Genomic DNA, 72,089 nt, shown 5'->3' on the forward strand with positions numbered 1-72,089 from the left:
ATAGGATCGCACATATTCAATCACACTAGTCTAAATACAGATGTATAAATAGTCCTCTTGTTCTAAACAAACTGGTAATTAGTCTCTAGATGTTTGCAACATTTAGAATTGCATGCTATTAGGTATAACAACCTGGAATTATTAACAAATCTGAATGACAGCTACATATTATTTTACGCCTAGGCAAGTCTTAGGTAATCAACTTTAAAATAAAACCAGAACCGTTTTTGTGATTAGTGTTTAACTGTCAGCATGTTAAAATCAGTAGGCAAGCCTGATTAGGACTTCCTCTATGAGTTATGTAATAAATCTGACTCTGCTATTATCACTTAGATACTATGCTTTGGATCTGAATTTAGACCTTAATTGTGTATGAGTCATACTGTTTATGTGTACTATGTGTAGAGGTATATCTAAGCCTTTTATTTGTCTTTCATGCTCCCCTTTAATTGAAGTCCTATCTGTTTAATATATGTCGCCTTAGTGTTTTATCTTTAAACTTGAGGGTCTACCTAGAACCCCCTTTTTATAGGATAGGAGTCCTAAATTCCTCTGGGACTGATAGGAAGGGACGGGTAACAACATGCAATAGGGGTCAAGACCAACCCTCGATTTAATTACCTTAATAGGGTGGGAAAGGGTAGATATGGTTATGATCACCGGTGCGTTAATACCACGTGTAGCCCCTCTTTGAGAAGTGTCATACCGGGTAATGCATTGATGTGACCCATATTATAAACAAACCTAGGATACCTCTTTATAATAACAAATATGCTTAGATTATAATTCTTTTCAAAATCTAGCTTTTCATTAACTGTTTTTCGAACATCTGTGTATTTAAACTTAAATCCCCTATTATTTGAGTCATACTTGTTTATTTGCTAAATTGTACAAATCCACAAAAGCTGTTTGGCCGGGAATCACACTGGTGGATCTTGAGGGGTGCCTAACACCTTCCCCTTAGGATAATTTTAAGCCCTTACCCTGTCTCTAGTTACCAAATGTAGTTATAAATGGACCATGTAGGTGTCCTAATGCACCTTAAATCGTTAGGTGGTGACTCTTCAAAATGCAAACCCTTTTCCCAAAAGGAACGAGTTGTCTCAACCAAAATATCATAAATCCGATTTCGCACAGCATGGCGACTCTGCTGGGGATTTTTAGGCTTTTACCATTTCAGATTGTTTTTGTGAATTTGTACCCCCACCCCCCATGTGCAATTATTTGTTTAATTCCTTTAAGCGTTTAATTTCTTCTTCAAAGGCAAACTGACGTATCTTCTTGTTTCCTTCCTTTGTAACCGTTTTAAATTATAAAACTGTTGTATTTATCGCTTTCTTAACGTGCAAATACATGACAACATGATTTTAATTATTGCATAATCATGCTCAACATCATATTCCACTCGTGCCAAACAAAATACTATAGCAACACTTTATGAGTGGTTGCGCCCTTCCTATATCATTACCTCCTAAATTCGGAAAGGCATATTTGCGGTAAAACTAGTCGATCAGCGGTGCAGTCGACGGTTCCGTGCCTTCCCCCTTGAATTGTTCGCTCAAGGGTACCAGTCTAAAACCCCATAGAAACCTACTCTGTTATTATTGTTGTATGCATCATGGTCAAACCTATCCAGGCTAAAAGTGTTGTCCGCATAATAGCTTTAAGATAGCCATGTCCAAAAGTCCACTGGGTTTCCCTAAATCCAAACGGATATCATCACGTTCTATGCATTCATTTGGAGAACTAAATGTTTCATGCTAATTGTTGATGTTAAATAGTCGAGCCTGGTGGGGGTAAAGGCCTAACCTTGTTTGCCTTGCAGAAATATGAGGCACGAAGTCCCCAAATTCGGCATGGTCACCAATATCCACTCAAGATTGCTGAGTTGGTGGGAAGATTTACATTCTAGGGACAAAACCCTCGTCAGAAAATATCTGGGTAATCTACCATCTCTCATAGAGATCCATCCTAACAACATGATAATAGAGGCTGCTACCTTATTTTGGGATTGTGAAAGGGCCGTATTCCGCTTTGGGGACATCAAAATGACACCTTTGCTAGAGGAGATAGGAGGACTGATCGGTCTAGTATGGGAAACACCGGGTTTGCTAATGCTTGAGAACCGCACAGGCAAGAGTTTCCTAAAAATGATGGGTTTGAAGAAGAATGCAGAATTGGGATACCTAAAAGAATCGTACATCCCTTTTGACTACCTGTATAAAAGGTACGGTCATAGCAAATCATACGGTACCTACCATGATGAGTTTGTCATCACATCCTTGGTACATATCCATTTTATGGTATTCGTCTTCGTGTTTTGCTTCCTGGGTCAGATCGTGTTTCTAATGAAGAAAGAGAGAATCCATACAAGGATGGCTATGGTAACCAAGACCCTAATAGAGGGGATTGGTGTGTAGACATTCAGTATTGTACCCATGATCATTGCAGACATATACTGAGCCTTAGAAAAATGTCAACGAGGAGCGAGACACTTCGAAAGCTGCAATCTACTACTTCAGCTTTGGCTCATGGAACATCTCAAAAGGGCAAATACCAACAAGAAATTCAGCGAAGGGCCTGGGATGACCACATCACTTTCCACCATCCAAAGCGAATGAATTACATCCCCGACATGCTCACTCAGCCTGAGAATGCCAAAGAATGATAATCTGACTGAAGAACAGGTTCAATGGATGTTCAAGTGGTTTCCGACAGAGGAGTTCATTGCCCGATCCAGAGATGCACCTTTCCTGATACTGATTGGTCTTAGAGGAACATACCATTACGTCCCTCTTCTAGTTATGAGGCAAGTAGGTAGGAAGCAAGTCATACCCGGGGTCGATAAAATGAGCCATCTTCGAGCTGACTTCCAAAATGATGATAGTCCCTACAAGTGCCAAGCCCAACACATGTGGCACTGCAAGATCGTAATGGAGAAAGACGCCATTAAGCCAGACAGATATCATGCTGGTTGTACCCCTTTCTATTCTGGTTGGTTGGAAGACAATTGGGATGGTCTGGGCAAGCGAGGGTTCGTTCAAGGCCACAGAATTATAGATGAAAAGGTCGAGGTGCAAGTCAAATGCAACCAGCTACGCAAAAGGATCCGTGAATGCGAGAGCAAACACAGCGAGATACACGAGTCCAACAAGAAGTTGATTGAGGATTGGAAAGACATGGCTATCAGTACCAACAAAAGGCTAGGATACTTAGAGCGAGGCATAGTAGAACTAGAGGGAAAATTTCTCAAAAGGGTTGAAGACTGTCAAAAGACTGAACGGACCGAAGGTGGACATCTAGACAGAGCATACCTGTTGCTGGGACTTCATGAATTTGGGAAGCTATTCTAAGGAGCCAAGGATGTCGAGTCTGGGGAAGGTCCTTCTGGGACCAAATAGATAGGAATTTACTTCTTTGCTTTATGAATGTAATAAGGTCAATGACCATTAGTGACCTTTATTTCTTGCTTATCTAGTGTTGTTTTGGGATTCATCTATTTTTTTTTTATAAAATGAGGCATTTATCATTCTAAGTTCTCCAAATCAATTTGTCGCTAGGCCTACATCGGGAACAAAGAGGTTCCCAAATTAGGACACGCTTTACATTCCCATACTATGTGTTTAAATATTGTAATACTTTTTATAATTCCCTCCCTCACTGGCTTGATTACCTTTTGTTTTGTTTTCTTTATTTTTATTCCCCTCCCCAAAGGTTAGTTTGTGCACTCTGGAATCATCATCTTATTTCACAAGATCCAGGGGCCCTCCACCCACTCCTCCTCCTAGTCCCTCTAAAGGCAAGAACCTCCAAGGAATCTCTAAACCCATAAAACTCAAGAAATATGGCACTACTTTCGGTTTGGGATATGAATACACCTGGGAAGAATTCAATAGCTGGTCGCCACCATGGCGCGGTCCTTACTACCCACTAGAGCAGCCAATACCATATTTGGAGCAGACCTTCCAACAAGCCGACATTATTTTTGGGTCAGATGAAGAAGAAACACTTGCAGCTGCGAGGAACTTGTTTCTAGAGGACGATGATATGGACTGTTGTGTTATTCTCGAGGAGGAGGGGGAGGAAGACCCTTCCATACAGGCTGTGAGCAGAGGGGCACATCTTAAGAATTGGACCATCAGGACAACCAAAGCCCGACAAGCCTCGGGGTAGCAAGGCTAAAACAAGCATTATTCATTATTTTATTTACTAAATGATTTTCTTTTCGCACTTTTCAATTCCCGCAATAAGATTCAATTTATCAAAAGCATTTTTTATTTTTCTTATGAATCAATATTTATTGCTATCATTTTCTCTCATTAATTTACCTATACAGCATTACTATTAATTGTCTTAATGAACCAATGACTGTGACATGCAATGAGACAACGCAACAAACGGACATTGTTCAGAGGAAGATGACATACCTGATGAGATTGTCAAAGAAGTTGAGAATTTTGAAAACAGACCTAAGTCCAACCTGGACGAGACCGAAATTGTTAACTTGGGAGATTCAGAAAAGGTCAAGGAAACACGAATCAACATTCACCTGTCACCATCAGAGAAAAAAGAATACACAAAATTTCTAAAGGAGTATGAGGACATATTCGCCTGGTCGAATGATGACATGACCGGTCTAAGTACGTCTATTATGGCTCACAAATTGCCAACCAATGCAGTGTCTCCACCGATAAAGCAATAGCTCAGAAAGTTCCTGATATGAGCTTGGAAATCAAGGTAGAAGTCACCAAGTAGATCAACACTAAGGTTCTCAAGGTAGTAGAATACCCGACGTAGTTAGCCAACATTGTACTAGTGCCAAAGAAGGATGGGAAAGTCAGAGTCTGTGTTGACTACCAGGATCTCAACCGGGACAGTCCGAAAGATGACTTCCCTTTGCTAAATATACACATCCTGATTGACAATTGCGCCAAACATGAGCTACAATTATTTGTAGATTGTTTCGCTAGTTATCATCAGATCTGGATGGATGAGGAAGATGCTGAGAAAACGGCTGTTATTACACCGTGAGGAGTGTACTGTTATAAGATGATGCCATCCAGCCTGAAGAATGTAGGGGCCACCTACATGAGGGCCATGACTACCATCTTCCATGATATGATACACAAGGAGATCAAGGTACATATGGATGATGTTATTATCAAGTCCAAGAAGGTCATTGACCACATAGAAGATCTGAGGAAGTTCTTCAATAGACTACAGAAATACAACTTGAAATTGAACCCCGTGAAGTGTGCATTTGGGGTTCCTGCTGGGAAATTGCTTGGGTTTATTGTGAGCCGCCGAGGAATAGAACTAGATCCATCGAAGGTCAAAGCCATTCAAGAATTACCACCGCCAAGGAACAAGAAAGATGTGATGAGTTTCTTGGGAAGGCTTAACTACATCAACCGATTCATAGCACAACCTACAGTTATCTATGAGCCGATCTTCAAGATGTTAAAGAAGGATGCCACCACTAAATGGACCAATGATTGCCAAAAGGCCTTCGACAAGATCAAGGAGTACATGTTAACACCACCAGTCTTAGTCCCGCTTGAGCCAGGTAGACTCTTATTACTCTACCTTGCAATGTTAGATGGAGCTTTTGGCTGCATTCTGGGGCAGCACGATGAAACAGGAAGGAAGAAGAAAGCCATTTATTATCTCAGCAAGAAGTTCACCCCGTACGAGGCCCGGTATTCTCTATTGGAATGCACCTATTGTGCTTTAACTTGGGTAGCTCAGAAGCTGAGACATTACTTATTTGCCTATACTACATACCTCATATCAAGAATTGATCCGTTGAAGTACATCTTTCAAAAGCCCATGCCCACTAGCAAGCTAGCCAAGTGGCAAATCTTGTTAAGTGAGTTCGACATTGTTTACGTAACTTAGAAAGCAGTCAAGGGACAGGCATTGGCAAACCACCTTGCTAAAAACCCTGTGGATGGAGAATACGAACCCCTGAAAATGTATTTTCCTGATGAAGAGGTATTATTCATAGGAGAAGGCATTGCGGAATCCTATGAAGTTTGGAGAATGTTCTTCATGGGAGAAGCAAACTTCAAAGGAGTTGTCATTGGCGAAGTCCTGATATCAAAAACTAGTCAGCATTATCCGGTGTCTGCCAAACTTAGGTTCCCCTGCACCAACAATATGGCCGAGTATGAATCCTACATCTTAGGACTCAAAATGGCCATTGACATGAACGTTTAAGAGTTGCTAGTGATTGGAGATTCAGACTTACTTATACATCATGTACGAGGAGAATAGGCAACCAAGAATTCCAAGATACTCCCGTATCTGCACCACATATAGGAATTGAGAAAGAGGTTCACAAAGACAGAATTCCAACTTGTTCCCAGAATCCAGAATGAGTTCGCCGATGCATTGGCTACCCTATCATCTATGATACAGTATCCGGACAAGAATTTCATTGATCCCATTCTGGTAAAAATCCATAATCAGCCAGCTTACTGTGCCCATGTTGAAGAAGAAGCAGACGGAAAGCCTTGGTTTCATGATATCAAGGGATATTTGGCAAAAGGAGAGTACCCAGAGCTTGCAAATCCTACTCAAAAATGCACACTTTGGAGATTGTCCAACAACTTCTTTCATAGTGGAGGAATCCTATAGAGGAGGACTCCTGATTTAGGATTATTAAGATGTGTTGACGTAAAGGAAGCATCCAAGCTACTAGAGGAAATTCATGTTGGGACGTGCGGTCCACATATGAACGGTTTTGTCTTAGCAAAGAAGATACTTCGGGCCAGTTACTTTTGGATGACTATGGAAACAGACCATATACAGTATGTCTGGAAATGCTACCGCTGTCAGATACATGCAGACATGATAAAGGTACCTCCAAACGAGCTTAACGCAACAAGCTCACCATGGATGTTCGCCGTCTGGGGAATGGACATTATTGGACCAATCGAGCCAGTCACTTCCAATGGACACAGGTTCATCCTAGTAGCCATCGACTATTTTACCAAATGGGTCGAAGCAACATCTTACAAAGCAGTGACTAAGAAAGTCATGGCAGACTTTGTCCGCAAACGCATTGTTTGTCGATTCGGAATTCCAGAGTCAATCATTATTGATAATGGCTCCAACCTCAACGGCGGCTTGATGAAAGCTATGTGTGAAACTTTTAAGATCAAACACAAGAATTCCACAGCCTACAGACCTCAGATGAATGGAGCTGTAGAAGTCGCCAATAAGAATATCAAGAAGATATTGAGTAAAATGATAGAGAAACATAGATAGTGGCACGAGAAGTTATCATTTGCTATACTGGGATATCGCACCATAGTCCGCATATCAACCGGGGCAACCCCCTATATGCTAGTTTATGGTACAGAAGATGTCATTCCCGCTGAGGTAGAAATTCCTTCCCTAAGGATCATACAAGAAGCTGAGCTCGACAACACGGAGTCGGTAAAAAGTCGTTATGAGCAACTAGACCTTATAGACGAAAAGAGAATGAATGTAGTCTGCCATGGTCAACTCTATCAGAATAGAATGTCCAGAGCCTTCAACAAAAGAGTCAAGCCAAGACAGTTCACACCAGGGCAGCTAGTGTTGAAGAAAATTTTTCCGCATCAAGATGAAGCCAAAGGGAAGTTCTCTCCCAACTGACAGGGTCCATACATGGTTTATCGGGTTTTAACAAGAGGAGCCCTCATACTTGCAGAAATGGACGGAGAAGTCTGGCCAAAGCCGATCAATTTAGATGCAGTCAAGCGTTACTAGGTGTAATATTTATGCTTTCCTTATATGATGTAAATTGAAATATTCCTGACCTAATTTCCGTTTAAGAGGGGATACGTAGGCAGCCCTATGGGTTCGATCACAATTCAATACAAATTTCATTTCCCCCTACAATTGGAAACTGGGGCAAAAATTTTAGGACCCTCAAAATTCCGTAGTAATTTCAACCAATCGCTGCACGAGCAACAATCAGAAACGTCAACCCATCAAACTAGGGTAGAATTTTGAGGAGGATCCTGAAAATTCTGTAGTAGGAGAGGTTGCAATGTCCTGAACTACGTCACAGTCGTCGGTTCATCTAAAAGCTAGTTTTAATTATACATTTACATCATACTTTTACAAAAACATGCATGTTTATTATTGAAACTGCTTTGTTTAGCAACGCTACCCCAATGATACAGATGGTATCACCAGATCAAAGCTGAATGAGTCAAGCAAAGCCACCGAGGCTATGAACTAACCTCCCCCTTACAAAACTCATGATTTTTCTTTGGATGCAGGCACTAGGATTGTGAAATCCTTAAACATATTGTACACCTAGGGGACAAACATTGTTCAAAAATATAATTCTCAGAACCGTTGCACTTGCCAACATTTGTTATCAGCACCCACAAGTAATGCTCCGTAGTCACAATACTCCCAGTAATCACAATGCTGCAATCTGCTATCAGCTAAGAAAACTCTACTGTCATTTGTTATTTTATTTCTTGCATAAGGCTACCATTCTGCCTTTCGAGACTAAACGTTGTTTCCCTTTGCATCTGTATTGCATAAGGCTACCATTCTACCTTCCAATTTGCATAGGGCTACTATTCTGCCTTCCGAGACTAAAAGATGTCTCCATCTGCATTTTCATTACATAAGGTTACTATTCTACCTTCCAATTTGCATAAGGCTAACATTCTGCCTTCCGAGACTAAATGTTGTCTCCATCTGCATTTGCATTGCATAAGGCTACTATTCTGCCTTCCAACTTGCATAAGGCTACCATTCTGCCTTCCGAGACTAAGCACTGTCTCCATCTACATTCTTGCATAAGGCTTTCATTCTGCCTTCCGAGGTTAAGCTCTACCTCCATCTGCATTCGCATCTTTGCATAAGGCTACTTTTCTGCCTTTTGAGGCTAAGCTCTGCCTCCAATTTTATTCGAAATTACGCGCTATCTCAAGCACTATTTATCTCACTTTTCTTACTAGCTAAGCTCTGCCGTTCAATTTGGAAAACTGAGCTCTATCTTGTCCGCATCATACTACTGCATACTTCATGGGATGAAATATCGCCAATTCGTCCAAAGGCGTCATCGTTCGGAGGCACCATCTTCATGGCCCGAGAACACCATGTCATGGCCTAAGGATCTCTTTTAATATTTTGCATATCATTATTCAAAGGTGTCATGGTTCGAAGGAACCATCCTCATAGCCCGAGAACATCATTTTATGGCCCACGAATCCTGCCTCAAACAACCCATGGCCCAGGACATCATGGTCTGAGGACGTCATTCCTAACCGTCCAAAGACAACATTCATGGTCCGATGGGAATTTGCATCATGTTTAAATTATGCAATATATGCTTGTATCATTTATTTGCAGGTAATCTGGCGAGCAACGATCATCCTGGCAGAAGCGGTCCCGCTCCAGTTTTCCTAACCATTCTCGTAAGTCGTATGTTCACCCAACCCCATACGTTGCGTCCGTTCTTGTAAAACTTCATCGATATACTTCGTCGATGACTCCTGAACTACATACGACCTAATTTCTATAAAATCAGGGATATGTAGGCAACTCAGAAACCAGGGTGCGGCCTAAACCTCTTCAAACCGTTTCGCTCGGTCAAAATTGACCATCATATCTTTACCCGACAACTCTTTCATCCTTCTCAGGTAAAGAGGGGCAGCTTATAATACCCAATTTTTCCTCAAACTATTTTTAAATTTGCATATATACCTTCAAAATCACTTTTTATAATAATTGGTATTTTTCCAAAATTATTCATATTATTATCAATTTATTCAGTACTTTATATCGAATAATTATTCATAAATTACATTACAAGTAATTTTAAAGTATTTCTTGGATCAATATATCATTTTTAATCCTATTAGAATTTAATTATTTTACAAATTAGCCAATTTGGCATTGTTTGGCTATAATTACAATAATTTTGCAGTTATAGCCTAATTGTACACTTTATTCTATTTTAATTCAATAATCAGTCATTTTATATTTTAATTCAATAATCAGTCATTTTATATTTTGTTAATTACCTTAATTTCACCTATTTAGCTTTAATTTGATTTTATCTAATTATTGGCTATTTTTATTAATTATTTATCTAATTTTGATGGGTATTTAACAATTAGCCATTCTTATTTAAATTATAGCCTAATTAAATCTGGTCCAAATTAAATAACCCACCAGAACCCAAGCCAAATACCCTATCCTACCCGCCCAATCCCCATTCCATCAGGGTAGTTGATTATTTTGAATCAACGGTCCAGATCAGCCTCTTCATAATTTAACCCCCTAATGACTACCCCCTTCACTCATTTCCCCCCTCCTCTCATTCTCTCTCAACCGGTCTCTCTATCTCCCTCTCTCTATCCCTGGTTCTCTCAGAAACCTTCTCTTCTCCCCTCCTCTCTGATGGACCCTGTCCACCTTCTCCGGCCACCTCCCTCGCCGGAAACCATGCCTCTCATCATCTCCTGGCCTCTGATTCACCCCCACGCCGGTTTGACACTACCCTGAGGTCCATAGGTGAACCTGGAGTGGTTCAACTCCTACCCATGGTCCTTCATGCCATTTTTCACTACCTCCGCCCGTTTGAGTAAAATCTATGACTTTTCCGGCTAAAACCGATAACATTTTAAGGTTTTCTCATCTTCTCTGGGTTCTCTGAAACCCTAACTCTTAAGATTTTTCGATTTCTTTTAGATATGTCTTAGATCTGTGTATACTATGAGTTTTTTGTTGTTTCCTCAAAGGTTTTTTCTGATTTTTCTAAAGTAACTCTTCATCTTCAACTAGAGTTTGAACCCCTTTTTAAAAAAACGCTTTTCTTCTGATTTTTTTTGGTATTAATCTACGGCTCTCACTGTGTTTAAACGTTTGTTTGAGCCTTCTCCTTTATCCGAGTTATTCTACTGAAAACCCTAATGTTTTTTTAAGTTTTTGAGTTCGTCTTGGGTGTTATGTTCAATTAATTTGTATATTTCTTATGAATGTTCTGTGAATTCCTGATATATATGGTTTTTACCCTATGTGTGCTTATGCTAATATCTCCTAAAGTAGTATTGTTCTCTATTTGTGGATCTTCGAATCTCTGTGATTGGTTCTTCATCGATCTTGCATGATATTCTCTACTGATTCTTGAGATATCCCTTTAATTAAGGCTGGTTTCCTGTTTACCCTTGCCTATAGCATGTTACTCCACTCATGTGTGATATTTTCCTTTGATAAATATTGATTCCCTAAAATTAGAACCTCACTTGAGGATCTCCTTACTGATTTCCGAAATTTGAAATATCTCTTGCCTTATTTCTCTGGCTAATTCCGCTGTCAAACTAATTTGTATATATTTTCCTTAAATAGGATTCTAAACTTGACCTTAATTGCATGCTCTATACCTATATTACACTTGTACTACTTCCTTATTGTGTTATAAGTAGCTTTACTTGATTCCTTTCCTTATTTTGCCACTACATCTTGTCGTTTGAGTATGATTCCTTAATTAAAGGAAGTCTGTATACGAAATTGATTCTAAGTAACGTTTATTTCTATAATTACTGTCGAACTATTATTTTTACCTTATTGTTCTGCCCGCTTTTAAACTATATATACTTTATTCATTCAATAGCATAAGATACGAACAAAATAAAATATGTTCAACTCTCTCTCTCACAACTAAAACTCTCTATTCTTTCTTCTGTGCTACTTGCTACTATTCTAAGCTAGTCGGCTGCAAGCCAAGGCTAACTATTGTGCCTCTCCTATTTTTGCTTTGTGTTTTTGCTTTCTTCACTTCACTGATATGTTCTAATTCAGATTTCAGTCCTCAAACCAACATGTTTCTATTACTGTTACAATTCCTTGTATTTTTTATATGCTTTGATTTACTATTTTTGATGTTCAACATGTGATTAGGATCCTGAATTCCCTCTACATGTTAAGTTATGCTTTACTTGTCAATGACCAGCATGTTTCTATATACTTAGTACATGTTTCTTATGTGAATCCCCATGATTGGTACATTAGTTTGATCATGGTCTTAGTTGTTTGGTGTTGATATGTTAATCTAATCCAATACCCTATTATCGCCCCCTGATCCTCTGAACCTGTAGGAGTTTCTGACTGTGTGCTCATATATGTTCCTTCCTGCTACATGTTTGCCCTCACATGCTCCATATTTGTCCCTCTACTCCCATTCCATTGCTTGTGTTTGCTGGACTATTCTTGGTCCATGGTGTGATGCTAACTTTATTTTGGTTTTGAGATTGGTATGCATGCTCCTTCAAATTGTTTCATCAGTTAAACTTTGTCATAAAACTATTTCAATTAAGTCTCTCTTTTCAAAACTGTTTCTTACTTACCCTTTTTCAAAATTGTTTTCTTAAACTCTTCAAAACAATGCTGAGCACTCTCACTCTACTCTTAGACCACTAAATACTGCCCCTTTTTGTGTGAGCATTGCCTTGGGACCCTTGATCTCCCTCTGAACTTTGACACACAAAAGCTGGCCTTTCCACACTGCACTCACTTTATCTTGGCTATGAAATCTAGGTGTGAGCACTGTCTGGGAGCCCTTAAGGTCCTTAGGGAACTCTAACACACCCGGATTATGAGAAAGGTTGTGAAATAATACTTGGCATTGAGGACTTGGAGACTTGGGCCTATTCTGTAGGCTCCCTATAATTAACTTCTTATTTTTTCTTTATTTTCAGTTATGTAATTCCTATTCAAAGGCCTGTAATAATTATTTCTGAACGACTATGGGATTAGATAGTGAAAAGGGGTGGGTAATATGCATGTTGTAGTATAATCCAGGGTAGAAATTATGTTCCTAGGTTTACTTTCTCTATGCGCAATAACAGCCATGTTTAGGTACAACATGCCAAGCATGTCGTGCATTAGATATCATGCTATTTAGGATTTATATGTACTATTTTCAGCATCTCATCCACACTTAGAAATCATGTCTATAGGGTAGATAATAACAATAAAATAAGCTGCTATTATGTGATTCTGCCCATGTAAATATGTTCTGAAATTTTATTTAGAAATCCTGCCTTAGGATAAACATGTTAACACAATTTGTTATTCATGCACTCACCATGTTGCAATCATGCTCCGCACTTAGAGATCCTGCTTTAGGTAAACAACATCAAAACTGTCACTCCTGCCCATTTTGAAGCTGTGCATTTAGAAATCCTATTTAAGTTATTATGCATCATGTTGCATTAGACATCATGTTATAGGATCGCACTTATTCAATCACACCAGTCTAAATATAGATGTATAAATAGTCCTCCTGTTTTAAACAAACTGGTAATTAGTCTCTGGATGTTTGCAACATTTAGAATTGCATGCTATTAGGTATAACAACCTGGAATTATTAATAAATCTGAAGACAGCTACATATTATTTTACGCCTAGGCAAGCCTTAGGTAATCAACTTTAAAATAAAACCAAAACCGTCTTTGTGATTAGTGTTTAACTGTCAGCATGTTAAAATTAGTAGGCAAGCCTGATTAGGACTTCCTCTCTAAGTTATGTAATAAATCTGACTCTGCTGTTATCACTTAGATACCATGCTTAGGATTTGAATTTAGACCTTAATTGTGTATGAGTAACGATGTTTATGTGTACTATGTATGGAGAGATATCTAAGCGTTTTATTTGTCTTCCATGCTCCCCTTTAATTGAAGTCCTAACTGTTTAATATGTGTTGCCTTAGTGTTTTACCTTTAAACTTGAGGGTCTACCTAGAACCCCCTTTTTATAGGATAGGAGTCCTAAATTTCTCCGGAACTGATAGGAAGGGATGTGTAACAGTAAGCAATAAGGGTCGAGACCAACCCCGCTTTAATTACCTTCATGGGGTGGGAAAGGGTAGATATGGATATGATGACGGGTGAGTTAATACCACGTATAGACCTATTTGAGGAGTGTCATACCGGGTATTGCATTGATGTGACCCATATTATAAACAAACCTAGGATACCCTTTATATTCACAAATATGCTTGGATTGTAATTCTTTTCAAAATCTAGCTTTTCATTAATTATTTTTCGAACATCTGTGTACTTAAACTTAAATCCCCTATTATTTGATCCATACTTGTTTATTTGCTAAATGGTACAAATCCACAAAAGTTGTTTGGCTTGGAACTAAACTGGTGGATCCTGAGGGGTGCCTAACACCATCCCCTTAGGATAATTTCAAGCCCGTACCCTGTCTCTGGTTACCAAACATAGTTATAAATGGAACCTCTAGGTGTCCTAACACACCTTAAATCGTTAAATAGCGACTCTTCAAAATGAAAACCCCTTTCCCAAAAGGAACGAGTTGTCTCAACAAAAATGTCATAAACTCAATTTCGTGAGAAAAAAGGGGCGCGACACCGACCACATTAATGGAGCACCCTTTTGAGTCAACTTGGTCAAGTGTGATGCGATAGATGAAAATCCCTAAACAAAACGATGGTAATAACCCGCCAAACCAAGATAGTTGTGAATCTCTGAGGCTGAGGACGGTCTGGGCCAACTCTGAACCGCCTTTATCTTCTTCGGATCAACCTAAATACCCTCATTGGACACCACGTGCCCTAGGAAAGCCACTGAACTGAGCCAAAGCTCACACTTGGAGAACTTTGCATAAAGCTTCTCCTCCCTCAGTCTCTGCAACACAACTCTTAAATGCTCTGCGTGCTCCTCTTGGCTACGCGAGTACACCGGAATACCATCAATGAAAACTATGACAAACGAGTCGAGATAAGGCTGAAACATGTTGTTCATCAAATGCATGAATGCTGCTGGGGCATGCCCTGCAGGTATACAGGAAACACATCGGGAAAATCCCTCATAACAGGAACAGAATCAATACTAGGAGTCTTTGCACTGACCTCCCTCACAATTGCTAAGTATGAAAGACAACCTTTCCCAACCATACACTGGGCCTATAAGAATGAAATCACCCTACTGTGAACATAATCGATCGAACCTCACCACTCAATCCGTGGCACACCCGACATAGCCAAAGTCACTGTCTTAGCATGACAGTCCAAAATAGCGCGACACAGAGGTAGTCAATCCATGACCAATATAACATCAAAGTCTATTATACATAATAACAAGAGAACCACTCGGGTCTCCAGACCACCAATAGTCACCATACATGACTAGTACACACGTTCTACAATAACAGTATCGCCCACTGAAGTAGATACACGAACTGATGAAACAAGAGACTCACGGGGCGTATACAAATAATGAGAAAAGTATGATGACACATAAGAATAAGTGGAACCGGGATCAAATAATACAGAGGTATCTCTGCGGCAGACTGAGACAATACCTGTGATTACAGCATTTGAAGAAATAGTATCGAGTCTAGTTGGGATTGCATAGAAATGGGTTTGACTGCCACCTGATCGACCTCCCCTTCTAGGGCGACCCCTAGCTGACTGACCTCTACCCCTAGCTAGCTGGGTGGGTGGTGGTGAAGTGACTGGCGCTGAAGCCGATGGCTGACTCCTCTACTGAGATGAACCCCCAAGATGACGAGGACATTGCCTCCACATATGACCCAACTCTCCACACTCATAGCAACTCCCTGGTGCTGGAGACAGGGATTAAAGGGAACCCCTAGCATCGGAATGACTTGCAGATGCACCTTCCATAGAAGAGCTCTGAACTGACGAAGTACGAGACGAACTCTGGGCTGGAAGGGCACTGAGTGATGACTGCCTTGATGAGAACTTTGAGAACCATGACCCGATGACGCCCCACGATAACCTGGGTGAGCTGACTGAGCATGCCTGAATGGACAGCCTATGTCGTGCTAAAACTGACCCCTCGAAGGAGCACCACCATAACTACCAGATCCCCGAGGCCTCTTGGCCTCCCTCTTGTCTCGCTCCTGGCAACGAACTGACTCAATCTCGCAAGCAATGTCAACTACCTCCTCAAAAGTAGCACCAAACACCCTCTTACTGGTCATGAGAATCTGAAGCTGATACGTGAGGCCACCAACGAACCTCCTAATCCTCTCTCTCTCCATAGGAACCATTCAAACAGCATGACGAGCTAACTTCGAGAACCTCATCTCATACTGCGTCACAATCATATCTCCCCGATGCAACCATTCAAACTTCCTCTAGAGCTCCTCTCTACGAGACTGTGGCACATACTTCTCCAAAACGAGAATGGAGAACTGTTGCTAGGTAAAGGGTGCTGCACCAACACGCCTACGCCTCTCACAAGCCACCCACCAAGTGAAGGTAGCTCTAGAAAATTGAAAAGTAGTAAATGCGACCCTGCTGGTCTCCAGAATACCCGATGTATGAAGAATTCTCTAACACTTGTCCAAGAAACCCTGGGCATCATTGCCCTCTACACCACTGAAAGTCGGAGGCTGAAGTTACCAAACCTCTCCAACCTGCGTTGCTCATCCTCTAGCATAATAGGAGCTACATAGTCCTGAACAGCTGCAACCGGCTAGGCTGGAGGCACCTACAGTGTTTGAAGTCACTGCACGACCTGCTTAGGTGTGTGAGTGACGGGAGTTTGAGTGCCTCCCCCGGCCTAACAAGTAGCTACGACTGTAGTAATTGAGATGCCTGAGCTAGGCCAGTGCATACAGATAGAATCTGGGTCAGGGCCTTCTGAAGACCTGGAATCACAATGGGCACAGCTGGTGCCTGAGCTGGTGCTACTAGAGCGTCACAACTGGGACTTGATCATGAACTAGGCGGCTGGTGAATCTGCAGGTGCTACCCTAGTTGCTGTGCGGGCTACACCTCTACCCCTACATGGCCTCGATCGCGTCCTCGGCATCTAGTGGCCCTAGCTAGTGGTACTGGTGGTGGTCCATCTTGACTGGTAGCACGTGTTCTCACCATCTGTGAGAGAATAGAATAACAGAAGTTTAGTACTCGGATCAACAAATTCGCACGATAAGAATTTCAAGAATATGAGGTTTTCCTAAAGGTTCTACATCCTCCCGAGGATAAATACAAATGTCTCCGTACCGATTCGCGAGACTCTACTAAACCTGCTCATAACTCGTGAGACCTATGTAACCTAGGCTCTGATACTAATTTGTCACGACCCCAAAGTCGGACCCGGTCATGATGGTGCCTCTCCTGAAATAAGGCATGTCGACACAAACCCTAAAACCATTCAAGACAGTTATAATAATTGATTTTTAAGTCATCAATATGCTATAAATCCCAAAATAAAGAGTGAAATAGAAAAATTGCGAAAATAACATAGCCCGACATTCAGGTGTCACCAGTCATGAGCATCTAAACATCTATCTAAGAGTATGAAAAGGACTACACAGTCTATTACAGAACTAGTACAAAGGAAAGTAAAGATAGGAAGGAGAAGCATTGGGCTGCGAACGCCGAGCAACTACCTAGTCAACTCTGAACCGCCTGTAGGAAAGCAATCAGCCCTTGCTAGCGTGAACCGAGACTCCTGAATCTGCACGCAGGGTGCAAGGAGTAATGTGAGTACGCCAACTCAGTAAGTAATAAAAGTAAAGGCAGCTGAGCGATAAGAAAACACGTAAAACACAGCAAAATGCTATAAAGAGGCAGTATAAAACCAGAACAAGGCAATAATTAGTAAAAACTCGTAGAAACACCTTAGTTCAGTAAAAACCTCTTTAAAACATCTTTTAGCAATTAAACGAGTGAATGAAAAGCAGTGAGAAAAGATAGACATATAAAATCAGCACCTCAGGCAAAATACCAACAGAATCAGCCCTTCGGGCTATCTCACAATCACTCATACCAGGCCCTCGGGCAATAACATGGAACAACGACAGCCCCTCGGGCTATATCACATCTCACACTGGGTACCAGTGCTCACTGGGGGTGTACAGACTCCGGAAGGGGCCCCTTACAGCCCAAGCGCAATAACAAGCCATCTCGTGGCATAATCAAATCAGGCCCTTGGCCTCATAATCATGAATCAGTATATAACGGTTGTGGTGCGCAGCCCGATCCAATAGTATCCTCACAATACAGGCCCTCGTCTATACTCAGTCAGAATATCACAAGCTACTCGGGTAATAGTAAAACATGATGCTCAGCCCAAAATATCATTTAAGATGTCAAAATAGAGTAAATATGGCTGAGTTGTGAAAACAGTAGAATACAACATGACTAGTACAAATATGAAGTCAAAACAATGAGGAATAGTAGTAAAAATCCCTTAAGCGTCCAAAACAGTTGGCACAAGACCCAATATGGCATTCAGCCCAGAAGATGATGATAGCAAACAGTTTTCAATCAAATACGAGGTTAAACAGTCATACGGGACGGACTAAGTCACAATCCTCAATGGTGTACAACCCCACACTCGTCATCTTGTGTGTGTATCACCTCAAAGTAGCACAAAGATGTGAAATTCGGGGTTTCATACCCTCAGGACAGCATTTACAATCATTACTTACATCTATCCGGTCTAAACTCTAGCCCACGATGCCCTTGCCTCTCGAATCTGCCTCCGGATGCTCCAAATCTAACCAAAATCAGTATAGAATCATCAAAACATACTAAGGGAACAACTCCCACTCGAAAATAATCAAATTACAACACAAATCTCGAAATTTACCAAACCCGACCCCTGGGCCCACATCTCAGAATCCAACAAAATTTACATCCATGAAATCCTTATCACTCCCCGAGTTCATTCATATCAAAAGTGCCAAAATCCAACCACAAATGACCCTTCAAACCTTTAATCAAGGTCTCCAATCTCAAGCCCTAGTTTCTTCAATATTTACCCACAAATTTCCATAAATTCAAGCCTAATCAATGAAATAACACCATAAGAACAAGTTTTATGTTAAAAAATCTTACCTCAATGAAGTTCCCTTGGAATACCTCCTCAAAATCCCCCCCAAAAGCTCCAAAATCGATTTAAAATGGTGAAGAAAGGCTGAAAATCGCGAAGGATGAAATATATACTTTCTGACCCAGGCTTCTCGCATATGCGGTCCCTATACCGCATCTTCGGTACCGCATTTGCGGCCAAAGTACCGCATCTACGGTTTTCACTTGAAAGCCCTCTTCCACATTTGCGACCAAATACCCGCACATGCGCTATTGCAGGTGCGCTCCAATAGTCGCTTCTGCGGTTCCAACTGACCTCCCTCTTGGCCGCTTCTGCGGCTTGACTTCGGCTTCTGCGGGCATCGCACCTGCGGCCTCCCAACTGCAGGTGCAGTTATGACAGCAACAATAAACTTCAGCTGCCAAACTCAACTCCAAAATCTCCCGTCAACCATCTGAAATCACCCCGAGGCCCCCGAGACCACAAGCAAAAGCACGAACAAGTCATATACTACTATCCAAACTTATATCAATCTTCAACACACCTCAAACAACATCGAATCAACCAAATAACATCGTATTCAAGCCTAAGGTTCCAAAAATCTTCCGAATTCCGCTTTTGATCAAAAAGTCTATCAAGCTACGTCTGAATGACATAAAATTCTGCACGCACATCCCAAATGACACAACGGACCTACTGTAACTCCCAAAATTCCATTCTGACCCCTATATCAAAATCTCACCTATCAACCGGAAAATGCCAAAATTCCAATTTTGCCAATTCAAGCCCAAACCTACTACGGACATCCAAAACACATTTCGATCACACTCTTAAGTCCCAAATCACCTCCCCAAACTACTCAAACCATCGAAACTCACATCCGAGCCCTTTTCCCTATAAGTCAACATCCGGTTGACTTTTCCAATTTAAGCTTACTCAAAAAAAACTAAGTGTCTCAAACCTTACCAAAATCTCTTCGAACTCGAGCCAACCAACCCGATAGCACATAATACAGCTAAACAAGACAATAAGAAGAAAGAATGGGGGAAACGGAGTGGTAACTCATGAAACGACCGGCCGGGTCATTACATCCTCCCCCTCTTAAATAAATATTCATCCTCGAACGGGTCAAGAAACATACCTGAAGCCTCAAACAGGTGAGGATAGCTACTCTGCATCTCCCGCTCGGTCTCCTAGGTCCTCCTCCACGGGCCGATCTCAACTGCACTTTCACTAAAGCTATATCCTTTGACCTCAACTTTCGAACCTGACGCTCAAAATAGCCATTGGCTCCACATCATAAGTCAAATCACAATCTAATTGAACCATGTTGAAATCCAAAACATGAGACAGATTGCCAATATACTTCCGGAGCATAGAAATATGAAATACCGGATGTACACTCGATAAGCTGGGTGGCAAAGCAAGCTCATAAGCCACCTCCAAAATCCTCTGAAGCACCTCAAAAGGCCCAATGAATCGAGGACTCAATTTACCCTTCTTCCCAAAACTCATAACACCCTTCATGGGTGAAACCTTCAACAGAAACTTCTCACCGACCATGTAGGACACATCCCGAACCTTCCTATCATCATAACTCTTTTATCTTGACTACGGTGTATGAATCCTCTCCTGAATAACTTTCACCATGTCTAAAGCATCCTACACCAAGTCTGTACCCAATAGCCTAGCCTCACCCGGCTCAAACCAACCAACTAGAGATCTACACCGCCTCTTAAACAAAGCCTCATATGGCACCATCTGAATACTCGATTGGTAACTGTTGTTATAAGCAAACTCTATGAGGGGTAGAAACTGATCCCATGACCCCCTAAAATCAATGACGCAAGATCGCAGCATGTCTTCCAATATCTAAATAGTGCGCTCGGACTGCCCGTCCGTCTGAGGGTGGAAAGTTGTGCTCAACTCAACCTGACTACCCAACTCTCGTTGTACAAACCTCCAAAACTGTGAAGTAAACTGAGTTCCCCTATCTGAAATAATGGAAACCGGGAAACTATGAAAACGAACAATCTCCCGGATATAGATCTCTGCCAACCGCTCTAAAGAATAGGCAGTACACACATGAATGAAGTCCGCAGACTTGGTTAGACGATCCACAATCACCCAAAAAGCATCGAACTTCTTCAGAGTCTGTGGGAGCCCAACTACAAAGTCCCTGTTGATTTGCTCCCACTTCCACTATGGAATATCCATCTGCTGAAGCAAGCCACCCGATCTCTAATGCTCATATTTAACCTGCTGACAATTGAGACACCGAGCTACAAATCCCACAATGTCCTTCTGCATTGTCCTCCACCAATAATGCTGTCTCAGATCCTTATACATCTTTGCAGCACCCGGATGAATAGAATACCATGAGCTATGGGCCTCCTCCAGAATCAACTCCCGAAGCCCATCCACATTGGGCACACAAATCCGGTCCTACATCCTCAATACCCCATCATCATCAATAGTCACATCGCTGGCATCATCGTGCTGAACTCTGTCCTTAAGAACAAGCAAATGAGGATCATCATACTGGCACTCTCTAATGCGATCAAATAAGGAAGACCGAGAAATCACACAAGTCAATACCCAACTGGGCTCCGAAATATCTAACCTCACGAACCGATTGGCCAAGTCCTGAACATCAACTGGAAGAGATCTCTCCCCAACTAGAATATATGACAAACTCCCCATACTCACCGCCTTCCTACTCAAGGCATAGGCCACCACATTGGCCTTCCCCGGATGGTACAAAATAGTAATATCATAGTCCTTTAGCAACTCCAACCATCTCCGCTGCCACAAATTGAGATCTTTCTACTTGAACAAGTGATGGAGGCTACGATGATCAGTAAACACCTCATAAGACACACCATACAAATAATGCCTCCAAATTTTCAACCTGTAAACAATGGCAGCCAACTCTAAATCTTAAACAGGGTAGTTCTTCTCGTGGGGCTTCAACTGGCGAGAAGAATAAGCAATAACTCTACCCTCCTACATCAACACACACCCAATACAAACTCTCGAAGCATCACATTACACGATATATGAACCTGAAGCTGATGGCAAAACTAACACTGGAGCTGTGGTCAAGGCGGTCTTGAGCTTTTGAAAGCTCTCCTCACACTCATCCGACCACATTAATGGAGCACCATTTTGAGTCAACTTGGTCAAGGGTGATGCGATAGATGAAAATCGCTGAAAAAACTGACGGTAATAACCCGTCAAACCAAGAAAGCTGTGAATCTTTATGGCTGAGGACGGCTAGGCCAACTCTGAACCGCCTCTATCTTCTTCAGATCAACCTGAATACCCTCACTGGACACCACGTGCCCCAGGAAAGCCAGTGAATTGAGCCAAAACTCACACTTGGAGAACTTTGCATAAAGTTTCTCCTCCCTCAATCTCTGCAACATAACTCTCAAATGCTCTGCGTGCTCCTCTTGACTACGCGAGTACACTAGAATATCATCAATGAAAACTATGACAAACGAGTCGAGATAAGGTCAAAATATGTTGTTCATCAGATGCATGAACGTTGTTGGGGCATTGGTCAACCCAAAAGACATCACCTGGAACTCATAATGACCATATCGGGTCCTGAAAGCCGTCTTAAGAATATCCGAGTCCCTGATCTTCAGCTAGTGATAAAATTTGAACAGAGATCAATATTGGAGAACACTCTCGCTCCCTGAAAATGGTCAAATAAATCATCGATACAAGGCAAAGGATACTTGTTCTTGATTGTTACTTTGTTCAACTGCCAGTAATCAATGTACATCCTCATCATGCCATCCTTCTTCTTCACAAATAGAACAGGCGTACCCCAAGGCGACACACTAGGCCGAATAAACCCCTTATCAAGGAGTTCCTGAAGCTGCTCGTTCAACTCCTTTAACTCCGCTGGTGCCATACGATACGGTGGAATAGAAATGGGTTGAGTGCCTGGCACCAGATCAATACCAAAATCAATATCCCTGTCCGGTGGCATGCCCTACAGTTCTGCAGGAAACACATCGGGAAAATCCCTCACAATAGGAACAAAATCAACACTAGCAGTCTCTGCAGCGACCTCCCTCACAAAGGCTAAGTATGAAAGACAACCTTTCCCAACCATACGTTGGGCCTTCAAGAATGAAATCACCCTACTGGGAACATAATCGGTCGAACCTAGCCACTCAATTCGTGGCACACCCGACATAGCCAAGGTCATTGTCTTAGCATGACAGTCCAAAATAGCGCGACGTGGAGGTAGCCAATACATGGCCAATAAAACATCGAAGTCTACCATACATAACAACAAGAGATCCACTCAGGTCTCCAGACCCCCAATAGTCACCACATATGACCGATACATACAGTCTACAACAATAGTATTGCCCACCGGAGTAGATACACAAATAGATAAAATAAGAGACTCACGGGGCATATCCAAATAATGAGCAAAGTATGATGACACATAAGAATAAGTGGAACCGGGATCAAATAATACAGAGCCATCTCTGTGGCAGACTAAGACAATACCTGTGTTCATAGCATCTGAAGCAATTGCATCGGGTCTAGCTGGGACTGCATAGAAATGGGCTTGACTGCCACCTAATCGACCTCCCCCTCTAGGGTGACCCCTAGTTGACTGACCTTCACCCCTAGCTAGCTGGGTGGGTAGTGGTAAAGTGGTTGGCGCTGAACCTGATGGCTGACTCCTCTGTTGAGATGAACCCTCAAGACGATGAGGACACTGCCTCCACATATGACCCAACTCTCCACACTCATAGCAATTCACTGGTGCTGGAGATGGGAACTGAAGGGAACCCCTAGCACCGGAATGACTAGCAGATGCACCTAGCATAGAAGAGCCCTGAATTGACGGAGCACGGGACGAACTCTGGGCTGGAAGGGCACAGAGTGATGACAAGACCTGATGAGAATTGTGAGAACAATGACCCGATAATGCCCCATGATAACCTGGGCGAGCTGACTGATCATGCCTGAATAGACTGCCTCTACCGTGCTGAAACTGACCCCTCAAAGGAGCACCACCATAACTACCAGATCCCCGAGGCCTCTTAGCCTCCATCACATCTCGTTCCTGGTGACGAACTGACTCAATCTCACGAGCAATGTCAACAACCTCCTTAAAAGTAGCACCAGACACCCTCTCCCTGGTCATGAGAATCCGAAGCTGATACGTGAGGCCATCAACGAACCTCCTAATCCTTTCTCTCTCCATAGGAACCATCCAAACATCATGACGAACTAACTCCAAGAACCTCATCTCATACTGCGTCACAATCATATCTCCCTGATACAACCACTCAAACTGCCTGCACAGCTCCTCTCTACGGGACTGTGGCACATAATTCTCCAAAAAGAGAACGGAGAACTACTGCCAAGTAAGGGGTACTGCACCAACAGGCATACACCTCTCATAAGCCTCCCACCAAGTGAAGGCGACTCTAGAAAACTGAAAAGTAATAAACGCAACCTCGCTGGTCTCTAGAATACCTGATGTACGAAGAATCCTCTTACACATGTCCAAGAAACCCTAGGCATTCTCTCCCTCTACACCACTGAAAGTCGGAGGCTGAAGTCTACCAAACCTCTCCAACTTGCGCTGCTTGTCCTCTGGCATAGTAGGAGCTTCATGGTCCTGAACAACTGCAACCAGCTGGGCTGGAGGCGCCCCCGATGCCTGAAATCCCTGCACGACCTGCTCAGGTGTGCGAGCGGCAGGAGTCTGAGTGCCTCCCTCGGCCCAAGAAGTAGCTGCATCTGTAGTAACTACAACCGCCTATGCTAAGCTAGTGCATATAGATAGATTCTAGGCTAGGTCCTCCTGAAGACCTGGAATCATAATGGGCACAGCTGGTGCCTGAGCTGGTGTTGCTGGAGCGTCCACAACTGGGACCTGATCTTGAACTTGGGCGGCTAATAGATCTATAGGTCCTGCCCTAGCTATTGTGCGGGCTATACCTCTGCCCCACCACGGCCTCAACCGCATCCTTGACCTCTAGTGGCCCCAGCTGGTGGTACTGGTGGTCGTCCATCCTGACCGGTAGCACGTGTCTTCAACATCTGTGAGAGAATAGAATAACAGAAGTTTAGTACTCGGATCAACAGATTCGCACGAGAAGAACTTCAAGAATATGAAGTTTTCCTAAAGGTTTTGCAGCCTCCCGATGATAAATACAGACGTCTCCGTACTGATCCGTGAGACTCTACAAAACCTTCCCATGACTTGTTTGACCTATGTAACCTAGGCTCAGATATGAACTTGTCACGACCCTTAAATCGGACCCGGTCGTGATGGCACCTCTCGTGAAACAAGGCTAGCCGACATAAACCCTCAAACCATTCAAGACAGTTATAATAATTGATTTTTAAGTCATTAATATGCTATAAATCCCAAAATAAAGAGTGAAATAGAACAATTGCGGAAACAACACAGCCCGACATTGGGGCATCACCAATTATGAGCATTTAAACATATGTCTAAGAGTATGAAAAAGAATACACAGTCTATTACAGAACTAGTACAAAGGAAAGTAAAGATAGGAAGGAGAAGCACTGGGCTGCGAACGCCGAGCAGCTACCTAGTCAATTCTGAACCGCCTGTTGGAAAGCAATTAGCCCTCGCTAGCGTGAACCGAGACTCCTAAATCTGCACACAAGGTGCAAGGAGTAATGTGAGTACACCAACTCAGTAGGTAATAAAAGTAAAGGCAGCTGAGCGATAAGAAAACACGTAAAATACAGCAAAATGCTATAAAGAGGCAGTATAAAACCAGAACAAGGCAATAATTAGTAAAAACTCGTAAAAACAGCTTAGTTCAGTAAAAACCTCTTTAAAACATCTTTTAGCAGTTAAACGAGTGAATGAAAAGCAATGATAAAAGATAGATACATAAAATCAGCCCCTCGGGCAAAATACCAACAGAATCAGCCCCTCGGGCTATCTCACAATCACTTGTATCATCCCCTCGGGCAATAACATGGAACAAAATCAGCCCCTCGGGCTATATCACATCTCACACTAGGTACCCGTGCTTACTGGGGGTGTACAGACTCCGGGAGGAGCCCCTTACGGCCCAAGCACAATAACAAGCCATCTCGTGGCATAATTAAATCAGGCCCTCGGCCGCATAATCATAAATCAGTATATCACTACTGCGGCGCACAGGCCGATCCAATAGTATCCTCACAACACAGACCCTCGGCCTTACTTAGTCAGAATCTCACAAGCCACTCGGGCAATAGTAAAACATGATGCGCTGCCCAAAATATCATTTAAGATGTCAAAACAAAGTAAATATGGTTGAGTTGTGAAAACAGTAGAAGACAGCATGACGGAGTACAAATATGAAGTCAAAACAGTGAGGAATAGTAGTAAAAATCCTCTAAGGGTCCAAAACAGTTAGCACGAGGCCCAAATATGGCATTCAGCCCAAAAGATGATGATAGCAAACAGTTTTAAATTAAATACGCGGTTAAACGGTCATACGGGACGGTCTAAGTCACAATCCCTAATGGTGCACAACTCCACGCTCGTCATCTAGCGTGTGTGTCACCTCAAAGTTGCATAACGATGTGAAATCTAGGGTTTCATACCCTCAGGACAGCATTTACAATTATTACTTACCTCTATCCTGTCCAAACTCTAGCCCGCGATGCCCTTGCCTCTCGAATCGGCCTCTGGATGCAATCTAACCAAAATTAGTATATAATCATCAAAACATGCTAAGGGAACAATGCCCACTCGAAAATAATCAAATTACAACACAAATCCCGTAATTTACCAAACCCGACCCCTGGGCCCACGTCTCGGAATCCGACAAAATTTACATCCATGGAATCCTTGTCACTCCCCGAGTTCATTCATATCAAAAGTACCAAAATCCAACCACAAATGACCCCTCAAACCTTTAATTAAAGGTCTCCAATCTCAAGCCCTAGTTTCTTCAATATTTACCCACAAATTTCCATAAATTTCAAGCCTAATCAATGAAATAACACCATAAGAATGAGTTGTATGTTAAAAACTCTTACCTCAATGAAGTTCCCTTGGATTCCCTCCTCAAAATCCCCAAAAAAGCTCCAAAATCAATTTAAAATTGTGAAGAAAGGCTGAAAATCGTGAAGGATGAAATATATACTTTCTGACCCAGAATTCTCGCACTTGTGGTCCCTACACCTCATCTGCGACCAAAGCACCGCATCTACATTTTTCTCTTAAAAGCCCTCTTCCGCATTTGCGACCAAACGCCCGCACCTGCGCTATCACAGGTGCGCTCCAATAGCTGTTTCTGCGGTTCCAGCTAAACCTCCCTCTTGGCCACTTCTGTGGCTTGCCTTCGGCTTCTGCGGGCATCGCACCTGCGGCCTCCCAACCGCAGATGCGGTTATGACAGCAACAATAAACTTTGGCCACCAAACTCAACTCTAAAATTTCCCGTCAACCATACGAAATCACCTCGAGGCCCTCAGGACCTCAGTCAAAAGCACGAACAAGTCATATACCACTATCCAAACTTATACCAATCTTCAAAACACCTCAAACAATATCGAATCAACCAAATAACATCAGATTCAAGCCTAAGGTTCCAAAAATCTTTCGAATTCCGCTCTTGATCAAAACGTTTATCAAACCATGTCTGAATGACCTGAAATTTTACATACACAACCCAAATGACACAATGAACCTATTGTAACTCCCGTAATTCCATTCCGACCCCTATTACAAATTCTCACCTATCAACTGGAAAATGCCAAAATTCTCATTTCGCCAATTCAAGCCTAAACCTACTACGGACCTCCAAAACACGTTCCGATCACACTCTTAATTCCCAAATCACCTCCTGAAACTATCCGAACCATCGGAACTCACATCTGAGCCCTTTTCCACATAAGTCAACGTCCGGTTGACTTTTTCAATTTAAGCTTACTCAAAAGAGACTAAGTGTCTCAAACCTTACCAAAACCTCTCTAAACCCGAGCCAACCAACCCGATAGCACATAATACAGCTAAACAAGACAATAAGAAGCAGGAATGGGGGAAACGGAGCGGTAACTCATGAAATAACCGACTAGATCGTTACAATTATACTCTTAATCTAATAATCCATGGTCTTTTGTAGGTGGTGTATTGCACTGCAGAATACACTTGATAGATGGACCTATATGAGTGTGGAGTGCGGCCGCTCCTATGAAATTTGTGGCAAAATTTCTAGAGCACTCATGAAATCAGGAGCACGCATGGCCTATTACTGCAAAACCGCGATAACAGTAGAAATTGTGGGGGTGTAATATGATGAATAAGATCCCTAGCTTACAACAAGAATTTTTTGGTTAATAAAAGTTGTAAACTTCACCAAATATTTTGTAAGTTAAATCTTGTTTTATCTATATCTGGTTCATAATCTACAAGATACCAAATGAATTTCACTATACCCGAAACCCAGCAAATTATCTCTCTTTATTTCTTTATTTACTTTTTTTTTATATTCTTTTTGAGATATGTGCGGAATTATTGAAAAATTAGTGATATCTCAAAAGGTAATGTCCATCTTAGTTTTCGAAAACTTTTCTCTTTAAAATATCATTTACATTTACTTAATATTTAATAAGTTATTCTACAATTAATAGAGTAAAACTAGTTGTTACTAGCCATTATCAAGCCGTTGGAGCAACACCTGTATAAACATAATTTTTGAAGATCTAAAGACACACTTTCTAGCATAACTTTTTGAATCTTCTTTCTTCTATATGCTGAATTTCTTTCTTGAGTTTTCCGCTAGTTTTGTTCCCAGTTTTATAACAGAAAGAGCTTGTTAAATTATGGGAAATACGCTTAGTTTTATTCATTATTGTGTGGGCAAATTATCCTTAAGAACAGTGTCTTGACACGCCTCAAGTTAACACCTATTCTACATAACAATTTTTCCAACAGGATTTACTACTTGTTAAACATGACTTTAGATCTTCACTTAATTTTCAAATTTTGTACAGATGAACTGATAAATGCTCATCCAACTTCAAGTATTTTGCTTTTAGCTCGTCTTTGAGGTTTTTATTTTTCGATTTTCTTTCACGGGGTACGCCAAATCCTACATTTTATCATGTGCAAACAGGAAAGTATTTGTATTTTATTGCATACTGATACTACCAAATTCCCAATCATGATTTGAGATTGGAGAAAGAAATATTAATGGTAGGTCGCCTATAGAACCAGCGACTTACTTCATATTTTATTTGCTGATACTACCAAATTTCCAATCATGATTTGAAATTGGAGAAAGAAATATTAATGGAAGGTCGCCTATAGAACAAGCGACTTACTTCATATTTATTTGCTGACTCCCTCTGTAAGGGTTCGTTTACCCAATTCTCATCTTCTTGATGTAACGTAGAAAACAAATTTCTCATCTTTGCCTCCCGAGATAAATTAACTAATTTCTCATCTTTGCCTCCCCAGATAAATTAGTAGCCAAAAGCGAAATGTTATCCAAAATGAAAAACAAGTTATCCAGAACCGAAATTGAATAAGATCATTTGGGGATTGTAATTCGACATCCAACATGAGATAACCAATACAAAGATTTTAACATAAAATTTACATCGACTTTAGCTAAATGTAATCGCAAATTATATACCAAAATTAGAATAACCAAATCGACCCCTAACTGTCTCATATATAATGCGTCTAATATAGAGCCAACGCGTCGGACGATCAAGAGGAGACCATATCATCGGGTTCAGGTGGAATCGGATTTTTCACTTCAGCACCATGAGGTTGTCGAACTTTGGACTGAGACCGTGGCTGAGGTATAGTTGCCCCAGAACCATATGGGTCATCTGACACCGGATTTTGTATCTCCGATGTTAAGTCGTCGTCGGAACTCTTGCCGAGAGTTCGATCGAACCCGGGCACGCTAGGGACTTCCGACGACTCAGAAGGCTTATCTGGCTGAGGTGCAGCGGGGAATTCCGGCGGTGGTTTCTCCGGTGGGTGATCGGATGAGTATTTGCGAGCTAAGATGTTAGTTTGTAGTTCATGAGTTGAAGCAATATGAGTAATTTTACGAATTTGAGAGAGTTTATGGAAAGTTGAGGATAATGGTGAGAAGCTTTTAGGGTAAAAATAGGTTGGATTCATGTTTGTTTTAAGAGGTTGTGTTATGAAAATTTTCAGCAATTCATTTTGGGTGTATAAGAATGGAGAGAGGCTTAAAGCGTTTGCATGGAGGTGCATGAATAGGCACGTACGTGGCAGAAAAATGAACACTGAATTGACACGTATATCATTGCTATAAACTAGTCATCACAAAATTTTCCAAAAGAAAAGTTATCTCAAGGGTCAATGGCGAATTGGGTCTTCCGCTTTTGACCTAATTGTATATGAATAATTTTAGTCACAGTTCTCGGTCTCTTTAACCTAAATAGGAATAAAAAGATAGTACTGCATTACTACCTCCGTTTCAATTCACGTGAACTTATTTGATTGGGCATAAAGTTTAAGAAAAGAGAGAAATTTTTTAAATTTATAGTGTAAAATAAGCTATATATATTTTGTGTGACTTAAATCATTGAATAAAGGTAAATTATTTCCAAATAAAGAAAAAGGTCATTCTGTTTGACACTGATCAAAAAGGAAATAGATTCACATAAATTAAAACGGATGGAGTATATGATTTTCAGGTTTTCAAAAATAGTTCAATTCGATTTTAGTAAATATTGGCTTACGATATTTTATCAGTAATGTGATCTTTTCAAAATTCAAATGCGTAAATTACGTAGTTTTAGAACCTTGACTATATTTTGACTCAGTGGCGGAACTAGAGTATTACCGAAGCGGTCAATTAAACCCATCATTTTCAAAACATTAAAAAAAAATTATTAAAATTGTAAAAAAAATTGATATGAACCCATAACTTTAAAAATATAATGGGTTTAATACTAAAAACTTTAAAAGTTGAACTCATAAAATTTAAATCCTGGATCCGCCCTCTGATTTGGTTACTAGCTTGCCATTCTTCTTGTAGAATCTCTCTCTCTATATATATATATATAAGAGGGATTAGAAAAGATGATGTGATATATCTCTTTAACCAAGAAACACACCTATTTTTTTCTCCTTTTTTCTAAATTTTCTTTTATTAGTTTCATTCAATCCAACTTATTAAAGGTTACAATGTCTATTAAAGAAATATTAATGTTGACCGTTGTTTTCCCCTATTTCTTTATTGTGTTTTCTGTTACACTATTATTATAGTTTTAATGGGTTTTGTCCTTTGTATATTCTTCCTTTTCAAAATTTTGTTTTTTATTTTCTTTTAGCATTGTAATCACTATATGTGCTTGTAGACAATAAATTTGTGTCAAGAAAATAAAATCAAGACCAAAAAATATCACAATAATTGTAGTATTTTATATCGAATATTTGAGTGTACAATCTCTGTGAATCCTCTGATTCTTCTTTTCAATTGTAAATAAATTCAAGGGCCTTAGAGCTTAATCATAAATCTATGTTTGTTGTCACGAACGATGATCTTGAATTCAGCTAGTACGAACTTTGATTTGAACTCGCACTCCTTGAACCTTGATTTGTTCTTTGTTCTTGAGCTTGAACTTGATTGCTTGAAGCTTGAAACATGTAGAAAAATTTGTGGTGTTTGATCTACGAGCTCTCTCTTACTTATTGTTATAACTTCTGGTGTTTTTTCTGAGTTATGAAGACCCCTATTTATAGTTGTGGAAGGGAGGAGTTGTGATAAGAACAAACTCTTTCCGACCAATCAAATTGAAGTGTGACATGACCGCATTTGATTGGCCGAAACATGTCACTTGCACACGTGGCACGGTTTCATTGGCCCTTTAATTTGACTTGGCATGCCTTGTCATTTTGACAGTGGCACAATCCTATTGGCTTTTCCGTTTGACTTGGCGCGCCACATCATTTGATGTGTGGCACCAAATTGTGCCTCTAGGAAGATGACATCTTGGGCTAAATGAAGTGGGCTCATCACTTTAGCCCAATTAAATGGGATAGCCCAAGGGATTAAGACTTATTTATTTAATACATATATGTTGGACTTATATAATTTATCCAATTATATTAGCCCATAATATATATTTGGGTGAATATATCTCGAATTTAAAATATAATCCAAATTATTTTATGGATTTAATTTATGTAAAATTTATATGCCTACAAATGCCCCTGCTTCAAGACTTGTCGGTCCTAAATATGTCGAACTTAAGACAAGGATTGAAGTATTACGAAGACATCAAATGGGATAATTTTGAAGCCCCAATTTACTAGTCTAGGCAATATGTTATAACGAAAATCTTGTCAGTTGCTCGAAACTTGCTTATAATAGAAATTCATCTTTTAAGATGACAATGGAAAGCTATATAAGCTTGAAACTTTTGGCATTTGCACTTCAACTTTGCCGATGCATTTCACTTTTGATTTACTGAAACATTGATGGTACGTGACATCCTTTTTCATTTGAAATTCTTACTCATAAATCCTTTGAAGAGTCATAAGCAAGCATTAATTCTTATGAATGTGTACATATTCTTACCACACAGCTTGATGTCAAATGTTTCCAAATCCTTTTCTAAACCAAATAGCTTTGATTGACTTCTATTTGGATACGGAAGAGTCCCCACCAAGTCCATGTCGTAAACAGGTAATAGTCACCGCCTTTTACACGATCCCACGTCATGCAATATGCCATAGAAAGCCATCTATGAAGATCTATATAAAGCCATATGCTCGTATTTATTGAGCATCAATTCGCAGAATCTACAAGCCAATTGAGTCTAGCTTTGCGGACTCGGGAGCATTAATGCGAAGGTAATTTCTTCATCTTTTCTTGTGATTTCTTCTTTGTTGTTTTTTTTTGTGTAGGTCAAGCGAGAAAGATATGTTCTTGTTCAACAAGATGATCCACGCATGAAGAAGATAATCTCGGGGTGTGAGGGGATGAGTACTCATACTTTCCCAAATATCGGAGAGATTACTCTCAATGTGCTCCGACTATCGGAGAGATTACTCTCAATGTGCCCCGACTATCAGAGAGATTACTCTCAATATGGCCCAACTACTGTAGAGATTACTCTCAATGTGGTCCGACTATCATAGAGATTACTCTCAACGTGCCTCGACTATCAGAGAGATTACTCTCAATGTGGCCCGACTATCAGAGAGTTTACTCTCAAAATGACCCGACTATCGGAGAGATTACTCTCAAAATGACCCGACTATCGGAGAGAGATTACTCTCAAAATGAGCCGACTATCGGCGAGGCCAACTTAAGGTGCAAAGGGAATCATATGTCCACCTTAAGATTGTAAAGTTATAGTTCCTTTTAAGGACAAACCCGCGAAGAGGCCAACTTAAGGTGCAAAGGGATTTATATGTCCACCTTAAGATTGGAAAGTTATAAAGCTTCAACTCGAAGACGACATCGACTTGAACACTTGGAAAACTTTGAAGATTTAGCGAGCTTTGCAGACTTCAACTCGAAGATTCGGAGGGCTTAAACAATTCAACTTTAAGATCGGCGAATTTGAAGACTGAAATTTGAATACCGAAGGACTTGAAGACTTCAACTTGGAGGGCTTAAATATTTCAACTTTAAGACTGGAGAATTTGAAGACTGAAACTTGAAGACCGACGAACTTGAAGACTTCAATTTTGAGAATTGGAGGGCTTAAATATTTCAGCTTGAAGATCGGCGAATTTGAAGATTTCAACTTGAAGACCAACGGAGTTGAAGATTTCAACTTGGAGACTTCAACTTGAATACGCGGACTCGAAGACTTCAACTTGGATACTTCGAGGGCTTAAATATTTCAGCTTCTCTTTTGCTTTACATTATCCGACTTTTATCTTAGTCGCATAATTTTTAGCTTTACATGCTTGTAACAAAAGATTCATATCATGTCGTGGGAGAGTCCAAATAATGAACCGTATGATGACTTCAATATCTAAAATATATCCAATACTTAGAATCAAAGACCTTCAAAATCGCACCGGATAATATTTTGAAACCAACTTTAGATTTCACCATGTTGAAAATTTCAGATTTGCGCAGCCTCAACAAAAAAATTCATATCTCGGTGTAGAAATATTGAAATTGCAAACCGTTTGATTTCAATAAAACTAGACTTCAAGATCTAGAACATGTCCAAAATTCTCAATCAAACAACTTCAGAATCGTCCCAGATAATATTTTGAAATTAACTTTATATTGCACTACGCTATCAATTCCAGATTTGTGCGGTCTCACCAAAAAATTCATATCTCGATGTTGAATTATCAAAATTTCAAACCATTTGATTTCAAGAAAACTAGACTTCAAGATCTAGAACATATCCAAAATTCTCAATCAAACAATTTCAGAATCGTCCCAGATAATATTTTGAAATCAACTTTATATTGCACCATGCTATCAATTCCAGATTTGCGCAGTCTCCCCAAAAATTCGTATCTTGGTATAGAACCCTCAAGATCAGAATATATCTTACTTGCCATCAATTTAAATTTAAGAGCTATATTCTCACAAATATCTTGGGTTCTAGTCTCACCGAATTTGAAACGTTGTGCCAAGCAATCGTTTCCTTATACTTGTGTTTCCTTTTGACGCGTCTCTTCTCTTCCTCTTTTTTTAAGGCAGAGGGCGGACTTGGAGACCAACAAACTTGAAGGTTTAGAGAACCTGAAGACATAAGAATCCCTGGACTTCAATGCAAATACTTGACATCCTCCTAAAATCGGCCCATTGAAAATATCAATTTACCATGGATGGTTTCCTCCTTTAAATCAAATGAGATCAAAGTTCAACAAGAGGATGGCATTTCAGCTTGATCTTACATTCCTTCATACTTCATTCGAACAACAATTGAGGCAATATATATCTTTTGAACTTATGCGACTTAACATAGAATGAAACTCTATGCTGCCTACGTACCTCGGCGAAGAGGATCAAGTCATACCGTAGTTCAGACTGGGTGATTTTTTTATGTCCTAACTTTTCCCTATGCCGTCTCTTTCGAAGTTTTCAACCTAGTGGACTTTTTTTTATGGGGGGGGGGTACACAATTTAGACTCATGTGGGCCAGGAGTGTAGCAACATGCATTTTAGGCTCGTGCACCAAGGAGCATTATAACTTGCAGTTTAGACTCGTACGTCGAGGAGCGTTGTAACTTCACGGATAATATTTCTTTAAAAACTTGCCATTGATAGGGCCGATTCTCATGCCATCTACATCAAATAACTTGTAAACCCCACTTGAGTAAGCTTCTTGTACGACATATAGCCCATCCCATTTTGAAGTAAACTTCCCTACAGGTTTATGAGAAGTAATTATGGGTATTCGTGTGGCAAGGACGTGATCTCCTACTTGAAAGGATCTCGAGCAAACTTTTTTATTGAAGGCACGAGACAATCGAGCTTGATAACATTCAAGACTCTGTTGAGCTTCCAACCTCTTCTCATCAAAGGACTCCAACTCTGCTAATCGAAGTCGAGCATTTTCTTCATCAGTGATCCCTTATTGAATATCCAGTCGTAACGAAGGTATTTGACGCTCAAGTGGCAAGATGGCTTCAACTCCATAAACGAGTGAATAAGGAGTCGCCTGTGTTGGCGTGTGGTGAGTCGTACTATAATGCCCATAGAGCTTCTACCATACGGTCATTCCAATCTCGTTTGGATTTGGAGACGACTTTCTTTAACAAGTTGCATAGAGTCTTGTTGAATGCCTCAGCTAGACCATTGACGGCAGCATTGTACATCGAAGAGTTACGTTGCTTGAAGCCAAAGAGATCACAAATCTTGTTCATCAGCCTATTGTCGAATGGCTATCCATTATCCGTTGTTATGTAACGAGGAATGCCAAAGCGATAAATAATGTTTACTCGGATGAAACTTGCAACATTTTCCTTCTGTACTTCCTTAAGAGCAACAACTTTAGCCCATTTTGAGAAGTAGTCAGTTGCAGTCAAGATGTATAGGTGCCCACCAGAGGACTTTGGTAGTGGTCTAACAACATCCAATCCCCAAGCGTCAAACGGACAGGATACAACAGTTGGGTGCAACACTTCAGGAGGTTGATGAATAAAATTCACATGGAATTGACAAGCCTTGCATATTCAAGCGTAGTCCAAGCAATCTTTTACCATCGTTGGCCAATAATATCCCATTCTTTTTATATGGAAGTGGAGCTTTGGTCCAGACTGGTGTGACCCACATATCCCAGAATGCGCTTCTTGCAAAGCTTGGAGTGCTTCATCTTCCCCTAAGCATCGCAAGAGTACTCCCTCGAATGATCTTCTATATAAGGTATCTTTGTAGTAAAGGAAGCGAGGTGCACGACGACAGATTTTAGTTCTTCTCCGCGGATTTTCTGGAAGTATCTCATAGCATAAGTAGTCGATAATAGGTTGTCGCCATTATTCTTTCTCAACTTTAGAAATAGCGACAAGGTGTTTTAGTTCATTTTCTTCACCTTCAGCCTCATTTGGCAGCAGTACTACCCATTATTGGCAGACAGTAACTTGTGCTTGATCAGGCAGGGTTAAAGATGAAGCTAGGGCAGCTAAAGCATCAGCCTTCTTATTTTCTTTCCTTGGCACATACTAAATAGTCACATCACCGAGCCACCCCATCAACTTTTTAGCGTAATCATGATATGGGTGTAGTTCAGGCTTCTTAACCTCGTAACTACCCAAAAGCTGATTGACCACTAACTGGGAGTCACTAAAGACTTGCAATTGCAATTGCTTCATATCAACGGCCATTTCAAGCCCAAATATTAATGCTTGATACTCATCAACATTGTTGGAACAGAGTTGTGTCAAGGTGAAGGAGTAGGGCAAGACTTCACCTTGGGGAGTGACAAATACTATGCCAACCCCCGCTCCCCCACAATGCGCAGTACCATCAAAGTACATCTTCTATAAAGGTTGAACTTCAACGACCATTGCGTGCTCAACAGGTAGTTCATCAGTTAGCTCCGAGTCATCAGTTATCGGATGATCTGCCAAGAAGTCTGCCAAGGCTTGTCCTTTTACAGCCTTTTGAGGGATGTACAAAATCTCGAATTGTTGAAATTAGAGGTACCATCTCGCTAGTCGATCACTAAGAACAGGTTTTGACATCACGAACTTGATGGGATTTGTTTTAGAAACAAAATGGACAACATGAGCTTGAAAGTATTGATTCAACTTTTGAATTGAGAAGACTAGCGCCAAACACAACTTTTCAATTGGTGAATAATTCAACTCGTTAGGTGTCATCATCCTGCTCAAGTAGTAAAGAGAGTTTTTTTCCCCTCACTATTTTCTTGGGCCAATAGTGCTCTACTAGACCTTTCCTGCGCCGCGATGTATAGTATCAATGGCTTTCCAAGTATAGGAGCTGCTAAAACTGAAGGCTTCATCAAGTAGGTTTTGATACTTTCGAAGGCATTACTACAAGCTTGGTCCCACTTGAAAGGAACGCCTTTCTTCATGAGGCGACTAAATGGTTGGCACCTCCCAGCCAGGTTTGATATGAATCTTCTAAGGTATGCTAGCTTTCCTTGCAGACTTGTCAATTCATAGATATCTCGAGGCTCAGGCATTTTCAAAATGGCATCCACTTTGGCTTGATCAATTTCGATCCATCGATGTCGGACAATGAAACCAAGGAACTTTCCAGAAGTAACTCCAAAGGCACATTTCAATGGATTCATCCAAAGTTGGTACCTCGAGAGCAATTCAAATACCATCCTCAAGTCTTTCATGTGGTCACCCTTCTCTCTTGATTTCACCACCAAGTCGTCAATATAGCATTCGACATTCTTGTGGAGAAGATCTTCGAAAATATTCTGTATAGCCCTTTGGTAAGTAGCACCAGCGTTCTTCAAGCCAAAAGGCATTACCTTGTAGCAATAAATACCCTTTGGGGTACGGAATGCAGTAAGCTCTTCATCTTTTGGTGCCATGCGTATTTGGTTATAGTCCGACGAACTGTCCATAAATGACATTGCCTCGTACCTAGTAGTAGCATCGATCATCAGTTCTGGAATGGGAAGCGGGAACTCATTTTTCGGACACACATTGTTAAGATCCCTAAAGTCAACACACACTCGAATTTGGCCATTTTCTTCCTTACATGGACAATACTTGAAACCCATGTTGGGTATTTAACTTCACGAATAAAGCCAGCTTCGATGAGTTTGTTAACTTCTGTTTCAATCAAGGGAACCAAGTCCGGCCTAAAATTCCTTTGAGCTTATTTAATAGGACGAGCACCATTTTTGACTGCAAGGTGATGGACTGCTACTTTTGGGTCCAAGCCAGGCATCTCTTTGTAACTCCAAGCAAAGATATCCCTAAACTCTTTGAGTAACTCAATATAAGTGCTCTCTTCATCAGCTTCAAGTAAAGCACTTAGGTAGGTGGGTCTTGGTTCTTCATCGGTGCCAAAGTTAACTTCTTTTAAGGCATTCTGTCGTCTTCACTCCTTCTTCAAGTTCAAGTGGAACATATTTCGCATCTTCATCTTCTTGAGGGTCCCCATCATTGAAGGATATGTGATAACACGGCAAAACATCCTCCAATTCTGCATTATCTTCCATCGAATATGGAATGCCTTTCTTGACTTCTACAGTAATATGATACGAAGAACCCACACTTTCTTCGTCTTTATCACGTTCCTTAGTATAGACCACAGTATATGGCTTTACCTTCAGTACTTCTTTACATGAAACCACAAGTTTTGTTTGTCGCCTCATTCTAGAAGGTACCAAACTTTGGAAATCCTTAGAGATCTCCTGGATTTTGGGTGAAGTGGGTGTTCTTATGCTTTGAAAAGTTCTCCGGAACTTGTTCCCCTTCTTTAGTGGACCCAATCTTTCAAACACGGAGGTCTTCACAGGTGATCTTCCAAGTCGATCAAAGACAGAAGGCTTGTTAGAAGTGGCTGATTCATCTTCTACAGTGATATAATCGTTGCTCGCCCTTCTTATTGAGATGTGCACTGGTGACGGTTGCTTGTATCCCAAACCTTCACGTAGTTGCCTCATTGCAGCTTCCGATGGGAGCTTCCCTAACTTTGACGGCTCATTGGGATTGTATTTAGATTTTTCAAATAGCTTGTAAGCATTAGGGTCAAAACCTTCATCTATTCTCTTTGTAGGGAGTGCCACATTTTGCAAACGATTTTGGGCTACAAACCCTGCAAGCGGCATTGAGGAAGACTTTACTACCTCAATTCGTTTGACCAGAAGAGTTAACTCCTTTAGCATGTTAGCTTGGCGATTAGATGATTCACCTTCATCTTTCTTTCTTTTAGGGACATATTGGAGCGCCAGACTTACTCTCTTGCCATAAGACGTAATATTCCCTCTATAAGATTTATTCGCGTTGGGTTGTACCTCCTTACTAACAGCTTTGGCTTCACCATTAGTCACCTCTTCTCTTTTAGTTGAGGGCTCTTTATTCTTGCTTTTCATGCCATCATTAGCTTTCAGCTCCTTCACAATGCGGTTCTTCAAGTAGAACTTTGCATCGGCGAAGTGTGACTTAGGCCTTGGTGAGTGGCTCATCATCAGCAACTACCGTCTTCTTGACTTCACCCTCGTAGTATTTTAAATATTGACGGTAGGTAGATGGAACTACTTTATTCTCATGTATCCAAGGCCTCCCAAGCAAAACATTGTATGAAGTCTTCGCGCCGATCACATGCAGCCATGCACTTGATTGCATATCTTCAATAGTGATTCCCAACCTGATCGCGCCTATAGCTCTTTTCCCCCCTTGGTTGAATCCTTGGATCATCACACGACTTTTTGAGAGCCCGTTCATGGGAATACCAAGTTCTTTCACAGTGTGGATTGTCAAAATGTTCACTGAGGATCCTCCATCAACCAAAATTCGATTTACCCTTTCATCGCGCATATAGCTAACCAGGTACAATGGGCGGTTATGAGGAGTGTCACCTAGCAAAAGATTGTCATTTGTGAACATGACCTTTTCCTCACAAGCATTAACTTCTTGAGGAGTGGACTCGATAGGCTTTTTCGAAGATGGTGCCAATGGTAGGTCATCACTCTTTTCTTCCCCTTTGTCAGCATGGCAACAAGAGGCATCAATGCCCTCATGGGAAATCTTCGTGCGGAACCAACTTGGTAAAAACTCCTCCAAGTCACTGGATTTCATGGCTTTTGAGAATGGTGCATCTCCATTTTTGCTTTCTTCAAATGCCTAACTGGATTCTTTTCATTGGTCTTTTTACCATCATCTTCCTTGTTGGTTGATCTATTGATTCTTTTCGTGGGCTCCTTTTGTGGCGCCTACGACGAGTCACCAATGTCCCACCTCCATCATCATCAGGTTGATCATTTTCAACTTTGTTATTCACTAGTAATTCTTCATTTTTGATTCCTTTTAAACTGCATAACTCATTTAGACTGAATGAGCCAAAGGTGATACAGACATGGTTAGCACTTACTTTCTCATCTTCAAGCACGATCTTCTTTTCACGGGCCAAGTCCATAACTTTGTCCTTGAAGACAAAGCACTTCTACAGAGGGTGGCTTATAAGTCAGTGATATTTGCAGTAATTTGGGTCATTCATTTTCCCAGCTTCATTTGGTCGCTTCATATCCGGAATCTCAATGAGATTTAACTCAAGGAGTTCTTCGAAAATGGCTGGCATATCAGAATCCATGAATGGGTACTCTTTCTCCTGCATTTTTTTCAGAGTCAACTTTCCACTTGGCTTATCCTGAAAAGAAGTGGATTTCGTACTCTGCTTCTTGCTCACCTTCATCGTGAACTTCATAGGTGGCGTATTGACATTAATAGCTTCTTTGCTTTCATACTTGGTTACGAACTTGCCCCCCTTCCAGACTTCTTGCTTTTCATTCCCTTTGCGAGGTTCATAGATGGGCAACATTTCATTTCTAGCGGAGGCCATGCTCAATTCCATGTCATGGGCACGAGTTGCAAGTTCTTCAAATGTTCTAGGCTTGATACCTTGCAAGATGTAGCGCAATCCCTAATGCATGCCTTGGATGCACATCTCTATGCCTGAAGCTTCACTAAGCATGTCTTTGCAGTTGAGTCTTGCATTCCTCCAATGATTGATAAAGTCACTAACTGGTTCCCCCTTTCATTGACAAGTATTTGTAAGTTCTATCATACTCACAGTACGTCTCGTACTATAAAAGTGATTGAGGAACTCTTTCTCTAGTTGATCTCAGCTATCGATAAATCCAGCCTCGAGGTCCGTATACCTATCAAAAGCATTTCCTTTTAGCGAGCGGACAAACTACTTGACAATGTAATCTCCATAAGTCCCAGCATTGTTGCACGTCTCCACGAAGTACGCAATATATTGCTTTGGGTTACCTTTACCATCAAACTATTTAAACTTCCGAGGTTAATAGCCAGCAGGCATCTTCAACATATCGACCCTTGCAGTGTACGACTTTGCATATGTAAGGGAGGATTTGGCAGCAACTTCATATTTGTTCTTAATGGTTCCTTTGATGAACTCCTTCAGTTAATCGATTGGAATCATCCCTTCAGATGAGACAGGGATAGCCTTATTGGATGCTGCTTGTCTTGGAGGAGAGTCACTCTCTAGAACTTCTAGGAGCTTGCCAGGTGTATGGGTGGATTCTTTTTCCATCAAGATTCCCACCTTGTCTGTTAGCTTATTGATTCTAGCCTCTTAATTTTTCATGTATTTGGTCAAGTCAACGATTGTTTCAGTCAAGTTTGCCAACTGCTCCTCCAAGTATGAATTATTTGTCACCATAGCTTGCATGATTGTCGCGGACGACAGAGAGTAGCATGGATTTTCACACAGATTGATCCTTGATCGGCTCACTCTATGTGGTGTAAGTGGGGAGGATCCATCACTTGAAGCATCATCATCTTCCTTCATAGCAGAGTGCTTGGATCCGGAGAGGTCAAGCAGAGCAAGAGTTTTCTTGATCTTTTCAGCAACATCGCTTCCTCCTTCAGATGCGTTTGTGGAAGATCTTGCTCCTTTTGTGGATGAAGATCTGAAAACAGGGGTTGATGCGGACGGCACTTGGGGTACTTGTTGTTATAAAGAGCTTGTTTTGCTCCTCGTAACTAGTCCGAAGCTTCTGAAGGTGACATCGAGGATGCTTTCCACATCAACATAGAACCTAGAGTTAGCATCCTTGGTGGAAGTTGAACCGGAGTTGATTTTCTTTGAAACCATTTCAATGTTCTTGGACTTTGGTGATTGAAGAGTTGAGAAGAGAGGTAGAGATTGTCCTACTGGGCATGCCAGAATTTGTAGACAATAAATTAACGTCAAGAAAATAAAATCAAGACCGAAAAATATTGCAACAATCATAGTATTTTATTTCGAATATTTGAGTGTACAATCTCTATGAATCCTTTGATTCTTCTTTTCAATTGTAAATAAATTCAAGGGCCTTGAAGCTTGATCTTGAATCTATGTTTGTTGTCACAAACGATGATCTTGAATTCAGCTAGTACGAACTTTGATTTGAACTCGCACTCCTTGAATCTTGATTTGTTCTTCGTTCTTGAGCTTGAACTTGATTTATTCTTCGTTATTGAGATTGAACTTGATTTCTTGAACTTGAAATTGAACTTGATTTCTTGAAGCTTGAAACTTGTAGAGAAATTTGTGGTGTTTAATCCACGAGCTCTCTCTTGCTTCTTGTTATAACTTCTGTTGTCTTTTCTGAGTTATGAAGACCCCTATTTATAGTTGTGGAAGGAAGGAGTTGTGATAAGAACAAACTCTTTCTAACCAATCAAATTGAAGTGTGACATGACCGCATTTGATTGGCCAAAACATGTCAATTGCACTCGTGGCACAGTTTCATTGGCCCTTTAATTTGACTTGGCATGCCTTGTCATTTTGACACGTGGCACAATCCTATTGGCCTTTCCGTTTGACTTGGCGCGCCACGTCATTTGACGCGTGACACCAAATTGGGCCTCTAGGAAGATGACATCTTGGGCTAAATGAAGTGGGATCATCACTTTAGCCCAATTAAATGGATTAGCTCAAGGGATTAAGACTTATTATTTAATCCATATATGTTGGACTTATATAATTAATCCAATTATAGTAGCCCATAATATATATTTGGGCCAATATATCTCGAATTTAAAATATAATCCAAATTATTTTATAGATTTAACTTATGTAAAATTTATATGCCTACAGTGCTTAGATATAAAATCTAATCAAGACTTCTACTTGTGTATTATAATATTTTTTGAATATTTTGTGTCTTGTATTTGAACAAATATCAACTTTTTTTGGTAACTAATCTTTTGCAAATTGTATTCTTTTTTGTGTATAATTTTGTGGGTATTTTAAATTGGATAAGATTTACATTTCCTTTCGTATATTATATTGATTTCCATCAACAGGTAACAAAGTGGAGTAGTAATTTTTAATGGTGGAATTTATTCCACACTATGGATAAAGACATTTTAGTAAATTTTCAGTAAAAGAGAAGGTACATTTGCTCTTGCTATTTCATGTTTATTCATGGTGATTTAGTTTATTTTTGGATTTTTTTAGAAAAAAAATAAGAAATCTAATATAATCTAAATGGAGATAAATCAAGTTTTAATATACATACAAATATATTAAGTATAAATTATATAGCGAGAATTAATTACTTCTAAGATTATATGTTAAAATATGAATTGTCTAAACATCAATGTGAACTGCTCTAATCTTCTATACTATATTAAAAGTAGAAACTCTTTAATTGAAAAGTTAAATTACCTTAATGACCTTCTAAAACCTAAATACTCTATTTAAATATATATACAAAGAATAAAAAGATCTCAGTCCCAAATGAAAAGACGCAACAAATAATGAAAAAGCAGCTTCTTATTTTGTAGAATGCATCTCTGCTTGGAAGCATTAATTGAAACTCTTGGCAAGGCAGTGAAGAAAATAACTGTCAATTAGCATTCCACATCAACTATGATCCAACGGTTTGTTGAATAAAAAGTAAACGGTCAAACACCTTGAAGAAAAGGCTGGTTCCTCTTGAATTCATCTTTCAATTTTCATGTTTATGTCTAACTTAAGTCCCACACAATTTTTGATAACCAACTCAACCTGCACATTTTTTGCACTTCCAATATAATGCACATGCTTTAATTAAGAACATCTAATAATAGTCAATTAAAGCATATACTTTGATCCTGAATATAGATAACAACATCTAGAGGAAAATTTAAACCATAAGGAAGAAATCAGAGAACAATGTTCGGTTAATAGATTCACGTTCTGCAGTTTCAATTCTAATCTCTTGACTACCATCTGTTCCACTAGTTAGTGATTAATGTAGGGAAAAAACTTTTTATTTTGCTATTATACTGTAAGGAAAAAAAAATTATGTACCGAACAAGCACCATGCCAAAAATAAATGTTATTTACTGACGCTTTGTGATTTTCGAGATCTTATTTCTACAAATGTTAGAATAGACATTACCTAACAAAATAAAACTTGAAATATTTACAGTGTGGATGTACTTAGCTTATGATCAAAAGTTAATACTAGACGTAGTGTCTAATATTATTTTGAAGAATTAGAAATGAATGCAAGGTTAATTGTTCTGCAACTTGATGGCACTAAAGTTTTCTCATTGAAAGTAGATATACAATGTTATATGTTTTTAGAAACAAATATAGTTTTATCTAAAGAAGACAACTTCACAGCCATGAATAGGAAAAAGAGAAATGGCAACAAAGCTGACCAATATGGAGAATTTTTCTATATCTCAAGACATTGGGAAGACTAGAGAAGTAGCTTTAACAAATTGCTTGAAAAAAAATTAATGATTCCATTCAGTTGGAAAGCATTTTGGTAATGAGATACAATTCCGTGAGAAGATTTGTGGAAAAGGAAAAGGATAAAATCTCTGGTAAGTATCTTCGGAATAGTTGATACATAAGATATAGCTCGTATGGGAGGCCCTTCCATAAAGTAAGTAAAGCCACCGCTTTAGGTCTCATATTTATGGACGACCCATTTTTGTTATACCTAATAGACTATGTATAAGTTTAAAAAAGAGTTTTGTAAAGTGAAAAAGTTTGATTTCTTTCTTTAACAAATACAAAGAAGAAGGATTTGCAACTGCTATGATTTCTACCAAGGAAATTGCACTTGAAATAAATATCGAACCTGAATTACGTAAGAAATGTGTGATATATTAGAAGTAACAATTTGATGCGAATGTTGATAATGAAATCTCAAAATCTTTTGAAGAGCCCTTTAGAGTTGATTACTTTTATAAATAATAGACAAGACTATTTTTTCACTTCAAAATAAATTTTGAACAATTCGAAGCATATGAAAATATTTTTGGTTTTCTATTTGGCAGTAAAAACTAAAATCACTAGATATTGAAAATTTGAAAAAATATTGCCTTAATCTTGAATGTTCCTTAAAGCATAATAAAAAATTAGATATTGATGGTTTAGATTTATTTTCTGAATTAAAAGTATTAAGAAAAATAGTACAATTAGAAGATAACAGTTTAATTGATACACTTAACCAAATAAAAAGATTTTATTTTTTTCCAAATGCCTAAATTGCTTATGGAATAATGTTCATAACTTGTGTTACCGTTGCTTCAGCGGAAATAAGTTTTTAAAATTAAATTGATAAAATCTTACATAAGAATAACAATGTTACAAGAAAGATTAAATGGATTAGTTATATTGTCAATTGAGAAATACTTATTAGGAGTTATTAATTATAAGAAAATTATTAATAACTTTGTATCTAAGAAAAACTAAAAAAAATAGACTTCAAATAAATAATAATAAAATTAAAAAGTTAAGACCCCTTATAAAATTTGGCTTTAGGCCACAAAATTTGCCGGACAACCCTGATAGCCACACAAGTGATATGTGTCAACCATGCCCACGTGAAGTTTCAATATGATTCTTCAATCAATGTGTATCTTTGTTTATTCAATTGACGATTATGTTACATACTTGAATCTCTTGTATTCCATTAGTTCTTAGGTTTATTTAAGCTACCGCTGAAATAACATGTCATTATATTCATATAGCATGTAAGATAGTTTCTACGCTAATTTTTACGTAAACATGAGTCTTTGTTCAAGGTCTTAACAACCTGGATAAAGTCTATGTTAATTATTATCCAATTTTCTAAAAGTCAGTTTCATATTTTTTCTATAACTTAGAATCTAACTCTACCGGTTCACAGGGGCGGCCAGAAGGTAAAGCCACTAAAGCGGTGGCTTTAGGCCCAAACTTTTGGGGGCCCCAATTTTTGTTTTTTAATTTTTATTTGATGTTCAGTATTTAATTTGGGGAATTGATTAATTCGAATTCGTACCATATAAAATTCATTAAAGTCGAAATTGTTCCTTTGAAGGGATCTTTTTCATTCCAAATATTAAAATCGAATACTTGCAGTTAAAGAAGGAATATGCTATTCATTTCCCCCACAACTCTTCTCGTGATGCCCCAAATCTTTCTAAGAAAATATTAAGTATTTCAAAGTAGAAAAGTAAAATATTTTATATATAAAAAAGGATTACATTAATCATTAGAAAATATGTAATACACTTTTAAACTCTATTTTTTTCCTCAGATTTTCATCATTGGAATAAGTATATTGAAACATCAAAAAATTCTTTAGTATAAAGTTATCAACTTCTTGAATCAGGTTCTATTACTTAAGATCAATACTGCACATGAGAGATTCGAAAAAATTTAAGTAAATTTATTCTAAAAAAGCTAGAAAAAATTACTTCAACTAAAAATATATATAATTTTTTTTAAAAGGGCCTCACATTAAAGTTTAGTTTCAGGTCACCAAACTTATTGAGCTAATATTAAAAAATATGTAATACATGACTTGATATACACGTGCAACGCACGTATCGAGAAATTAGTTCTAATAAAAAATCAATACTATTTGTTATTTAATCAATTCATAGAATTCAAGTTCTGTATGTATATACACAAAACTTTCCATCTCTTCTGTTTAGACTAAATTCACAAAAAATTATAGTCATTTTGTAAATTCACTTATTTTTTAAAAACCGTGATGACCACAATTCAGTCAACAACTAGGGTTAAAAATGGTAAAAATTGTGTGGGGTAACCATTTTTTAAAGTGATATTTATTTTTTATCCAGCATTTTCAACGCTTAGTAATAGTAGTCAGTAGTCTATTAAAATTAATAAGAAAAAACTGTGTTACCCTTTCTTCTATCTATTTCATGTTAGGAAGAAGACTGTGCCGCCATCTGTGAGACAGCGACTGCCGTGGACTCCGCCGACGTCTTCGATCTTGATTGTAGACCAACACATATCAGTAACTTACAGTAACTTTTGAGCCATTTTTTCAGCCATTCGAAGAAAAAAGTTTCTTGTGTCACAATTTTCTGCAACGGAAAAGTTTCCAAGGGTACAACTTAGACTTGTTTTCAAGGCTTTAACAATTTGTGTGTTGGAGTTTTATGGTATGCTCTGCATTTTATAATTTCTTTTTTTCCGTCGTGGAGATTGAGGTTGTCGTCGCCGGAGAATGGATGTGGCGTTCGTTGTTAGTAACTATTCAAAGGACCGTTTTTCCAAGGAAAATGTTCAGATAGTTGAATCACCAAATAACAATACATGTGGGGAATTTAAGAAATGTTCAGACATAGAGTTCCTTGTTGGATCGTCTAACTAAAACCTTTGCCGGAATCCTTTCTCTATTAAACTCCTCCTCTTTATCAGTAACATTTGGTTTTCTGCTACGTTATGGATCCTAAAGTTACAGGTACAAGTTCAAAAGTTAAGGACACTTGGTCCTAAACATAGAATTACAAGTTCAAAAATTAGAGACACTTGGTCCTGAAATTAGACTAACAAGCTCAAAAGCTAAGGACAATAGGTCCTGAACTTACAGTTACAAGTTCAAAAATTAAGGACAATAGGTCCTGAAATCCTGAACTTAGACTAACAAGCTCAAAAGTTAAGGACAATAGGTCCTGAACTTAAGCTAAGAAGCCCAAAAGTTAAGGACAATAGGTCCTGAACTTAGACTAACAAGCTCAAAAGTTAAGGACAATTGGTCCTGAACGTACAGTTACAAGTTCAAAAGTTAAGGACACTTGGTCCTGAACTTAGACTAACAAGTTCAAAAGTTAAGGACAATAGGTCCTGAACTTAGACTTACAAGTTCAAAAGTTAAGGACAAGTAGTTCTTAACTTAGAGTTAGAAGCACAGAACTTAAGGACAGGTGGTCCTAAACTTCGAGTTCCAAGTTCAAAAGTTAAGAACATGTAGTCCTGAAATCCTGAACTTAGAGTTGCAAGTTCAAAAGATAAGAACACTTGGTCCTGAACTTTTATAAGCACTTGGACCCAAGAGGTCATCACTTGTTTCTAAAATGAATTCTGCATTCTGAAGCTGTAAAAACCTCTTTTAGCAACACCTCGATTTGTATGTGCAGTCCGGGCGCGTAGCCGGAAAGCCTATATGTGAAAATTTGTGAAAAATGATAAATTTTGACTATAAAATAAATTAATTTGACCTCAGTCAACGTTTTGGGTAAACGGACCCGGGCCCGTGATTTGACGGTCCCAAAGGGTCCGTAGGAAAATATGGGACTTTGGCGTATGACCGGAATCGAATTCCGAGGTCCCAAGCCCGAGAAATGAATTTTTGAAAGAAATTATTTTCTGAAAAAATATAAAGGTTTTTGAAAGTGAAATGTTATGTGAAACTTGTGGTATCGGGCCCGTATTATGGTTCCGGAGCCTGGTACAGGTTCAATATGATTTATATGTGTTGCCGGTAAAGTTTGGTAAGAAACGAAATCCATTTGACGTGATTCGGACCTTAAATGCAAAATTTGATGTTTAAAGAAGTTTTGAGAAATTTCATTGATCTTGAGGTTTAATTCGATGTTCATGATGTTATTTTGGTGATTTGATTACACGAATAAGTCCGTAGGATATTTTTGAGGTTGGGTGTATATTTGATGTGGAGCCCCGAGGGCTTGGGTGAGTTTTGGATAGGCCACGAGGTGCATTTTGAACTTAGAAAATTGCAGGATTTTTGCTGGTATGATCAGGCCTGCAAACTTCGCATTTGCGAAGCCTGGATCACAAATGCGAGGGCTTGGTCGCAAATGCAAACCAGCCCAGGCATGCCCTTCCTCGCAAATGCGAGATGTTCCTCGCAATTCCGACCTCACAAATGCGAGGGTGCCTTCGCAAATGCGATGTACGCTGGAAATGCTTGAAGTCGCAAATGCGACATTTTTGATCGCAAATGCGAATGCCCAAATTTCCTGAAGGGTTTGCAAATGCGAGCCCTATTTTGCAATTCCCAAGCTAGCAGAGGTCGGGGTTCGCAATTGCGAACCCCTGTTCGCATTTCGCACATCTGCAACCTGCAACTTTTATACTTAAATGAATTTTAAACCCATTTTCACAACTTTTCAAAACACAAACTCCCTAGGGTGATTTTTCAAGAACAACTCTTCTTCCAAATCGATTGTAAGTTAATTTTAACTTATTTCCTTCAATCATTAATATCTTTTAACATGATTTCAACTCAAAATCAATGATTTTCATGGGGGAAATTGGGTGTTTTGAGTAGAACCTAGGTTTTTCAAAAATTGGGGATTTGGACCTCAATTTGAGGTCCGATTTCAAAACAAATTATATATTTGGGTTTGTGGGGAATGGGTAATCGGGTTTTGGTTCGAATCTCGGGTTTTAACCATGTGGGCCTGAGGGCGATTTTTTACTTTTTGGGTAAAACTTTGGGAAATTCATTTTCATACATCCGAATTGATTCATTTGGCGTTTATTGATGTAATTAAGTAAGTTGTGACTATATACGAGAAATTGGTGGTGGAATCAAGGGGTAAAGTTATAATTGATACATGAATTGTGTTTGTGGCAATGAGGTAAGCGTTTGGTCTAACCTTAGCTTGCGAGATTAGGAGTCGAGTCTTATTTGCTATGTGGTAATTGTGGAGTGCGACGTATAGGCATGGTGACGAGTATCTATACATTGGTGTCTAGCATGACTGTGAGTCTTATCTTGTGATTTTCATGAGTTCATTGTATTATCCATGCTTTGGTGAAGATTTCTATTTTTTGTGTAAAATTTGTGGAAGTAATTGTGACCTATGAACGTTGAGGAGCATTGGCTCGAGTTGTGAAGTGAATTGTGAAAGTATAGGTGATAATTGAACCTTTAGAGCATTGGCTCGAGTTGTGAAGTGAATTGTGAAGTAAAAGTGAGAAAGAGAAGAGATCACTATGTTGCCCCCTTGTCGGGCCATTGTTGCTTCATTTGTTATCTCCCTTGCCGGGATTTAGTTGTTGGTTGATGTTGTCCATTGCCGAGACTTGTTGTTGAATTATTACTCCCTTGTCGGGATTACTATTGCAATTTCATTTATTTTCCTTGCCCTATTGTTTGTGCTTGTTGTTTGGGTGAGGAAGAGAGTTAAAGCACCGAAGGGTGATGTCGTGCATTGTTTTGTGAGGAAAGAGAGTTGAAGCACGAAGGGTGATGCCATGTATGATTTCTGAGGAAAGAGTGTAAAGCACGAAGGGTGATATCGTGCCGCATGATGTACCATTCCATGCCGATTATAATGATTATATGGTGAGGAAAGAGAGTAAAAGCATGAAGGGTGATGCCATGCACATTTTCATTACTTGATTGCTTTGGTGAGGATGAGAGTAAAAGCACGAAGGGTGATGTTGTGCATTTATTGATTTCTGGTTCTTTTGTTGATATCCGAGATATATTGCTTCATTCATTTACCTGTTGTCTTTCTATTCAAAAATTGATATCTCCCCCGCAGCATGCTCCCCCTCGCATACTTGACTGTTTATTTCTCTATTTTTTTTCCGTTGTATATATTTGAATTGCACAGGTTATTTGGTAGTCTGTTCTTAGACTCATCACTACTTTGCTGGGGTTAGGCTAGTCACTTACCAACACATGGGGTCGGTTGTGCTGATACTACACTCTGCACTATGTGCGGATCCTGGATCACCTCTTGGACCGTAGTTTGGAGGCTACCTTCAGTACATGCGAAGATCCAAGGTAGACCTTCAGGCATCCGCAGGTCCTGGCGTCTCCTCTATCTTTTATTTCCTACTTCATCTTTTGTTTCAGAAATAGTGTATCGCTTATTTTATTCAAACTTTGTATGTAGTAAATCTTAGACCGTCTGTGATACCGTGACACCAGGTTTTGGGCAATTAAGTTTTAAGCACTTATAATAGATACATATTTCAGCTATTTTATTATTTTCTTCTGCTTAAATTTAAATTTTCGCTATCATTAAGTTTTCGCTTTATGTTTGCTAAAAAGAAATAATTGGTTTAGAGAATTGGCTTGCCTAGCTCACATTACTAGGCACTATCACGACTCCGGAGAGTGGGAAATCCGGGTCGTGACAAGTTGGTATCAGAGCTCTAGGTTACATGGTCTCACAGTTCACAAATAAGCTTAGTAGAGTCTGAGGGATCGGTACGGAGACGTCTGTATTTATCCCCAATGGCTATAGAGTTACAAAAAACTTCACATCTATTCTTTCCTATCGTGCGGTTTGGTTTCTCAATGCTAATTGAATTTTTACTCTATTCTTTCGTAGATGGTGAGAACACACGCTTCCTCATCCACTGACCAGCAGCCCGAGCCCCCAGCAGCAGCTCCCATGAGGGGTAGAGGGCGAGGCCGAGGCCGTTCTAGAGGGCGAGGCCGAGGCCGTTCTACAGGCCGAGGTAGGGGCAGAGCTCAGCCTAGGGCAGCAACACCCGCAGCGGAGCCTCGAGTGGATTTTAATGATGAGGTTCCGGCCCCAACAGTTCTGGTGGGCCTAGCTCAGGTCCCATAGGGGTTTATTGCTACCCTAGTACTCCAAGATGCTCTGGTCCGTCTAGTGGATCTTATGGAGAGTGTCAACCTGGCAGGTTTGCTTCCTGTAGCACCAGCCGTCTCTCAGGATGGAGGAGGTGCCTAGACTACTGCTACTCGCACTCCGGAGCAGGTAGCTCCCCAGTTTCAGACTCCAGCAGTTCAGCCAGTTGGAGCAGTTCAGCCGAGTGTGGTAGCTCGGACCGGTGATGGAGCAGTTATGTCTGCCGATGCTTTGTGGAGGTTGGACAGGTTCACCAAGCTCTTCACTACTACTTTCAGCGGTGCGTTTTCTGAGGATCCCCAGGATTATCTAGACAGTTGTCATGAGGTTCTCCGGAACATGGGGATAGTTGAGACCAATGGGGTCGATTTTGCTACTTTTCGCTTGTTTGGATCCGCCAAGACTTGGTGGAGGGATTAATGTTTGGCTAGACCAGCCAGATCGCCAGCTTGACTTGGGAGTAGTTTACTCAACTATTTCTGGAGAAGTTTCTCCCCATCACTCAGAGTGAGGCCTATCGGAGGCAGTTTGAGCATCTCCAGCAGGGTTCTATGACTGTTACCCAGAATGAGACCAGATTCATCAACTTGGCTCGTCATGCTCTTATCATACTTCCCACGAAGAGAGAGAGAGGGTGAGAATGTTCATTGATGGACTTATTTAGCCGATTCGTCTTCAGATGGCTAGGGAGACTGGGAGTGAGATATCTTTCCAGGAGGCAGCCAATGTGGCCCGAAGAGTTGAGATAGTTCTATTGCAGGGAGGTGCTTATGGGTCAGACAAGAGGCCCTGTCATTCAGGTCGATTCAGTGGTACCTCGTCTGGAGGTAGGGATTCATATGGTAGAGGCCATCCTCCTAGGCCTTTTCAGTCAGCACTCCAGGTTTCTCACGGTGCTTCAGGTGGCCGTGGTCCTCAGATACAGTATTCTAATCAGTAGTCCTACAGTGCACCATCAGCTCCTATCAGTGCACCGCTGCTTCAGAGTTTTAGGGTGGTCATTAAGGTCGTCAGGGCCAACAGTCTCAGTAGCTGAGGGCTTGTTACACTTGTGGTAATATGGGTCACATTGCTAGGTTTTGCCCTCAAGCATCGAATAGCTCTCAGCATCAAGGTTCCTGTGCCATGGTTCAGGCACTAGGTGTTCCACAGCCCGCCCAGCCAGCTAGAGGTAGGGGTAGAGGTGCTAGAGGTGGAGGTAGATGTATTATAGGTAGAGCTCAGGCCGCTAGAGGTGGAGGCCAGCCAATAGCAGGCTATTCCAGAGATGTAGTTCAGGGTGGTGGACCCTAGCCCCGATGTTATACTCTTCCATCCGGGCCCGAGGCTGAGGCTTCCGGTGTAGTTATCACAGGTACGGTTTTAGTTTGTGATAGAGATGCTTCATTTTTATTTGATCCAAGGTCTACATACTCGTATGTGTCATCTTATTTTACACCATATCTGGTCATGCCTAGTGATTCTTTGAGTGCTTTTGTTTATGTGTCTACACCGGTGGGTGATTCTATTATGGTAGATCGAGTACATTGTTAATGTGTAGTTGTGATTGGGGGTCTTGAGACTCATGTAGATTTGCTTCTTCTGGATATGGTTGATTTTGATGTCATATTGGGGATGTATTGGTTATCACCTTACCACGCTATCTTGGACTGTCATGCCAAGACTGTGACCTTAGCCTTACCGGGCTTACCTCATTTAGAGTGGAGAGGGACTCCTGGTCATTTTACCCGTAGTGTTATTTCTTATGTGAAGGCTTGGCGTATGGTCGAGAAGGGTTGTTTGGCCTATTTGGCATATGTTCGTGATTCTAGTGTTGAGGTCCCTTTTATTGATTCTGTGCCCATTGTTCGTGAGTTTCCTAAGGTATTCCCTTCAGACCTGCCAGGTATGCCACCCGACAGGGATATTGACTTTTGCATTGATTTGGCTCCGGGCACTCAGCCCATTTCTATTCCGCCGTATCGTATGGCCCCGCCTGAGTTGAAAGAGTTGAAGGAGCAGTTGCAAGACTTGCTTGAGAAGGGTTTCATTAGACCCAGTATTTAGGCTTGGGGTGCGCCGGTGTTGTTTGTTAAGAAGAAGGATGGATCGATGAGGATATGCATTGATTATCGGCAGTTAAATAAGTTTACAATCAAGAATAAGTATCCATTGCCGAGGATTGATGATTTGTTTGATCAGCTTTAGGGTTCCAAGGTATTTTCGAAGATTGACTTGAGATTTGGCTACCATCAGTTGAGGATTAGGGCATCTGATGTCCCTAAGACAGCTTTCTGCACTCGGTATGAACATTATGAGTACTTGGTGATGTCATTCGGGTTGACAAATGCCCCATCAGCTTTTATGAATTTGATGAACCGAGTGTTCAGGCCTTATTTGGATTCATTTGTGATAGTCTTCATTGATGATATTTTGATATATTCCCACAGCCGGGAGGAGCACGAGCAACTTCTTAGAGTGGTCCTTCAGACCTTGACGGATAGTCAGTTGTATGCCAAGTTTTAGAAGTGTGAGTTCTGGTTGAGTTTAGTGGCATTCCTGGGTCATGTTGTATCAGCAGAGAGTATTTAGGTTGACCCAAAGAAGATTGAGGCAGTCAAGAATTGGCCTAGACCAGCATTAGCTATAGAGATTTGGAGCTTCTTGGGATTGGCAGGCTACTATCGTCGGTTCGTGGAGGGGTTTTCATCTATTACAGCCCCGATGACCAAGTTGACCCAAAAGGGTGCCCAGTTCAGATGGTCGTATGAGTGTGAGGCGAGCTTTCAGAAGCTCAAGACAGCTCTGACTACAACACCGGTGTTGGTTTTGCCCACAGGTTCAGGTCCTTATATAGTTTATTATGATGCATCTCGTATTGGACTTAGTACAGTGTTGATGCAGGATGGCAAGGTCATTGCTTATGCTTCGCGAAAGTTGAAGATTAATGAGAAGAACTATCCGGTTCATGATTTGGAGTTGGCAGCCATTGTTCACGCGTTGAATATTTGGAGGCATTATTTGTATGGCGTGGCATATGAGATGTTCACGGATCACAAGAGTCTTAAGTATTTTTTCAAGCAAAAGGAGTTGAATTTGAGGCAGAGAAGGTGGTTGGAGTTGTTGAAAGACTATGATATCGCCATCTTATATAATCTGGGAAAGGCCAATGTGGTGGCCGATGCGTTGAATAGGAAGTCAGCCAGTATGGGCAGTTTTGCTTATATTCCAGTCGGTGAGAGGCTACTTGCTTTGGATGTCTAGGCTTTTACCAATCGGTTCATGAGGTTGGATGTTTCTGAGCCCAGTAGTGTTAGCTTACACTGTCGCTCGTTCTTCTTTATTGGAGCCTATCCATGATCGGCGGTATGATGATCCCTATTTGTGTGTCCTTAGAGACACGGTGCAGCACGGAGGTTCCAAGCAGGTTACCTTAGGTGATGATGGAGTTTTGAGATTGCAGGGTCGAATTTGTGTGCCTAATATGGATGGGCTTCGAGATTTGATTTTAGAGGAGGCCCATAGCTCCCGGTACTATATTTATCCGGGTACCGCGAAGATGTATCAGGATCTATGGCAGCATTATTGGTGGCGGAGAATGAAGAAGGATATTGTTGCATATGTAGCTCGGTGTTTGAATTGTCAACAGGTTAAGTATGAGCATCAGAGGCCTGGTGGTTTGTTCCAGAAGATTGAGATTCCTGAGTGGAAGTGGGAGCGGGTCACTGTGGACTTCGTTGTTGGACTCCCACGGACTCAGGAGAAGTTCGATGCAGTATGGGTTATTGTTGATAGGCTGACCAAGTCAGCGCATTTCATGCTTGTGGCAGTCTTCTATTCTTCCGAGAGGTTAGCTGAGATCTATATCCGGGAGATTGTTCGTCTTTATGGTATGCCCGAGTCTATTATTTCAGACCGAGGTACGCAGTTTACCTCACATTTTTGGAGAGTAGTTCAGCGAGAGTTGGGCATACAAGTTGAGTTGAGCACAACATTTCACCCTCAAACGGACGGGCAGTCCGAGCAGACCATTCAGATTTTGGAGGATATGCTCTAAGCTTGTGTCATTGACTTTGGAGGCTCGTGGGATCAGTTTTTGCCTTTAGCAGAGTTTTTCTACAACAATAGCTAGTAGTTGAGTATCCAGATGGCTCCTTATAAGGCTTTATATGGTAGACGGTGTCGGTCTCCGGTTGGATGGTTTGAGCTAGGAGAGGCTCGGTTATTGGTTACGGATCTGGTTTAGGATGCCTTGGAAAAGGTCAGGATCATTCAGGATAGTCTTCGTACAGCTTAGTCCAGGCAGAAGATTATGCCGACTGCAAGGTTCGTGATTTGGCATTCATGGTCGGTGAGCGGGTATTGCTTAGAGTATCGCCTATGAAGGGCATATTGAGATTTGGGGAGAAGGAAAAGCTTAGCCCTAGGTTCATTGGCCCGTTTGAGATTCTTGACCGAGTGGGAGACGTGGCTTACAGACTTGCATTGCCGCCGAGCTTATCAGTCGTGCATCTAGTGTTTCATGTGTCCATGCTTTGGAGATATTACGGCGATCCATCCCACATGTTAGATTTCAGCACTGTCCAGTTGGACAAGGACTTGTCTTATGAGGAGGAGTCGGTAGCTATTCTAGACCGGCAGGTTCATCAGTTGAGATCGAAGAGTTTCCTTCTGTTCGTGTTCAGTGGAGAGGTCAGCCTCCTTAGGCATCGACCTGGGAGTCCAAGTCCAATATGCAGAGCCGTTATCCCCATCTTTTCCCCCGACTCAGGTACTTCCTTCTTCTATCCGTTCGAGGACGAACGATTGTTTTAGAGGTAGAGAATGTGATGACCCAAGAGGTAATCACTTGTTTTTAAAATGAATTCTGCATTTTACGGCTTTAAAACCCTCTTTTAGCAATACCTCGATTTGTGTGCGTAGTCCGGGCGCGTAGCCGAAAAGCCTATATGTGAAAATCTGTGAAAAATGATAAATTTTGACTATAAAATGAATTAATTTGACTTCGGTCAACATTTTGGGTAAACGGACCCGAACCAGTGATTTGACGGTCCAGAAGGGTCCGTAGGAAAATATGGGACTTGGGTGTATGCCCGAAATCGAATTCCGAGGTCTCAAGCCCGAGAAATGAATTTTTGAAAGAAATTGTTTTCTGAAAAATATAAAGGTTTTTGAAAGTGAAATGTTATGTGAAACCTATGGTATCAGGCCCGTATTATGGTTCCAGAACCCGGTACAGATTCAATATGATTTATATGTATTGTCAGTAAAGTTTGGTAAGAAACGGAATCCATTTGACGTGATTTGGACCTTAAATGCAAAATTTGATGTTTAAAGAAGTTTTGAGAAATTTCATTGATCTTGGGGTTTAATTCGATGTTCATGATGTTATTTTGGTGATTTGATTATATGAATAAGTCCGTAGGATGTTTTTGAGGTTGGGTGTATATTTGGTTTGGAGCCCCGAGGGCTCGGGTAAGTTTTTGATAGGCCACGGGTGCATTTTGAACTTAGAAAATTGTAGAAAATTTGTTGGTACGATCAGGCCTGTAAGCTTCCCATTTGCGAAGCCTGGCTCGCAAATGCAGTATCGCAAATGTGAGGGCTTGGTCGCAAATGCGAACCAGCCTAGGCCTGCCCTTCCTCGCAAATGCGAGATGTTCCTCGCAATTCCGACCTCACAAATGCGAGGGTGCCTTCGCAAATGCGATGTACGCTGGAAATGATTGAAGTCGCAAATGCGACAAATTTCTTGAAGGGTTCGCAAATGCGAGCCCTGTTTCACAATTCCCAAGCTAGCAGAGGTCGGGGTTCGCAATTGCGAACCCCTGTTCGCATTTTCCACATCTGCAACCTGCAACTTTTATACTTAGATGAATTTTAAACCCATTTTCACATCTTTTCAAAACACAAACTCCCTAGGGCGATTTTTCAAGAATAACTCTTCTTCCAAATCGATTGTAAGTTAATTTTAACTCATTTCTTTCAATCATTAACATCTTTTAACATGATTTCAACTCAAAATCAATGATTTTCATGGAGGAAATTGGGTGTTTTGGTAGAACCTAGGTTTTTCAAAAATTGGGGTTTTAGTCCTCGATTTGAGGTTCGATTTCAAAACAAATTATATATTTGGGTTCGTGGGGAATGGGTAATCGGGTTTTGGTTCGAACCTTGGGTTTTGACCATGTGGGCCCGGGGGCGATATTTGACCTTTTGGGTAAAACTTTGGGAAATTCATTTTCATGCATCCGAATTGATTCATTTGGCGTTTATTGATGTAATTAAGTAACTTGTGACTATATACGAGGAAATTGGTGGTGGAATCAATGGGTAAAGCTATAATTGAAACGTGAATTGTGTTTATGTCATCGAGGTAAGTGTTTGGTCTAACCTTAGCTTGAGGGATTAGGAGTCGAGTCCTATTTGCTATGTGGTAATTGTGGAGTACGACGTATAGGCATGGTGACGAATATCTATACGTTGGTGTCTAGCATGCTCGTGAGTCTTATATTGTGATTTTCATGAGTTCTTTGTATTATTCATGTCTTGGTGAAGATTTCTATTTGATGTGTAAAGTTTGTGGAAGTAATTATGACCTATGAATATTAAGGAGCATTGGCTTGAGTTGTGAAGTGAATTGTGAAAGTATAAGTGATAATTGAACCTTTAGAGCATTGGCTCGAGTTGTGAAGTGAATTGTAAGGTAAAAGTAAGAAAGAGAAGAGATCATTATGTTGCCCCCTTGTCGGGCCATTGTTGCTTCATTTGTTATGTCCCTTGCCGGGATTTAGTTGTTGGTTGATGTTGTCCCTTGCCGGGTCCTGTTGTTGAATTATTGCTTCCTTGCCAGGATTACTATTGCAATTTCATTTATTTTCCTTGCCCTATTGTTTGTGCTTGTTGTTTCGGTGAGGAAGAGTTTAAAGCACGAAGGGTGATGCCGTGCATTGTTTTGTGAGGAAAGAGAGTTAAAGCACGAAGGGTGATACCGTGTATGATTTGTGAGGAAAGAGTGTAAAGCACGAAGGGTGATGTCGTGTCGCACGATGTACCATTTCGTGCTGATTATGTTGATTATATGGTGAGGAAAGAGAGTAAAAACACGAAGAGTGATGTCTTGCACATTTTCATTACTTGATTGCTTTGGTGAGGACGAGAGTAAAAGCATGAAGGGTGATGCCGTGCATTTATTGATTTCTGGTTCTTTTGTTGATATCCGAGACATATTGCTTCATTCATTTACCAATTGTCTTTCTATTCGGAAATTGATATCTCCCCCGAAGCATGCTCCCCCTCCCAGACTTGTCTGTTTATTCCTGTATTTCTTTTCCGTTGTATATATTTGAATTGCACAGGTTATTTGGTAGTCTGGTCTTAGACTCGTCACTACTTTGCTGGGGTTAGGCTAGACACTTACCAGCACATGGGGTCAGTTGTGCTGATACTACACTCTGCACTATATGCGGATCCTGGAGCACCTCTTGGACCGTAGTTTGGAGGCTACCTTCAGTCCACGCGGAGATCCAAGGTAGACCTGCAGGCGTCCGCAGGCCCTGGAGTCTCCTCTATCTTTTATTTCCTGTTTCATCTTTTATTTTAGAAATAGTGTATCACTTATTTTATTCAGACTTTGTATGTAGTAAATCTTAGACCGTCTGCGACACTGTGACACCAGGTTTTGGGCAATTATGTTTTAAGCACTTGTAATAGATACTGATTTCAGCTATTTTATTATTTTCTTCCGCTTAAATTTAAATTTCCTCTGTCATTACGTTATCGCTTTATGTTTGCTAAAAGAAAATAATTAGATAATGAAGTAATTGGTTTAGAGAATTGGCTTGCCTAGCTCACATTAGTAGGCACCATCACGACTTCCGAGGGTAGAAAATCCGGGTCGTGACATTAAAGCAGTAGCTAAAGACTGAAGACATTTTAAACAGTGGCTTAAAAATAAATACATGTGTTATTAGTGGCTAACCGTGCACTTTTCCTTAAAAATGTGTTAAGAGAAGAAATGGAGTACTTTTTATAAGGTTAGCAATTTCGCACATGCATTTGGACATGCTCCCTCCGACTAATTTATATGACGACTTTTCTTTTAAAAGAACTTTTTAAAATTTATAATATAAAAAAAATTATATGTTTGTGTGGGTGGCTGTACATATCTCATCCAGGAAGTTTAAATATAATTATTTTAAATACAAAAATATAATATTCTTTTCGTGAATAACTTAAGAAAGAGTATGATATAAATTGATTTATGTCGGAAGGGGTTGTTAAATTCTATTAATAACTTCAATTAACATCGGAAGGAGTATTTTTAATATGTCACATAAAAACACGCTTTCTGAAAATGGCTATTTTCTCTCTCGGTGCATGTTAGCTTAACCTGCGCTTACTATGGGTAAGAGAGCGCGTATCCCGTCTCAAAAAATACTAATGGCGAAGGAAGCAGCTGATTCACAGAGTAACGCTCAGCGAGGTACTAAAGGAAGGATAGCAACAATTGAAAATTCTGGAAATAAGCAATTGAGCCCTAATGTCAATGGAACAGTACCAAAAATTTTGAAAAATAAAAAACTTAAGCAGATTGAAGCAATTCAAGTATGGGATGAAGTCCAGCAAGCGTCAATAAGCAATAATCCAACGGTGCATGTGAGCACTGGAAGGAAATCATGGGCCGATGAGGTAGATGAGATGAACAAAGTGCAGGGGAAGAAGAGTTCAGTGTGGGATAACTTTGATATCACAAAAATATCAAATGCTGGGTACAAATTGGAGTTTATCCAACCTAAATCAACAGGTGAGTCTACTTTTGTTGAAATTGAGCTGGATGACATTAGTACAGAAATTGATTACTGGGAAATGCTGTGATCTGCTATGTACTTGGGGGTTATCCACCGTTTGATGTAATTCAAGGTTACATACAGAGGTTGTAGGGTAAACATGCTATAGATAGGATTCCAATGTTAAAAATGGGGTAATCATTGTTCGATTTGACACTGTAATAGGAAAACATGAGGTAATTGAGGGTGGCATCTATTACTTTGACAATAAACCTCTCATTGTCAAAGCTTGGACACTTGATTTGGAGTTCACTCGTGAGGAGATATTAACAGTACTAATTTGGATCAAATTGCCAGCATTGGACTTCAAATATTGGAGTCCAAAAGGGCTAAGTAAGATAGGGAGTCTGGTTGGTAAAGCCCTAATGGTTAACCAGAACACAGAAAAGAGGATTGGGATGAACTTTGCTCGACTGTTAGTGGAGGTTGAAATGTATGCTAAACTACCTGATGTGGTGATATTTAGGAATGAGAAGGGCAAGCCTATAGCGCATAGAGTTAGCTATGACTGGAAGCCAACTCTTTGTACCCATTGCTTAAAGTATGGGCATAAAGAAGGAGTATGCAGACTCAAGAAGAAAGCTCCAAAAAATGAACAAATGAACAAAGAACAGACAACACACACTCAGGTGGAGAAGCAAGGTCAATTGCAAAGTGAGAAGAACCATGAAGCTCAGAAAAGAATGTAAGTTCCATAAGGATTATTGTAGGAAAAGGAGGTCTAGGGAAAACACATCAATATATAGCAAAGGATTAAGGGGTAACAAATGAAAGAAATGCAGAACAAGGTTGCCAAACACCTAATAAACATGGCAAGATTGTGGTAAGGCAGAAGGAACAAATGGAGAAATCTAATTCATTCCAAATTCTTAATAAGTAGGAGGGCCTCAATCTGTCCAAGGAGGGGGGGGAGTGGGATGGTTAGTCTACTAAGTTGGAACACTAGGGAGCTTAATGATCCTAATAAGCAAAAGGAGATTAAGCTCCTTTGCAATGAGGAAAGAGTAGGTTTAATAGGCCTGCTGGAAACAAAAATTAAAAAAGAAATGATGGATCAGTTAGCAAAAAAGATGTTTGCTGGATGGAAGTTTGTAACAAACTTTGACTGTCATTACAATGGGAGAATCTGGATCACCTGGAGGCCAGATTACTACCAGATAATACCAAGGCAAAAGACTTGCTCAACTAATAACCTGTGAAGTATTGTATGTTCCTCGCCAATTATCATTTGAGGTAACCTATATATATGCTTTTAACACAAAAGATGAGAGGAAGGGATTGTGGGAAGATTTAATTACTCACAGTAGAGGATGTAGTAAACCATGTATAGTAATAGGTGATTTAATTCAGTTCTAAATACAAAGGATATAATAGGAGGAAATAAAGTGACATGGGCTAAAGTGGTGAATTTCTATAATTGTGTAGTGGAGTGTGGGTTAATGGAACTACCTGCACAAGGAAATAGATACACTTGGAGTTATAAACATGAAGAGCACATAATCTTTTCAAAAATTGATTGGATTTTTATTAATGAGCAATGGTTTGATACCATACCATAATGCAATGCAAGATTTTTGATAGAAGGGATTAATGATCATTATCCTACAAAGGTGACTTTTATGGAGGAGAGGCAGAAGAGTAGGAGATCCTTTCAATTTTGTAATGTGTGGACTCAACATCCATAATTCATGAGCATAGTCAATGAGAGTTGGAACTATAATGTGGAAGGGTGCAAAATGTTTATAGTACTAAGAAGACTGAAGATGTTAAAAAGGGGATTGGCATCTTTAAACACACAGGCATTTCATAACATAGTGACCGAAGCAAATGAGGATAGGAACACACTAAAGCAGATCCAACTTCAGCTGCAGAGATGTCCTAATAATTTAGAATATCAACAAGCTGAAATTAGTGCATATCAAAAGTTCAGCAAGTCATCTTACCTAGATGAAGTGTACTTACAACAAAGGAGTAAAGCAACATGGATTAGATTAGGAGATGATAACACAAAATACTTTCACTCAGTAATCAAGCACAGGAAACTGAAGCTGGGCAATTACTCAGCTCAAGGAGAGTTTTGGTCTTTGGCAAACAGATCCTAATACAATTGCTGGTATGGTTGTTGACTATTATGAAAATTTACTAGGAAGGAAAGCAACTGAAAGGGTGAAAGCTTTTAGTCGTATAATTAGAAATGGGAACAGGCTATCAGAAGCTCAATAACAAGAAATAGTGCAATATTTTTTGGAAAGAGAAGTAAAGCAGGCTATGTTTCAGATTGACAATAATAAGAGTCCTGGTCCTGATGAATTTGGGAGTGAATTTTACAAAGCAGCATGTCCAATTGTGGGAAGAGATATCACTGCAGCAGTCCTGGAGTTTTTTCAGAATGGCAACATGCTCGGTAGATAAATGCCACTAACATTGCCTTGATACCTAAAGTAGAAGCCCAAGAAAATGCAGGCCAATAAAGTCCTATCTCCTGCTATAATATTCTATATAAGTGTACATCTAAAATGATTTGTTCCAGGTTAAATCTAGCAGTCAGTCATATAGTAGCAGATAATCAGTTAGCTTTTGTACAAGGAAGGTCCATGATGCACAATGTGTTAATATGCAATGACTTACTAAGGCACTACAATAGGAGGACAACTCCTAGTTGCTTAATGAAAATAGACCTTAGAAAGGCATATAATATGGTGAGCTGGGAGGTTTTGGAGGAAACTTTACGAAGGTATGGATTTTCAGATAAGTTCATACATTGGATCATGGTATGTGTTTCTACTACTATGTTCATAGTAAAAGTTAATGGTGAGGGACATGGTTACTTTGCTGGAAAGAGAGGGTCGAGGTAAGGAGATCCTATTTATCTACTGCTATTTGTTCTTGTAATGGAATACCTTTCTGACAATCAGTAGACTACCTGATTTCAGGTTCCATCCAATGTGCAAAGAGACCAAGCTGACACATCTCATATTTGTTGATGATTTGATGATATTCTGCAAGGGTAATACTAGTTCAGTAAATAGAGTAATGGAAGCCCTTGATCACTTCAGTAAAGTATTTGGTTTAATTGCCAATATGGAACAATGTAGCATCTTTGTAGCTGGGGTTGAAGATGATATCAAAGATCAATTGTTGGGAAGAACATGTTTCACTGCTGGAATATTTCCTATCAAATACTTGGGACTGCCTCTATCTCCTAAGAAATGGAACAAGATGGATTGTCAAATGTTGATTGGGAAGATCATTCACAGAATCAATATTACATGTTCTAAGCAATTATCATATGCAGGAAGGCTTCAAATAGTTAATGTTGTGCTTTTTTCTATACATAGCTTTTGGGAGAATGTTTTCATTTTACCACAAAATGTGGTGAATGGAGTAGATATGCTATGTAGAGAGTATCTATGGGAAAAAAAGGAGGGACATAAGAAAGTGGCTCTGGTTGCATGGGATAAGGTGTGTTATCCAAAGAACTTAGGGGGGGGGGTCTAAATATCAAAGGTTGTAAGGAATGGAATATAGCCTCAGTAGGTAAACTAATATGGCAGCTGGTTTTGAATAAGGAATCCCTATAGGTAAGGTGGGTTCATGGTGTGTATATGAAATCTGATCATGACATATGGGCTCATACACCTCCTATAGATAGTAGCTGGTATTGGATAAAGCTAAACTCAACTAAAGAACTGATGAAGGAATGGTACTCCCAGGGCAGATATACATTAACTCCAGAAGGGAGTTACTCAACCACTCAAAGCTATCTTGCAATAATTGGTTGACAACAGAACCTGAAGGTTGCATATTTAATCTGGAGAGCTGTAGCACAGCCTAAACACAGATTTATTGGTTGGCTTGCAACACTTGGGAGGCTACTAACTAAGGACATGTTGATTGGGATGCAATTACAGGTTGAAAACATTAACTATAATTTGTGTAACGAGGGCAAAATGGAATCACAAGACCACCTATTTGTTAAATGTAGTTGGATCAATGCATTAAGGCAAGAGTTAAATCTATGGCTAAGGCAGACAGTGCAAATTACAGGAATCAAACAAATGCTTGAACAGATCAAGAGGAAGCATTGGAAGCAATTCAAAAAGAAGTGATAGCTGCAGCGAATATAGCAGTGATATACCATACATGGAGAGCTAGGAACGTAAAAAAAAAATTCAAGGAAGAATTGTAAATAAAGCAGAGGTAGTTGCACAAATTAAAAGAGAAGTGATAGAAAGGATATAATTACTTCAGCAGTCAAATAAAGCACAGGAAATGTAGAAGTATAGATAGAAAAAATACTTGTAATTAATTATTTTTTCTGTTTGTTGGAGGCCTAAAAGTTTGTGATCAGATAATTAGGTGCTTTATAAGTGTAATTGTTTGATGATGTTAATGGTAATATTCACATTGTTACCAACAAAAAAAATCAAAAGGAGTAGTTACTAGTTAACTTCTATTTAGGGGTGTTCATGAAAATCAAAATCCAAAACCAAATCGAATATTAAATCAAACCAACACAAAATATTAATAATATTTTGATTTGTTTTGGTTTTGATTTTGAATTTTAAAATCAATCAAATTTAGTTTAATTTTGATTTTAAACAGAAAAAATCCAAAAATATCAAATCAAACCGACTTTGAAAATACTTATCTAAAACCTTATTTTATATATATATATATATATATATAATTTTAAATTTTATGATAAATATTTAATAGGTTACTGTCACGACCAGGATTTCCCACCATCAGGTGTCGTGATGGCGCCTATATCGGAGCTAGGCAAGCCAAATGTTTAAAACACCTTTCCTGCTTTCTTTCAACAATATAATAAGCGCGACAAAATCTAAACGGAAGACTTTAAATTTAAAGCAACTGAAAACCAAAAGTGCGGAAGTTTGAACCAAAATGCTACCCAGAGTTTGGTGTCACTAGCTCACGGACTACTATAGAATGCTACAAACAATGTCTGAAAGGAAAATACATCATGTTTGTCTGATATAAGATAAACAAACGAAAAACATGGAAAGGGACTTCGGCCTGCGAACGCCAGCTAGGCTACCTCGAGAGTCCCTGGGCTGAAGATAGCTCCCAAAAGTCCTACTGCTGCGGTCCGAAAGCTGCTCCCTGATCTGTGCATTAAAATGCACAGAGTGCAGCATCAGCACAACCGACCCCATGTGCTGGTAAGTGTCTGGCCTAGCCCCGGCGAAGTAGTAACGAGGCTAGACATGACCTACCACAATTAACCTGTACAGATATATATAACAAGTGCAAGAAAACAATAACAAGATAATACAAAGTAAAGCTGGGAGGGGACATGCTATCGGGGAGTAACAGATAAAAATGAAATATCGGAAATAAACAGAAGAAACTCCGGTTTCCATAATATATATATATATATATATATATATATATATATCCCATAATATCATATATAAGTGGATGGCGTGCCACACGATCCCATAATATCATATATAAGTGGACGACGTGCCACACGATCCCATAATATCATATACAAGTGGACGGCGTGCCACACGATCCCATAATATCATATATAAGTGGACGGCGTGCCACACGATCCCAATTCATCTTTATCACAGTGCACAATACGTCACCGGCAACGGAGGCCAATAACCAAGTGGACGGCATGCCACCCGATCCCATAATATAGTATATAATATCTGACTTTATATAGTAGACCCCTTCAGGGGAGGATAACAACTCAATACCTTTAACCCGACAAGGGTAAAGCTAACAACCCAAAATATCCCGACAAGAGAGAGTATATATTAGTCTACACATCCCGGCAAGGGAGTACTCACAACACATTCTTTTTTTTAAATCACTTCTTCCTCAACTAACACATTCATGTTCGAGCTAACGCTCCAAAAGTACACCAATCACAATTTATACTTCAATCGTTCACATTATATGAAACTCATCAAGTAAATAAGGAGATTGTGTCACATTATTCGAATTAAAAGCAATTAAGACTCACGGTCATGCTAGACTCCGGTGCATAGATAAACGTCACCATGCCTATACACCGTACTCCCCTTAGCAAGTAGCAAATAACATCCTAATCCTATTCCCTCAAGCCAAAGTTAGAACAAACACTTACCTCGATGTCTTGAACACCACTCAAGTCTCAATTATAGATTTACCTCTTGACTCCACCACCAATTCGCTCGAATCTTGTCATAAGTTACTTAATAACATTAATAATTACTAAATGAATCACTCCCAATGCATGAAAATAGATTTTTACAAGGGTTTTCCCCAAAAGGTCAAAAATACCCCCGGACCCACGTGGTCGAAACTCGAGGTTCGGACCAAAACCCGGTTACCCATTCTCCCATGAATCCAAATATATGATTTGTTTTGAAATCGGGCCCCAAATTGAGGTCCAACTTCTCCATTTGTAGAAAACCTAGGTTCTTCCCAAAACACTCAATTTCACCCATGAAAATCTTTGATTTGAAGTTGAAATTATGTTAAAAGACGTTAAGGAATAAAGAAATTAAGTTAGAAATCACTTACCAATCGTTTTGGAGAAGAAAGGTTGTTTGCAAAATCACCTCTTAGGTTTTGGGTTTTTGAAAAGTGGAAAAATGACGGAAAATCCCGAAATTATACATTTTTGCTGGGGGCTGGCGCGGACCGCACAGAAATGCACCGCGGCCGCACCGAGGGAGGGGAGAAGTGGGCTCTCTCTGAACCTACCCAGCGCGGACCGCACTGATTTGGTGTGCAGCCACGCTGGTCAGCCTGGCCACCCCCCTCTGAACCCCACCACTCGGATCGCATAGAAAAGCATGGTGGCCGGGTGGCTGCCAGCGCGGACCGCGCCGGACCTGCAACACTTGAACCTGCATTTTTTTTAAGGTTAAGACCTCCTGGGCCCCATTCGAAACTCACCCGAGCCCTCGGGGCTCCAAACCAAACATGAACACTACCTTAAAACATCTTACGGACTTACTCATGTGATCAAATCGCCAAGATAACATCATAACATAGAATCAAGTCTCAAAACACATGATTTTCTCTCAATTTTCATAAAACTCAAATTCCCCATTTTAAGTCCGAAACACGTCATATGACGTCTGTTTTTAGCCAAACTTTACAGATAGTGCTTAAAACATATTTAAGACTTATACCGGGCGTCGGAACCAAAATACGAGCCTGATACCACAGTTTTCTGATCAATGTTCTTCTTCGTTTTCCTTAATTAATTTCAGAAAACAATTTCACACAAAAATTCATTTCTCGGTCTTGGGACCTCGGAATTTACTTACGGGCACACGCCCAAGTCCCATATTTTTCTACGGACCCTCCAGGACCGTCGAATCACAGGTCCGGGTCCGTTTACCCAAAATGTTGACCGAAGTCAATATTATGCATATTAATATCAAAATTCATCAAAAAAAAAATTTCACAAAATTCTTATATTTCAACATAAAAACTTTCCGGCTTCGCGCCCGGACTGCGCACGCAAATCGAGGCAACTAAAAGCGAGGTTTTTAAGGTCTCGGAAGCACGGAACAAGGAAGAATTACGGTGATGACCCTTTGGGTCGTCACATTCTCCACCTCTAAAACAACCGTTCATCCTCGAATGGACAAAAGAAAGAAGTACTTGAGTCGGGAAATAAATGAGGATAACGGCCCCGCATATCGGACTCGGACTCCCAGGTCGATGCCTCAAGAGGCTGACCTCTCCACTGAACACGCACCGAAGGAAAACTCTTCGACCTCAACTGTCGAACCTGCCGGTCTAGAATAGCCATCGGCTCCTCTTCATATGACAGATCTTTGTCCAATTGGACAGTGCTAAAATCTAACACGTGCGATGGATCTCTGCGATACTTCCGGAGCATAGATACATAAATGATGCATGTGGCAAGGAAAGTCTATAAGCCAACTCTCCCACACGATCAAGAATCTCAAATGAACCGATGAACCTAGGGCTGAGCTTGCCCTTCTTCCCAAATCTCATCACGCCCTTCATAGGCGATACACGGAGCAATACCCGCTCACCAACTATGAAAGCAACATCTCTAACCTTGCGGTCTGCATAACTCTTTTGTCTGGACTGAGCTGTACGAAGTCTATCCTGAATAATCCTGACCTTGTCCAAGGCCTCCTGAACCAGATCCGTACCCAATAATCGAGCCTCTCCCGGCTCAAACCATCCAATTGGAGACCGACATCGCCTACCATACAACGCCTCATACGGAGCCATCTGAATGCTGGACTGGTAGCTGTTGTTGTAGGCAAACTCTGCTAATGGCAAAAACTGGTCCCACGAGCCTCCAAAATCAATGACATAGGCTCGGAGCATGTCCTCAAGAATCTGAATAGTCCTCTCGGACTGACCGTCCGTCTGGGGATGAAATGTTGTACTCAACTCAACCTAGGTGCCCAACTCTCGCTGAACCGCCCTCCAGAAATGCGAGGTAATCTACGTACCTCGATCCAAAATGATATATAGCGGCACCCCATGAAGGCGAACAATCTCCCTGATATAAATTTCGGCTAACCTCTCGGACGAATAGGTGGCTGCAATAGGAACAAAATGCGCTGACTTGGTCAGCCTATTAACAATAACCCAAACCGCATCAAACTTCTTCCGAGTCATTGAAAGTCCAGTAACAAAATCCATAGTAATCCTCTCCCACTTCCACTCGGGAAGCTCAATCATCTGAAATAAACCACCGGGCCTCTAATGCTCGTACTTAACCTGCTGACAGTTCAAACAATGAGCCACATATGCAACAATGTCCTTATTCATTCTGCGCCACCAATAGTGCTGCCTCATATCTTGATACATCTTCGCGGTGCCCGGGTGAATATAATACCGAGAACTGTGGGCCTCCGCTAAGATCAACTCTCGAATCCCATCAACATTGGGCACACAAACTCGCCCCTGCAATCTTAATACACCATCATCATCTAAGGTCACTTTCTTGGCACCTCCATGCTGCACCGTGTCCCTCAAGATACACAAATGGGGATCATCGAACTGTCGATCACGGATACGCTCCAATAATAAAGAACGAGCGACCGTACAAGCTAATACTCGACTAGGCTCAGAAATGTCCAACCTCACAAACTGATTGGCCAAAGCCTGAACGTCCAAAGCAAGCGGTCTCTCACCGATCGGAATATAAGCAAGACTACCCATACTGGCTGACTTCCTACTCAAGGCATCGGCCACCACATTGGCCTTTCCCGGGTGATATAAGATAGTGATGTCATAATCTTTCAACAATTCCAACCACCTCCTCTGCCTCAAATTCAACTCCTTTTGCTTGAACAAATACTGAAGACTCTTATGATCCGTGAACACCTCACACGCCACACCATACAGATAGTGCCTCCAAATCTTCAATGCGTGAACAATGGCTGCCAACTCCAAATCATGCACTGGATAGTTCTTCTCATGAACCTTCAACTGCCTCGAAGCATAGGTAATGACCTTGCCATCCTGCATCAACACTACACCAAGTCCAATACGAGATGCATCACAATAGACTGTATAGGGCCCTGAACCTGTGGGCAAAACCAACACCGGTACCGTGGTCAGAGTTGTCTTGAGCCTCTGCAAGCTCGCCTCACACTCGTCTGACCATCTAAACTGAGCACCTTTCTAGGTCAATCTGGTCATAGGGGCTGCAATGGATAAAAACCCCTCCACAAACCGACGGTAGTAACCTGCTAACCCCAGGAAACTCCGAATCTCCGTAGCTGAAGCTGGTCGAGGCCAGTTCTTGAATGCCTCTATCTTCTTCGGGTCTACCTGAATACCTGCTGCTGATACGACATGACCAGGAATGCGACCGAACTCAACCAAAACTTGCACTTCGAGAACTTAGCATATAACTGACTATCCATCAGGGTCTGAAGAACCGCTCTGAGGTTCTGCTCATGCTCCTCCTGACTGCGGGAGTATATAAGAATATCCTCAATGAAGACTATCACGAACAAGTCCAAATAAGGTTTGAACACTCGGTTCATCAACTCCATGAACGCTGCTAGGGCATTAGTCAATCCGAACGACATGACCAAAAACTCATAGTGCCCATACCGAGTGCGAAATGCTGTCTTAGGGACATCAGACGCCCTAATCCTCAGCTGGTGGTAGCCAGATCTCAAATCTATCTTTGAAAACACCCTCGCACCCTGAAGCTGGTCGAATAAGTCGTCGATCCTCGGCAGTGGGTACTTGTTCTTAATCGTCACCTTGTTCAATTGCCGGTAATCAATGCACATCCTCATCGAACCATCCTTTTTCTTCACAAATAGCATCGGTGCACCCCAAGGCGAAACACTAGGTCTAATGAAACCCTTCTCAAGTAAATCCTAAAGCTGATCCTTTAACTCTTTCAATTCTGGCAGCGCCATACGATACAGCGGAATGGAAATAGGCTGAGTTCCCGGAGCTAGATCAATACAAAAATCAATATCCATGTCGGGCGGCATGCCCGGTAGGTCCGAAGGGAAGACCTCGGGAAACTCCCGAACAATAGGAACAAAATCAATAGACGGGACCTCAGTGCTGGAGTCGCGAACATAAGCCAAATAAGCTAGGTACCCCTTCTCGACTATGCGTCGAGCCTTCACATAAGAAATAACGCTACGAGTAGAATGACCAGGAGTCCCTCTCCACTCTAGTCGGGGCAAATCTGGCAATGCCAAGGTCACGGTCTTGGCATGGCAATCCAAGATCGCATAATACAGGGACAACCAATCCATCCCTAATATGATGTCGAAATCCACCATATCCAAGAGCAACAAGTCAATACGGGTCTCAAGACCCCTGAATACCACAACACATGAACGATGAACCCGGTCCACCACTATAGAATTCCCCACTGGCGTAGACACATATACAGGAATACTCAAGGCCTCACTAGGCATAACCAAATAGGGTGCAAAATAGGACGACACATATGAATACGTAGATCCGGGATCAAATAGTACAGAAGAATTCCTATCACAGACCAGAATAATACCTGTAATCACAGCATCTGATGACTCGGCCTCTAGCCTGGCTGGCAAGGCATAACAACGGGGCTGGGCCCCACCTCCCTAAATCATATCCCTGGGACGATCTGCTGCTGGCTGATCCCTACCTATAGCGGTCTGAGCTCCACCTCTAAGGCCTCTACCTCCACCTCTATGTCCTCTACCCCTGCCTCTAGCTGGTTGGGCAGGCTGTGGGGAAACTAGTGCTTGCATCATCGGGCGAGGACCCTGCTGCTGTAAGCTAATGGAAGCTCGAGGGCAATATCTAGCAATATTACTCACATCGCCGTAAGTATAACAAGCCCTCGGCTGCTGAGAATAACGAAGTGGTGGTGCACTGATAGGTGCTGATGGTGAACTGAAGAGCTGCTGGTCAGAATACTGCAGCTGAGAACCACGACCACCTGGTGTA

Source organism: Nicotiana sylvestris, chromosome 1 (assembly GCF_000393655.2).
Source record: "Nicotiana sylvestris chromosome 1, ASM39365v2, whole genome shotgun sequence".
In the NCBI taxonomy this organism is placed as follows: domain Eukaryota; kingdom Viridiplantae; phylum Streptophyta; class Magnoliopsida; order Solanales; family Solanaceae; genus Nicotiana; species Nicotiana sylvestris.